This window comes from Phaseolus vulgaris, chromosome 8 (genome assembly GCF_000499845.2).
Source record: "Phaseolus vulgaris cultivar G19833 chromosome 8, P. vulgaris v2.0, whole genome shotgun sequence".
Lineage (NCBI taxonomy): Eukaryota > Viridiplantae > Streptophyta > Magnoliopsida > Fabales > Fabaceae > Phaseolus > Phaseolus vulgaris.
In genome coordinates, this window is record NC_023752.2 from 51,049,477 (window position 1) to 51,121,565 (window position 72,089).

The window sequence follows — 72,089 nt, forward strand, 5'->3', positions numbered from 1 at the left end:
GGTCAAAATAAGAACTGAAACATCTTCCTTTTAACTTTTGCACTAGTTAAAGGTGAAACAAAGAAAGCATTGATATGGTTCTTCCAATTTTTACGAAGATATGTGACACCACAACAAAATTTATGCATGATAACTGATAAAGGAACGACTATATTATCAACATTACAATTTCTAGAAGTTGGTTGGGAAGTAGATTATGTCCTCTCAGTATATTGCATACTCCACATTACATCTAACTTCAATAAAAAAAATTCAAGAATTCAAAGTTGAAAAGTAGTTGATAAACATGGGTATATATTTTTCTTTCCTTCTATTAATCAATATTTCTGGAAGACATGAACTTTAAATAATTTCATTTTTTACATTATCACAGGTTATGAAAGGAAAAACCAACTCTACAAGAAAAGTTGTTAGTTCTAAGTTCATAATTTTACCAAGGTTTTGCTTGGATAGATAAAATACTTTTGGAAAAATGGACTCAAGCATATGGCAAAGGTAGGAGGTATGTCCACATGACAACAAATTTAGCCGAGTGCATGAACTTTATTCTTAAGGAGAGCATGATCCTTATTGATTTGTGCTCTTGTTAAGACTTTTGAAATAACCAAATATTGGTTTGTTGAACGAGGGACCAAGACATAGTACATGTTAAGAGCTGACCATCAATATCTTGAAGATATTGCTGCCTTACTCTTGAAAATAAATAAGAGTATGTCATGTTTTATGTCAAAAGGTATAATAGTACATGTTACGAGCTGACCATCAATATCCTGAAGATATTGTTGCCTTACTACAGAAAAATAAATAATAGTATGTCATGTTTCATGTCAAGAGGTATAATAGATACAATTCAGAGTTTGATGTTTAAGAGTTAGCCGCTTCCCAACTTAAATGTCTATCTGTGTCATACACATCCAAACTAAATGTTCCCATGAATCAACCAGAAAAATTTATAATATTTGTCCAAGTTTTCAACAATTCAATTATTTTTTCCATTTTTCAAAATAAAAAAGACAACAAACTTCTTTTTCTATACATATTATATTTTTATTTAACCAAAAATTAAAAAAATAAATCAACAAAGATAAAGGCGTGTTTTGCATACACAACTTTAGTGTAAATTGTATACAACTGAAGTTGTTACATCCATACACAACTTCAATTATATAAAATTTACACTGAAATCGTGAATGCAAAACACAACTTCAGTTTTGTTATTTCACAGGTTTCATGTTTTACAAGAACGACTTTACTATTAATTAAAGTGGCACTCATGCTCCACAATTTCTTTCTTATTTCTTCTTTATTACACTCCATGTCAAATTAATGTGGCAACACAACTTCTCCTTAGAAATTTCCTAACCCATAAATCGCATTTGTAACACAACTTTCTTTGAGTAAAGTCGTTCTTCTACCTCACAACTTACCTATTTTAGCAATTTTTTTGGTCTATTCTCATCTCAATACATTTACCGTGATACTATTATTCATAAGCTCGATCAATCTATAATGATTATACAACTTTCATTGAGTAAAGGTCGTTATTCTCCCTCACAACTTACCTATTTTAGTAATAATTTTTGTTGCCTATTCTAATAAATTTAAGAAAAATTATATCATCTTAATACATTTACCGTGATACTATTATTCATAAGCTCGATCAATCTATTATGATTATGATTAAATGTTAATAACAAAATAATTTATAATATAGTGTTCTTAAAATTCATGTGGTATTATTTCTATATACTTTTAGGTAACAAATTGTATTAATAATAATTATATAAAAAATAATGAGTGGTTAAACACTAATTATTTTTAATATTTCATTTTTATTTTTTAATTTTTTTAAAATATACTTAAAAGTAAAATAAATATATTGAGTATATTTTTCTTTTTATTTTCTTAATTATAAAGTATAATTAAGGATAAAATAGAAATATGGAATGAAGAATTCCTTTGTATATTATTATAGTTATAAATTTTATAATTTTAAAATATAACTAAATATAAAAAATATAAATACAATATATATATATATATATATATATATTATATATATATATATTATATATATATATATAATATATATATATATATATATATATATATATAATATATATATATATATATCAAATTGGAGAATCTCATTATATATTATTATAGGTATTCAGAGCGTTTTTAGAACCTGTATAGTATTAGTATTTAAGTTTCTTTTTCTCCTAATAAAACATTTTCTTTTTATACTTCTTCACCATATATTTTATCATACATTTCTTCTTTTTATATGTATAATAATAACTAATTTAATACTAACGAATAATAAATTAGTGATCAAATTTATTTACTTCTCGTTAATTATGAGATTCCGAAATATATATATATATATATATATATATATATATGTATTCATCATCAATTTTAATTTTTCTGATAGTGATTTATAATAACTGGTGCCTAGTAATTTGTCTTACTTTCCAACCCATAATAACATTAACGTGAACTTTTAGAAATCAAGATAAGTTTAGACAAATATTTATGAAAATATAAATATATGAAATAAAATTATTTTAAAATAATTAATATCAATAAGCTTGAATCTTATGTACTGTTATTTTTATCAACAACTAATATTTTAATTAAAATAAAATATTTGAGAGTGCTCTAATCCTTTTAAAAAATATGTACAAATAAATATATATATATATATATATATATTAAGACACAAATTAATTTATAATAATTCTATCCTATTGGAACAATATAGGAATAATTCGCTGTGTTTATCACATCGCTACGTAATAATATAGAAGTTATTCATTTTTTTCATATTTATATTTCGCTAGAATAATTATACATTAAAAATCCAAAAAATTGTATACAATCTGATGTGATAGTTTTAAAGAAATATATATAATAAAAAAATTCAATTAAATGATGTAAAATATTTAGAAAAAAAAAGTGTATCATTGCTCATTTCACTATTATGTAAGACAAAAGATTCTGGTAGCCATATAATTTCAAAGTTTTATTGTTTTCATGAAAATAAGTTAAATAATGAGAAATAAATACACCTAAGTAATATAGAAACACCAAAATACTAAAGGATACTTAGAGAGAATAAATAAATAAATTTTATATGTATTATGATATGATGGAAAAAGAATAAAAGAATAAAGAATATCCATAAATCATTACAGAAATGATTACAGTTGTGAGTAAAATTAATTCACCCCTCTTTGAACACATTCCTCAACTGTAACAGCCTGATGATCAACGTTCCCACGATCCTTTTTCAATCAACAAAGCATCCACGATCCTTTTTCAATCAACAAAGCATCCACGATCCAATCACAACTTTCACAAAAGCATTCGCAGAAAAAAGGATTAACTGTTTAAACACAAGCCACAAAAGAAAAGAATAAATTAAAAGGACAAGAGAGAAATATTAAAACTCCTTGGAACTTCCACTCTTCACCCTCAACACTGTCTTCATATGTGAACCACAAAGTCTTAAAATCACCCTCTTAATAATGTTTCTACAAAACCAGTATCAATCAATATGAATCCAAGGCTTTAAAAAACGGTTCATCGCCACAATTTCGAAAGCAGCAAGAAGTTTGCTGAGATATCAGGAGCTTCTGTCTGCAATTTGTCTGAAATTGAAAACCTTGAATCAACCCCACCATTGATGCACAGCCACCCCTTCATCTCTCAACTTCCCATACAAAGCCAAGCACTCCCAATAGGCCCTTCTGCTCTTCCTCTTCACATTCCCTTGCTGTGGCTTGCACTCCAAGAAAAGCTCATCCACCAACCTTATGGCCTTACTCCTCATCATCTCCTCCACCTCCTCAGCCTCAGCTTTCATCACCACATACTCTTCGTCCTTCACATTCTTCCTCAACCAATCCGACATCTCTGTCTGTGGGCCACCCTCAGCCACAGTCTCTAACTTATACATCTCAAAGTTCTTGTTCCTCGTAGGGTACCTCTTCTTAAACCAATCGGTACCACTCCCTCCATCCTGTTTCGGCAGCCCTACATCGATAAAAACGCAGCGAGGGTAACTCTCTAGCGAATCACCCATCAGATCAGGCAAATACTTGGTACGCTTCAGGTACACCCTAGATTTCCCCGAAGCCGCACGTGGGGGCTCCAGAAGCACGTCCTCTAGGTTTTGCAACGCTGCTTTCTTTGCCTCTGGGACGTACCCTAATAATTTTCTCTGCGTCAAGGGATTTTTTCCCATGTCGATGGCAAGAGGGTCATCAGTTGAGGTCGAAGATATTAAGGTAAAGGAAGCTAGAAACAGTGCTAAAAGCATCACGCGGTGAGAAAAAATCTTCCTCATTTCAGAATTAGGTTAAGTAACCCACAAGAGATATATGGTTGGTTCGAGGACTCAAAAAAAATAAACACAGAGAAGATGATGATGATGATGATGGTAATGACTATATTTTGAAGTTTCAAAGAGAGTTTTTATATGTAGAAGAAGAAAAAAAAAGATGTGTAGAAGAGAGAATTAGAGAAAAAGGAAAAAAGAGTTTTTGTGGGGGTAATAGTGTTTCTAGCGAGTGCAGAATCTGGCAGCAGTGTGATTTCCACCCACAAGGGACATTCTCTTGCTTTCAAATGACAAAACCAGTGACAACAACTCCCTCATCCGCTGCATCTCCATTATGATCCTTCCAGTCGGGGTCGATGATGTTCAGGAGCTCATGATGTGTTCATCCGTGTCACGTGGCTTATTGGGCAAACACACTACTTCGCCTTCATCGATCACAAATGGATGGAGACGAAGGACAGAGGAAGCGCTTTTGAGGCTTCCTGGTGATGAAGTTTTGTATTTTCTTTTTGGGTCCAGCTGTTTGAACTAAGAGGGGTATGGATTTGGTGGGACTGAGCCTGGGTTATATGCATGGCAGGAGAATGAGAGAGACCAAAAATTGGATGGTGCCACGAGAATTTAGCTATGCCATTCATTAATGCCTATCAACTACTCTTCTTATTACTAAAAACAATAACATCTCAACTTTCTGTTGTGGTTTCGAATTGCTCCTATGGAAGCGGGAACAGATAGGTCTAAATTGGCATTTGCTTTGCTTGCTTTTGTTCATGCAAAATTTCAAGATAATGTGCTATTAATGGGTGGACTACTATTGCCAGAATAATAATGTTATTAGTTTTTGTTGCGGGAGATTCAACTTCTCCAGAATTGCACAAGACTAATTTCAGAATTCTCTCACAATTTTATCTGCTATAATTGGAGAATTCACAAAGTATACCACCATATTGCAATCTTTAATACTATTATTTTAATACTTTTTATATTATTTAATTAAAATTTTACTTTTTTTTATATATATTTATTTCTAAATCTATAACTTCTATATACTTCAAGTTTCTAAAAACAAACAATTAGGAGGATAATTTGAGCTGATTAAATCACTTTGTTGAGTAAAAAGCATTAATGGTAACGAAAATGGAAGTGTGAGGGGGCTCACGCGGACAGGCCAACCGAATAAAACAAAATAAAGTGAATTGTCTATTTTAACTCGATCTTCTATTTAGGTCCATTTCACATGATCCTTAGGTCAAGTGTGGAATTGGAATACCGCCATAACCTACATATATTAAAATTTTGGAATTTTTTTTTACCTACATAATTTTTTCTGGCATTCTTGTAATTCTAAAATTATTTATATCAGATTTTATAATCAAAATATAAATTTATATTTAGATTCTACAATTCAGAATATAAACAAAAATTGTATTTTAAATTGTACAATTTAAAACATAAATTTTAACTTCCAGATTCTATAATTTGAAAGGTCTCTAGATTCACATTCTGGAATTAAAGAAAAAAATGTTTAATAAAAAATGTCAAAGGATAATTTAAGTATTTTCGAAGTACAGGTACATGAATAAACTTTTCTCAATCGCTAATTTATAACACATTCATGGGATTTGATAAGGCTTGATGATTTTTCGATATTTAATAGTTTAATAGTTTTCTTTTTATCGACAAAAAACGAATAAATAAAATAGAAGTATTTTAGGGATACATCAACCCTTATACAAAGTCAACCTAAACCATCTTTCCTCTAAGTTCCTTGCACAAACAGAAACATAAAAGCATAACTGACAACCGACAAAATCTCTTTAAAGTCCCACCCTACAATAGTATGTTTTTTATATTTAATAGTGTGTTTTTGTCTTTATGAAATACATAGATTTCAATACTCATCCAATGTAATAGTTGGACCTAAGTCATTTATGTACATGTATTATTTTAAAATTGTATATATTTAATAAAATATTCATTAATCAATTTATTAGTACAATTAAAATTAAAATTTCATTAAAATTCATATCATACTATTTTTTTCCTATATTTTAATATGCATGTGTTATGAGAAAAATAATTAATTTAATAAATAATTTTATTTTAAATTTATATTTAAATTTTATTTTTCATTAATTTAAAGAAAAAACATTTTTATAGGGCTTGCCAACAAACTCGGGACAACTCTTACATATAACGGACCAATAAAACTAATCCTCATTTTGTAGACTAAAAGTTATAGTAGACCAATGCGGAAGCAACAAGAATGGCTGATAGTGTTGGCTCATGATGTCTTTCACTTCCATAAACTAAAGACTAAGTTCAAATTGTAAAACAGTTTAAGCATTATAATACAACACTACTTAAAATGGAAATAGAAATTATAAATCTCCGTTTACACTACCCTAAATGGATAAAATATGTATGTAGGAAAAGTTGATAATATATTTATAGGTTATTGTAAGTTGGAGAGATTGGTGATAGTTAATGTTATTGCTGCCTGACCTGGATCGGATTTTGGTAGTGGATTTTGGGCCAACTTTTCTTTTCTATTATTGTTATTTTGAGATGCTTGAAATCGACAGTAAGGGGAGCTCCACCAGTTGACAAGACTCTGACGATCAAGTCAGTGAGAGATTATAACTATGAGTATAGTGTATAGTATCTAAAATAGCACTTACCTTTTATCAGGGTCTTGAGGCCCTTTTATAGTACTCGTAGATCCTCCCTTTAGGAGTTAACAACCATAAAGATATTATGTTAATATATCCCCTTTATTTTAAGGGTGTGGGTAGAGTATTTTCTCTGTTTGTTTATTTTCATTTAGAATAAATACATATGCCTAATTAATTAAGTTATATTTTTTTGTGTTTTTATTTTAGTTACCTTTTTAATATGTCTTGTCAGTTGTTTGGGGCGACTACTTGATGCGTCATTGGGCTTATTATTGTCTTGGGTCGAGTTAAGTATTTTGCCTTTATAGACTAGGCGGGTTAGGATAGTGTGCTTAAGTGCTCGCATCATGCCCCAAGCACGTTCGGCCAGTACATAGCTCCCCAGCCTCGAGCCAAGCATGGTGAGGCGAATAGACTTATTTGTGCCTGCTTTGAAAATACATTTGGCTTAGAGGGTAGTTGGTGCACGATTTCCAAAGTGCCACTTGGCGGGACGACTTCATCACACTACTTATGGTGCGTACACGTGTTATGCCATCAACGGTGGGAAACCTTGTCATTTTAATTTCCCTTTTTGAAAATAAAACCCTTCCCTCTTCAATACCCTGCTTGTTACGCTTGCGTAGAGTTATCAAGAAAAAAAAAACTCTTTCTCCCTTTCGTAGCGCCACCTTGCCTCGTCGTGAATCACCAAAAAATAGGTATGTTTTCATCCCACAAACCCTCTTTTGGGTAGCAATTGTTAATGTTTACTCATTGATATCGATTGGACAATGCACTTTATTATGCTTCGATTAGTTTATAATGTATATATTTTTTTCTGAACTATGCTTCGTATTTTCATTGTTTGTTTATGTCTTAGTTGCTTTCAAACATGGACTATAGCTTTGCTTACCCTTGGCCAAAAAAAAAACTACTTAAAGAAACCTTTATTTTTACTACTCATTTGAGAATTAGAGAGTTGAGGGAATCGAGGACCTTAAGCAAAAAAGATGAAAACTTAGTAAAAATATTAGCATGTAGAGAGGGGGAACCGATATGTAGTGATATCTCGGCTCATGGTGAAACATGCTTCCTACTGGACGAGGATAGGGCTAGGTTGATGATTTATGATGAAGATTGACTCTGTCATGACTCTAAGAAACTTCTTTGCCAAGCGATTGCCTTGGCGTGCTTGGCTGATGTCAAGGCAGAGGATTGAAAAAAGACTGAAGACAAGAAAGCTCAACAAATTGTCGAACTCCAACAGGAGATTTGAGCGCCTCCGTGCTGAGGTCCCTGAGGTTGACCACTTGCGCTTGGAGTTGGCTAACAAGACTCAAGAAGGGTTTGTCTTGTCTAAGGAGAAGATCAAGAATTTGGAGAAGGAGATGGGTGAACACTTTGAAAGATGATGCAACCCAATCATATATCGTTGGCTTTGAAACCGCCCTGTAACAGGTTGTTCTTGTCCATCCCACGGTGGACTTCTCCGAGCTGAACCCATGCAAAACGATAGTTGATGGGAAACTTTTTGGGGATTTTTAGTCTCTAAAATTATGAACAATATTTTCAGCTTTATGTATATATTTAATGTTTGAACTTGGACGACAATTGGGATGTTAATCGTTTTGTGTATCTTAAGCCTGTGACTTCCTTTTTAATTGTGCCCTTTTATGGCATCCATGACTTTGCTTATATAAATGAATGCTAAAAATAACTTACAAAATAAATTTGGTTACAAACTAGGTGTAGCATGATTAAAAAGATTGGGAATTGTTGACTTGAGTTTAGATGAAACACCAAGGTGACGAGAATAATTCTTAGCAGCAAGCCAGGTCGTTGCTGGGCTGCCCCCCTCCGGGTCAGCCAAACCGCTCGTAGCATCGATGTTACTTAACCCGTACCATTGGTTAACTTGATATGTATTTGATTCTGTTGAAACGATATGTTGATGTCGATACCACTAGGGTAGTCCAAACTCAGGTTCAGCTAATCAAAGTAACTATAACTGTTCCAAGTTAGGTCGACCTTAAGGTGAGGCTAATCAAGATAACTGTAATTGTTCCGAATTAGGTTGACCTTAGGGTGTAGTTAATCGGCGTAACTGTAACTGTTCTGAGTTAAGCTAACCTTAGGATGCGGCTAATCGCTGTAACTGTAACTGTTCCGAGTTAGGCCGACCTTAGGGTGCGGCTAATCGGGATAACTGTAACTGTTTTGAGTTAGGCCGACTCTAGGGTGTGGCTAATTGGGGTAAGTGTAATTCTTCTTAGTTAGGCCGACCTTAGGATGTGGCTAATCGGTGTAACTGTAACTGTTCCGAGTTAGGCCTGTTAGAATATATAGCCTTAAACGAGAGGGGGGTGAATTGTTTAAGAGAGGTTTTTGAAATCTTTTTAAAGTTTAACAAAATTCTTTGTATGAATCCAGAACAGAAATCGGGTTAGCCAAAAACAAAAGCAATAAAACAACAAAGCAACAGAAAAACAATCGGTTGTTTCTGTGAAACAATTGGTTGTTTATACCAGTAAAACTTTAAACAGAATTTAAATGAGTTTGAGGGTAAGAGAGAGATACACCAACAGTTTATACTGGTTCACTCTTAAGCCAAGAGCTACATCCAGTCCCCAGAAAACCACTGGGTAATCCACTAAGTAATCAAACTAGATTACAACACACAAACCACCAAAGTAGTGACCTTGAACCCTTCAAGAAACACACTCCCTTTGGCAAAACACACACCAAGAGTATTGATCTTGACCACCTCAAGAGCACACAACACTCCTTGGCAACACAACACCAGAAATACAGTAGATTGAGAAGGGATTACACCTGTTTACTGAACAATATGAAATCAATACAATTGCAATCCTATTTCACTCTCTTAGAAAACCCAAAGCTTGATGTGAATGTTCAATTCTTGAAATCAACTTTTTCACAACTGAAAAACTCAAATCTGTTTATCTCTTGTTTGTTTGAAAACATAAACAAACCATTTATACTTTCCAAAGATTTGTCAAAGCAATTAATGAAGGAGTGTATTCAGTTGGAAATCATTTAAAGCACATTCAACCACCAAAACAGAATTCTGTTAGGATTTTCAAAACAATAATCGGTTGAAACCACGAAACAACCGATTGTTTGGGTTGGCAGTTAAGTCAACCAAACTTAAACAGTTTTCAACCTTTTCAAAAACTCCTAAGAGTAAAACAACCGATTGATTCGACAGAACAACATGTTGTTTTTCACTTAGTTGTAAAAACACTTTATTTCAAAAAGGATATAAAACACATTAGCTTTAAATTCAACAAAGGAGTGGATTAAAAATTAAACTACCCAGATCCCACCCAAACACAGCAGCAACACCAGTCTTTCATCAAACACAAAGGATTTGGATTCTTCAAAGAACTTGATCTCTCTTGATCAACAATCTCCCCCCATTTGATGAAGACAAATCCCTGGTTGCTTGTGTTGGTCTTTGTTTGAATCTGAAGCAGCACCTGCAAAACAAAACTTATGCAAACCAGAGCATCTTTAACAGTAGGTTAGATTGGCACATTAACTAGTTTTATGCATAAACCTTAGAGCATAAAAACCAGCCAAAAAACAAACACAATATCAGACAAACAATCGGTTGTTTCTATCAGCAGAAGCTAAAAACAACTTTAAAAACATAAATTAAAGAGATTTAACAGTTTGAAACAGTTTGTAGAGCAACACAGAAACCAATTCTCCCCCTATTTGTCTTCACAAATAGACTTTGTGCATAGAGAGCAGTTTAAGAGAGATTTTGAGAGTCAAGAATGCCTAACTCATTTCTTAAAAAAAAAACCTGTCTTTTCGCAAAGGTTTTGTAAATATATCAGCAAGCTGTAGTTTTGTTTCAATGAACTTCATCTCACAATCTTCATTGTTCACATGATCTCTTATGAAGTGATGACGAATCTCAATGTGCTTTGTTCTTGAGTGCTGAATTTGATTTTTGGTGAGATTTATAGCACTTGTGTTGTCACAAAGCAAAGGAACCTTGTTGATCTTTAATCCAAAATCTGCAAGCTGCTGTTTAAGCCAAAGAATTTGTGCACAGCAGCTCCCAGCAGCAATGTATTCAGCTTCTGCAGTGGAAAGAGCTACACAAGCTTGTTTCTTACTATGCCAAGAAATGAGACTGGATCCAAGAAGATGAAAAGTGCCACTTGTGCTTTTTCTGTCCAGCTTACACCCTGCAAAGTCAGAATCTGAATATCTAATTAAATGTATAGGTGAGTAAGAAGGATACCATAGACCAACATTGGTAGTTCCTTTGAGATATTTGAGAATCCTTTTTGCAGCCTTGAAGTGAGATTCCTTTGGATTTGCTTGATATCTTGCACAAAGACAAACAACAAACATGATATCCGGTCTACTGCTGTGAGATAGAGTAAAGAACCAATTAAACCTCTATATTGTGTTTGATATACCCCTTTTCCATCAACATCTGCATCCATATAACAGCTTGGAGGCATAGGTGTGCTAGCTTCCTTGCAACTCTCCATCTCAAATTTCTTGAGGATTTCTTTGCAATACTTTGATTGACATAGGAAAATTCCATCCATTGATTGTTTAACCTGCAACCCAAGAAAGAAGGAAAGCTCTCCCATCATGGACATTTCAAACTCACCTTGCATTGCAGCAACAAATTCCTCACACAAACTATCTTTGGTAGCACCAAAAATGATGTCAGCAACATAGATTTGGACCAAAATAATTTCAGAATTTGCTTTCTTGATGAAAAGATTTTTGTCAATCATTCCTCTTTCATAGCCATGAGATAAAAGGAAGTTGCTAAGTCTCTCATACCACTGCCTTGGAGTTTGCTTCAGCCCATAAAAAGCCCAACTTAAAAACATGATTGGGATGTTGATGATCCTCAAAACCCGGTGGTTGCTCAAGATACACTTCTTCATTGATAAAACCATTGAGAAAAGCACTATTCACATCCATTTGAAAGAGTTTGAATCCACTTATACAAGCAAAGGCCAGCAGCAGCCTCACCGCTTCCAATCTTGCAACAGGAGCAAAGGTTTCACCATAGTCAATGCCTTATTCTTGATTGTAGCCTTTGGCAACTAGCCTTGCCTTGTTTCTAGTAATCACTTCAACCTCATCTAGCTTGTTTCTGAATACTCATTTAGATCCAATGATGTTCATCTCATCTGTCTTGGGGATAAGAAACCACATATCATTCCTAGCAAACTAATTCAGCTCTTCATGTGTTGCATCCACCCATTTTTCATCTTTAATAGCTTCTTCAATAGATTTTGGTTCAACTTGAGAGACAAAAGCAGTGTGCCTGCAGAAGTTTGAGATAAAGCTACGTTTAGAAACACCCTCCTTTATCTGCCCAATGATGTTCTCCACTGACAGATCCCTTGGTATTCTCCATTCTTTAGGCAACTCATTATGCTACATAATTTCAACCGGTTGTTTCGATGAATCAATCGGTTGTTTTTCTGGACAACAATCCAGTTTCTGCATAATGATGTTCTGTTCATCCTTTTCAGTGCTGATCTGTGAGGGATTTAAGACTTTGTGATCAACTTCAAATACCACATGAACAGTTTCTTCTACAATCATGAGCCTCTTGTTGTAGACTCTATAAGCATGATTGTTTGATGGATATCCAATGAAAATGCCATTGTCCGTTTTTCATCAAACTTTCCCAGATTTTCATTCCCATTATTCAGAACAAAACAACTACATCCAAACACTCTTAGGTGACTAATGTTTTGCTTCTTTCCATTGAAGAGTTCATAGGGTGTTTCTTCAAGATTGGCCTTATTAGCACTTTATTCATCACATAACAAGAGGTGCTAACAGCATCAACCCAAAAGTACTTGGGTAGGGAGGATTCACTTAGCATGGTTCTTGCTAATTCCTCTAGAGATCTGTTCTTTCTTTCCACTACACCATTCTGTTTAAGGGTTCTTGGTGCAGAAAAATTGTGTGAAATCCCTGTCTTCTCACAAAATTTGCTGAATTTCTCATTTTGGAATTCCCCTCCATGATCACTTCTTATTGAGCCAATACTACTGTTCCTTGTGTTTTGCAAGGCTCTTGCAAGCTTCTTGAAAGCCGAGAAAGCATCACTCTTTGATTCCAAGAAGAGTGTCCATGTATACCTAGAAAAATCATCCACAATAACAAGAGCATAATAATTGCCACCAAGACTCATGGTTCTTGAAGGGCCAAACAAATCCATGTGAAGCAGCTCAAGGGGTCTTGAAGATGAAAAAAAAAATTAAGTTTGAAGGAACTATTAACTTGTTTCCCCTTTTGACATGCTTCACATATGTGGTCCTTCTCAAACTTAAGCTTGGGAAAACCAATCACAAGATCTTTTGAGATTAATTTGTTTAAATGATTCATGTGAATGTGAGCTATTCTTCTATGCCATAACCTAGATTCATCATGCTTAGAAAGAAGACAACCAATAGAACAAGGAGAAGAAATATCTAAGAGATAGACATTGTTGATTCTCTTACCAATCAACATTACCTCTTTTGAGTTGGGAAGGCAGATTTCACAAGAGTTTGTCTTGAAGATGACTTGATAGCCTTTGTCACACAGTTGGCTAATGCTAAGCAAGTTGTGTTTTAGTCCCTCCACATACAAGACATCATGAATTAGCAAGATACTCTTGTCTCCTATAGAGCCTCTTCCAAGAATTCTTCCTTTGTTGTTGTGTCTATATGTTACATGGCCTTCTTGTTTGAAGATGATGTTTACAAACTTAGATTTATCCTTTGTCATGTGTTTTGAGCAGCCACTGTCCAGATACCACTGTTGCATGCTTTCCATCAATTTTCCCTACAAAATTCAAGTTCAAGTGCAAAGATTTGGTCCCCTTACAAATGTGGGTCCTCTTTAATTACTTTCATCATTGGAAACTTCGGAATTTTTGGGAATCCATCTCATAAAGCCTTTAGGAACAAAATATTTCCTAATTTTACAAAATCTAACTGAGTGGCCTCTCTTCATGCAGTAAAAACATGTAACAACCGGTTGTTTCGATTTAACAATCGATTGTTTTTCTGGCACTTTTGAAAAAGAGTTTGAAAACTTGTTCTGTTGATTAAAACCCAATCTAACTTTTCCAAAAACACAATTTTGAGATGCTAAGACACTCTCAAAGTTGGATTTTCCTTTTGAAAGCTTATCCACAATTTTCACAAGGCAGTGAACCTTCTTTTCGAGAGATTCACAATTTTCACAAACAAGAGAATCACACTTGCAAGAAGAGTTTTTGTAGAGCATTTCAAGGTTTTCAAAATCTTTTTTTGAATTTTCCAATTCTTCTTCCAGTGCTTTGACTCTGTTTTCAAGCCAGTTGTTCATACCTTTCAAACGATTGTTCAAGAGAGCCAATCTGTTAGCTTCTTCATGAGTTTCTTTAAAAGCTTGAAGCAATTGACTATAGTTTTCAGCATTTAAGGAGGGACTAGAACTTACACTGCTTTCACTGCTTGAATGATCCTCATTTTTAGCCATTAGACAGAGATTAGCTTTTTCAACTTCACTTGAAGATATGCTTGATGAGTCATCATTACAAACTTTTCTTGATTTTCCTTTCTTCTTTTGTTTGTCTAGCCTTTTGGATGAGTTTCTTTTGTTGATCCTTTTCTTCAAGAATTTTCTGAGTTTCTTAAACAACATGCTAAGCATTTTCTCTTCATTTTCATTTGTCCCTTCATGAATGACTTCTAAAGTGTCCCACATTTCTTTAGCTGATTCACAATGCGAAATCTTGAAAATTCATTGGAGTTTACAACAGATGTTATGATATTCTTGGCAATGCAATCAAATTTGGCCTTTTCACTTTCTTCATTAGTCCATTGGGACCAAGGTTTTCTAGTAAAAGATCCAGCCTTTTCAATTCTAGGAATGAAAGGACCATTTTCAATTGCATCCCAAATTCCTTGATCAATAGATTCAACAAAGATTTTCATTATAGCTTTCCAATACTTGTAATTCAAACCACAAAACAAAGGTGGTTTGTTAATTGAAGCACCCTCCTCAAAAGGTAGTTTTTCAGCCATAAAAAAAGGTTTTAGGATCAAACTTGAATATTTTTCAAGTACCAAGCTCTTGATGCCAATTGTTAGAATATATAGTCTTAAACGCGAGGGGGGGGATTGTTTAAGAGAGATTTTTGAAATCTTTTTAAAGTTTAACAAAATTCTTTGTATGAATCCGGAACAGAAATCAGGTTAGCCAAGAACAAAAGCAATAAAACAGCAAAGCAACAAAAAAACAATTGATTATTTCTGCGAAACAATCAGTTGTTTATACCAGTAAAACTTAAAACAAAATTTAAATGAGTTTGGGGGTAAGAGAGAGATACACCAACAGTTTATATTGGTTCACTCTTAAGCCAAGAGCTACATCCAGTCCTCTGAAAACCATTAGGTAATCCACTAAGTAATCAAACCAGATTACAACACACAAACCACCAAAGTAGTGACCTTGAACCCTTCAAGAAACACACTCCCTTTGGCAAAACACACACCAAGAGTATTGATCTTGACCACCTCAAGAGCACATAACACTCATTGGCAACACAACACCAGAAATACAGTAGATTGAGAAGGGATTACACTTGTTTACAAAACAATCTGAAATCAATACAATTGCAATCCTATTCCACTCTCTTAGAAAACCCAAAGCTTGATGTGAATGTTCAATTCTTGAAATCAACTTTTTCACAACTGAAAAACTCAAATCTGTTTCTCTCTTGTTTGTTTGAAAACATAAACAAACCATTTATACTTTCCAAAGATTGGTCAAAGCAATTAATGATGGAGCGTATTTAGTTGAAAATCATTTAAAGCACATTCAACCACCAAAACAGAATTTTGTTAGGATTTTCAAAGAAACAATCGGTTGAAACCACGAAACAACTAATTGTTTGGTTTGGCAGTTAAGTCAACCAAACTTAAACTGTTTTCAACCTTTTCAAAACTCCTAAGAGTAAAACAACCGATTGATTCGACAGAACAACAGATTGTTTTTCACTTAGTTGTAAAAACACTTTATTTCAAAAAGGATTTAAAACACATTAGCTGTTTTAAATGATAAATGTGTCGTCGGATCAATGTCGTGGTCGTCGGATCAATGCAGTCCTCACACTCCAGGACGAGTCGCGGAGCTGCCTCACACCGCCAATGTCGTGGTCGACATCGTTTAGACTGCCGAAAAGTCTTCGGTGAATTCGACATTTACACAAAACCCTCAATACAATCTCACTCTCTATTCTCTTGTGTGATGTTGTGATTGCTCTAGTTTGAATTGATTCAATATGCTTATACGGTATTGCAAACACCAAAGAGGAAATTTGTAATCATTTTATAAAGAATTTGAAATAAACTATTTGGGCATCCTTGGACTAGGTTTATCTTTGCAGTAAAAGTGTCATTTCTTAATCTTTTGTTCTTCCATAAACTCTTGGTTTCGTTAAATTCTAAAGAAAACACATACTTTTCATGCTCTTGAGGACAATGTCATCTTCTAGTATGATCTTTGACTATTACAAAATGAGGAATTAGACAAATATTGACCTGCCTTTGTCAATATAGAATGATTATCTCAATTTCTAATGATTTCTTGTACAAATTTTGTCAATAATAAATTCAAGATACAATATACGTATAATTGCATTATATAATAATAGGTCAATTGATATTTCTATGAGACGACCACTCGTCGAACCAAATCATCGGGCCAAACTGGTCATTTGATATTTCTACGAGACGACCACTCGTCAAATCCTACGATCGAACCGAGTTTGGTCGTACGCCATTTCTACAGAAACGCCACTCGCTGAACCCAATGATCGGGCCGAGTTGGTTATTCGAAATTTCTATGAGACGACCACTTGCCGAACCCTATGATTGGACTGAGTTTGGTCGTATGACGTTTCTACGGAAACACCACTTGTTGAACCCTACGATCGGACCAAGTTTTGTCGTACTCCATTCCTACGGAAACACCACTCGCCGGACCCAATGATTAAGTCGAGCTGGTTATTCGACATTTGCACGAGATGATGACCACTCGTCGAACCCTATGATCGGACCGAGTTTGGTCGTACGACGTTTCTACGAAAACACCACTCATCGATCCCAATGATCAGGTCGAGCTGGTCATTCGACATTTTTACGAGAAGACCACTCGCCGAACCAAATGATCGGGTCGAACTGGTCATTCGACATTTCTACGAGACGACCACTCGTCGAACCCAATTGGACCGAGTTTGATCGTACTACATTTCTGCGAAAGCGCAACTCGCTTTAATGCAAGTAGCCTTATTCAATACACATAAGCCTCTTCGCCCAACTCGGCTCGACTAGAGGCTAGAGGGTTGTGTGTTATCCGATTAGGTCATTTGATTGACCGACCTATTAACAAATAAAAATAATTATTCAACTCAGAACAAAGACCAAGTATGTCATGCTAAGGTGTCTGGATAAGTCGGTATAATCCAAAAAAATGAGCATTTTTGGGAAAGAGTATGGTGATCTAAGTTGTGGAATAGAGGAGAATGAAATAAGGAATGAAAGAGAGAACGTGGGAAGACATGATCCTGATAGTAAGGATCTCTCATAGCAAGCAAGGAAGGGAGAAATAAAAAGGGGAGAGGAAACAGATGAAGATGGGGATCGGAAATTGGAAAAATTGGAGAGTAAGAGAGAGGAAATTTAAAGTTAAAATATTTCTAGAAAAAAAGATTTTGAAATTATTTTTTATCCATAAAAATTATTTTTATCAATTTTTAGGAACATTTTCGTTATTTTCAGTGAAAAATTGGGTGCGGAATTGATATGCTGCGGGGAGAATTTGCCTATAGTATCTCAATTCCAATACCAACATAGGACCTTTGACTTTTAAACCAATTTTAATAGAATTTGAATTGCAATCTCAATCATATAGACCCTTAAATAATCGATAACTAAAGTTACTTTTACATAATAACAAGAAATGGATTAATCAAAACACTCGGATGCAAGTGTTAGTCTGACTTGCATTATAAATAAGCTTCTATTTTTTTAATTAAGCTTGTGTCTACACCATGCATTATTTTAACTAATTTAAAAAAATTAGAAATAAAATATATGTTTTCAAATTTAAGTAATATTAATAATTTTAATTTTAATTTTAAATGAAACAACTTGGCATATAAATTATAATCTATGTATATATTTTAATAAAATAATATTATTTTTATTTTTTAAAATAATAATTATTTTATAAAACACATCTAATTCATGGGCCTACTCTTGACCCAACTTTAGTTCGTTTAGATGAAGACTTGAATAAGTTAAATAAAAAAAATACACTACTTAATTTAGGTAATAATTTTTTTAATCTAGCTTATCTTGCAGACTTTTCCCATCAACTCATTGACTAGATCCATTCACTACAAAAAAAATCAATATTATCTACTGATTTTTACCCACGAATCTGATTTCGTAGGTAAATTTAGCATTACCTACGGATATTACCTACGAACAACATTACCTACGGAAATTACCTACAGATTCTGAATCCGTAGGTAAATTCAGCATTACCTACCAACTATTACCCACGAATTCTGAATCCGTAGGTAAATTCAGCATTACCTACCAACTATTACCTACGGATCTTATTATCTATCAACTTTTACCTACGGATCTCTATTACCTACCAACTATTACTCACAAATCTCTATTACTTACGAACTATCACCCACTGATCTCTATTACCTACCAACTATTGACATAATAATTATATACATAATATTAAAAATATTAATATAATATGAAAAATTATAAAAACATAATTCATATTCATAAATAATAATAATCATAACTAATTTATACATATTATTAATATTAATATAATAATTTAAATAATATAAATAGTATTATATTAATAATATTAAAGATATTAGTAATATAACAAAATTAATAATATCAGTAATAATAACATTAATAATATAAATAGTATTAATAAAAATATATATAAAATTAACATTTTTTATAATATTAATAATATTAACACTATTTATAATATTAATAAATATTTAATAATATTAATAAATATTTATAATATTAATAATATTTAATAATATTAATAATATTTAATAATATTAATACTATTTAATAATATTAATAATATTTAATAATATTAATAATATTAAATAATATTAATAATATTTAATAATATTAATAATATTTAATAATATTAATAATATTTAATAATATTAATAATATTTAATAATATTTAGTAATATTAATAATATTTAATAATATTAATAATATTTAATAATATTAATAATATTTAATAATATTAATAATATTTAATAATATTAATAATATTTAATAATATTAATAATATTAATAATATTTAATAATCTTAATAATATTTAATAATCTTAATAATATTTAATAATCTTAATAATATTTAATAATCTTAATAATATTTAATAATCTTAATAATATTTAATAATCTTAATAATATTTAATAATCTTAATAATATTTAATAATATTAATAATAATCATAATGTGACAACAAAACTTGACTTGTGTAATGGTTAAAGCTTCTATGGACATATCTCAAGGGACTTGGCTTCGAGTCCCACCTGTCATAGCATATATAATAATTATCAATAAAAATCATAAAAATTTTCCGTTACCTACGGACATAATATTCGTAAGTAAATTACCGACGCCAACATTACATACGGATTTTTGCCGTGGGTAATCCGTAGGTAATGTTGATTTACCTACGAATTTTGGCTGTTACATACGAATTTTGTCCGTAGATAAATTGGATTTTTCTTGTAGTGATTTTTATAGTAGACATACAATTAATTGAAAATTGAGATATTATCTATTATATTAAACGAATAAAAGTTTTAGCAACATTCAGAAATTACATTTTTTCTTTCTTTATTACTAACTTTTAGTTTTAATTAGTATTTTAGCTTGCTTGTAGCTGGATAGTTATTTTATATAACAATAATTAATTATATTCATAATAAAAAAATATTTGTAACATTTTAAATAATATTATTATTAATGTTCACAAGAACAATTATATATATATAACTTTTTTATGTTCATAATGTTACAAATATTGAGTTTTCGGAGAGGATACCTAAGACTACAAATTATCCTCTCTTCAACACAAACTAAGATTACATTAATGAATTGAGTATTGAGTCTAACAGAGATAGGAATCACTCTTATTGGAAATCCAAAACTAATAAAGCTTCAGCAACTTGTTTGAGACCAAAGAATGCCTTTTTTGTGAGTAGATTTCCTTCTCAAAATCATCATTGATGAAAGCATTACAACTAATCTAGCTTCAAGCTTTTGAACAAAACCATTTACATGTTTTCTTCACCCGAAATACTCATTTACATTCTGCGAGAGAGGAATTAAGGTCCAACCAAGTGCAGTTTATTACAAAGAGCATTAGAACAAACAAACTATAACTTGAATTTATTAAAATACTGCCAAAGTTTTAACTCACGAGAAAAAACAGATAGTTGAAATAGTCAACTCACATTTTGCAAGTCATTAAACTAGATGGATATCCCTTCCAATTAAAAATAAATCAACTAGTAGCATGGCACTACAAATTTCTGTCATATATCATATAAATGTTTATCCAAGCATGACAATATCGGTAATGCAAGAGTAAGACACACTGCAGGTTGCAGCCAACACAAGCTGCACTCTCAATATGAGATTCTGTACATGATGAATGGCCAGTTTGTTGTTTATCACAAGAACTGGCTCTGACAAAGGAGCAATATCAATGCAACCTTTATGTATAACATTGTATAAATTCAAAACGAATACAAACCTTCTGGAGTCATATATCTCTTTGAAACAATTGGAACAACAATAGAAGTTGAAACAGCAAAGTTGTAAAGCACTCTTAACTGCAAGAAATTCACACGAACAGCAGCATTGTCCACAGAAAGTGATAACACGTACTTGTATCAGGATCAAGACAGCATAGGTACAACAATAGGACATAAGCTTCAAAGCTGAGGTAAAACAGTGGTCTGGCAAAGCAAGCAAGTCCAAAAACAAAAAAAGTCTTCAACCTAATAATTTGGCAAGCAAAGATGCAGCATCAGCAACTTAAGTATGGCACAGGAAACCCACTTAAAAACCTACAAATTGGAATTGCTTCAGAACTCTACTACTTCGTAAATTGTAAGTGATGGCACGATTCTGTTGTAGCGAGAGTTTTAGAAAATATAAAATTCACCTATACCGAAAAATATTGGTCAAGTGCCCTATTTTAATATAAGATACACTAAGCTATGTTTCTATTTTATCTTTTACACACATTACTAAATGACGACTGTTAATTGCTAACAATAAGAGCGTCCTCATAAAAACAGAGGGTACCAGAGAAATAACCATGTGTATAATATATATCAAGTGCGAGGTGTGACTTATCATGAGTTATATATATGATATACAATTGTGTGCATGTGTCAAGAGTATGAACCGAGTTTATTATGATTGATGTGTGTTCTGTACGCAAGAGAAATAAACGATGAACAAGGATATTAAAACACAACAAAGAAGGGTAAGTCTTCTGATTACCAACCAGGGAAACTAGAAGAAAAATAATTTAGAAATAAAAAGTTATCTTTTCTGTCCTTTAGAAACCTTCCCATACTTGATAGAAACCGTAATTTAAATCACATCATTCCAAAGATAAATCTATTTCTGGCACATAGCTCGTATAAAAAGAATAAACTAAAGACAAAATATACTATATGGCAACATCACTAAGAAGTTTCTAATGATACCAGCATCCAAGCCATATTTTTACTCCATCTTTTAATCCTAGTTGGGATGCCCTTTCAAATCATGTCACATGAACAATAATAGTATAATACTATTATGTGAAATCCTAAACAGTCTGAGGGATGCAACATAAAATGCAGCCTTACTGATCAAAAGTTGTGATAGCATAGTAGAAGAGCATCAGTTTATCTTATTGACACTGTCGTTTTCCTTGATAATAATGACAGGACATGAAGCATGATGGGCACAGTAATTGCTCACACTCCCGAGGAACATCCTGAAAGCCAAATTCAAATTGTTTAATACAAGTGTCCAAAATGATACAGAGAACAAATTAGTTAACAAGTCGGTTATGGTTGCCCATCTCCTAGTATCATATATAGCCAACAAATATGGAAACATTTATTATGAAAGGCAGGTGTAATAACAGATAGTGCAAAATCAAGCCCTCTGTCATAACAGAATGGCTGAACTTCTAAAACTTGTTAACATTTTCAAAGGGAATAATAGTCCGGATTGTTTATCGAGTCATTTTTTGTGATATGTGCTGTCAAAATAAGGATTACAACGATAAAAATGTTTACGTGCCAATTGCAAATTTATGTATTACTTTCTGGACTATCAAGATTTATCACTAGTTATTTTGTACCTCTTAATGGGGCCAAATGCACGAGATCCCATCACAAGAACATCAGCATGCAAATCCTGCACAGCTTCACAAATCTTCTCCTTTGGATCTCCAACTACCACATGAGTTCTGACCTGACTCTGCCATAGAAAGAGAAATGTCAACTACACTACACGATAGCTGACAAAAACTTAAAATGGAACACTACCACAAATAAGATGTGTTTAGATTTGAGTTCAAAAGGAACAAAATAATAAATACTTTTTTTTTATACTTCTAAAAAATAAGAAATAAAATAATAGATTAAAAGCTTTTAATGTCCTAATATCATTTTATTTTTATAAATATAGCTCTTATTTAAAAAATACAAATAAAAGTGTCCTCTCTTATCCTTCAAAGCACTAATTCCCAAATAGCCCAAAGCTTCATGACCCATTTTCATACTAAACCAAAAGGGATTGAAACTCATCCATACCTGACATTGTGAACTTTTATTTTACTTCCCATCCTCGGGATAAGAATCGAAAGTTGTGTAAAGTCGAGTACAAAAGGAAATAACGCTTACCATGAGAGAGAGAAAAAATGGAAATTAGCTTGCAGAAAAGGTTAAAATAAAAGGAGAGTGACATAAAAAAAGTCATCAAACTTTAGAAAAAAGAAAAAGAAAAATATCATGAACCGATTCACAAATAAAAAACGTTGACCAGTAAGAAAGTTATGAAGTGAATTAATTTATCCTAAAATTAACAAGATCACAAAACGAATTCAGAAAATCTCTAAATTAAAATCCCAAAAATACAGCCCTACCCAATTCCTCGATTCAAACATTTCATTATCAAATATTATTCCCGCAATTTTTTTTTCAAAACGATCATCTTATTTCTCGTTATTTTTCTTATTGTACTTAATATGACAATCTTGCTGTAGTGAAACCCTATTTACTCAAATTAAATTGAAGAAGAAAAATAAAAGAAGAAAAAGGAAAACGAACGCTGAGGTTGAATTCGGAGCAAATTCCGAGGGCGTGATCGAGAACGGCGCGGGTGATGCGCTCCTGATGTGCTTCAATGGCTGCCGTGAAAGCGGGAACTTCGATATCACCTGGTGAGAGATGGCAGCGGGTGAATGATATATATACATATGAGGAGAAGGTTAGAATGAGAAAGAAAACTGTACGGAACTGGGGCCACCGAAGGGGATGGCACCGGGACTGAGGCCAGTGGCGATGGAGGGCGGAGATTGGACGTGGAAGACGATAAAAGAAGGAGCATCGGTGGAGTTGGGAGTAGGAGATCGGAGCTTGAGGTTGTTGAGCGCCCATCGCAGAGCCTTCATGCTCTCCTCGCTTCCATCAACCGACACCAACACGCGACTAAGGTTTCCACCACCCAACATCGCTGTTTTCTCGGTTGTTCCTGTCGTGTTAGCTTCTCCCTTCGCTCTTTCTTTGACTTCACTTCCTTGCTTCTATGGAATTCCAACGCAATTACAACATCGACAACTTTCTTTTTCCCACTATAACTAATTATTGAGTTACTATTTTTCTTTCTTTTTGTTTTTCTTTAACGCAATAATGTAATAAACTATTAAACTTCTTAAGTATTATATAACCCAACAAGAAATAATTTGTTAAAAGATTGTTTAAAATTTTATTAAGAAAAATGTAATTTATTTTGTAATAGAACGTTTTCAAAGCTTGCGTTCCGCCTGATATTTTTCAAATATTATATTTTGACAAAATACTCTGTTTTAGTTTTTATTAAAATATAAAAATTAAAATAATAATTGCTAAGAGAGAAATTCCGCAAGCGGTCGGTATGCTGAACTCCTTTAGAAACAAGTTGAATGAGAAGAGGGGGGCTGCTGATGCTAAGGCTCCGGTCGAGGAGGCTGTTCGGGCGGGTCCTTCTAAAAGTTCCAAGAAACGCGGTCGGGAGGGGAGTAACATCGCCCGTACTGTGAGGGCAGCGGAGCAATTGCTGACACCTCCTCCTAGCCAAACAGTGAGGGTTGCGTCGCCGCCCACTGATGATTTCAACCGCCTGATCCCAACTGCGTGGCAATGCCCGTGACTACTTCAGGTGGCTCATCCCTGGCGTTGCTGGGGGGCGATCGGTCCTTCTCTCGGGTTGTTAGCTTTAACCTGCCTCCCGGCCTCAAGGGGTGATCGGGTCGGTCCCCGAGGATGACCTTCTCGATAGCGGCGTCGAGATGATCTGCCGGGGGTTGGTGTTGGCGCGCCGAGGTGCCAACGTTCGGAGGGGTCGTGTGGAGGATGTGTCGCGCCTCGAGCATGACCTTCAGGAGGCGGGCCAAAATCTGAAGCAGGCCATGGAGGACAACACAACTTATGAGAAAAAGTTGTGTGCGCAAGCTGCCAAGTTGGAGCTGCGCAAGAATAGGTTGGCCGATGCCGACAAAGCCGCGGAGGTTGTACTACTCCGGAAGGCGTTGGAGGCGGCCGATCGCCGGGCTGCGCTGCTCAAAAAGGAAGTTGTCGCCGAGCGCAAGGGGAAAGAGGCGGCCGATGCCGAAGTTCTGAAGACCATGGAAGATACCATGGTCTTGATCAACCAGAGCTTCGATCTGGCCGTCCGCCAAGCCGAGGTTCTATACGGCGGCCCTCCACCTTCTGGTTGATTTGACCAAGAGATGGAGGTTGTTGACAGCCGCTTGGTCCTTGCAGGTGACGGCCAGGTTGTTGAAGACACCGATCCTTCCACCGTCATTCTGAACGTTGGGGATTAGGGCGGTCGGTTTAGGGTAGTGTTTTTTGTTGTTCCCTCGGGGTCGGGGTGTGGTCCCCACTTTTTGGATCAATATAATGAAAAGATTTTCCTTTGATAATTGTAAGTGTGTTTTCCTTTGGGTTTGGACGAATGAACTTTAACGAACTGATGTCGGCGAAATAACTAAAACGGGTTAAATACCGGTCGGCGGGCATGCACCTTTTAACTAACGAGTTTTAATCGAAGTAAAATTATGTAAGTAACTGGAACGAACCAACGCCGGTCGGCTTAATTGAGTGAGTTTTAATCGAAGTAAAATTAGCCAAGTAACTGGGATGAACTGATGCCAGTCGGCTTAATTGAGCGAGTTTTAATCAAAGTAAAATCAGCCAAGTAACTAGGATAAACTGATGTCGGTCGGCTTAATTGAACGAGTTTTACTCGAAGTAAATTTGCGTAAGTTGTTTGGGGCATTGGGGGATGTGCCGAGTGAGGCTTTACCCTGGCCAACATGTGTGGGCCTCGGGAGGGTATGCCGATTAAGGCTACATCCTGGTCAAGCCGTATGTGGGCTTCGAGAGGGTATGCCGGTTAGGCCTTGTTAAAACCTCTCCGACCGATGGTGTAGTCGGGTGAGGAAAGAGTGCGTGTATTTTATTCATGTTTAGCTAAAATAAAATTTTAGGTGCATGGCATTCCACGTCCTTGGTACAATCTTTCCTGATAGTTGCTCTAGATGATAGGCTCCTCCTTCTCCTCCTTCTCAGATTCGGAATGGCCCTTCCCAATTTGATGAGAACTTGTCGTCCGACTTCCTAGTGTTGTTGCGCATTCTCCAGACGAGATCGCCTTGGTGGAAGCTTCTGGGCCGGACCTTCGAGTTGTACCTTCGTGATGCTCGGAGCTTGCATGCTGCTTCTCGTATCTTGCTTTTGTTGCGAAGCTCATTTAAGAGGTCTAGGCCGACCGCTAGGCTTTCCTTGTTGAGGGATAGGTCGAAGAGTTGGCGTCTAATGGATGGTTCGCCGACCTCTACCGGTATCATAGCCTCGGTGCCGTATGTGAGGCCGTAGGGGGTTTCTTGCATGGTGGACTGTAGAGTACAGCGATATGCCCATAGGATCTTGGGCAGCTCCTCCGTCCATCTTCCTTTTGCGGTGTCGAGTCTCTTTTTTAGTTCGTTCAGCAGGACTTTGTTGGTTGCTTCTGCTTGTCCGTTTGTTTGTGGATGTTCGACGGAATTTGTGAGGGATTTGATGCCGAGGTCGTTGTAGAAGGTCATGAGGCCCTGGTCGATGAACTGTCGGCCGTTGTCGGACACTATCGAGTGTGGTATACCGAACCGGCACACTATGTTTTTCCACACAAAGTTTTGAACGTTGCAAGCGGTTATAGTGGATAGGGCCTCGGTCTCTATCCATTTTGTGAAATAATCTACAGCGACCAGTAGGTGCTTTGTCTGGCCCTTTCCAGGTGAGAATGGTCCGATGATGTCCATTCCCCACATGGCAAACGGTCAGGGTGACGTCATGCTGTGCAGTTCCTCTAGCTTCTGGTGGTGAAGGGGGTCGAACTCTTGGCATTTTTTGGCACTTTTTAACGTACTCCGCGCAATCCCCATGTACGGTCGGCCAGTAGTAACCTGCTCATATGACTTTGGCCGTCATAGTTCGGACCCCGAAATGGCTTCCGCACGCTCCATCATGAATTTCTTGCAACATGTAGTGGGATTGCTCCTTTGTAAGGAATTTTAGGAGTGGTGTTGAGTACCCTCTTCGGTATAGGTCCTGGCTAATCATGGTGTATCGGGCGCACTGTCGTCGGATGCTTTTCTCTTCTCCTGGCTGGCACGTCCCGTGCTCTAGGTATTGGATGATTGGGCTCATCCACGTGTGGGTTTCAGTGACCGCCATGCACTCGGCGCTGCACACGCTAGGTTCTGGCAGACGCATTTGTACGATCGATCGGTGGTGGCTTTGCTTTTTGGAAGAAGCGCGACGTGATAGTGCGTCCACCCGTCCGTTTTCCTGCCGTGGTATGTGTTCGACTGTAACTCTAACGAACTTGGCAATGACGTTGTTGACCGTGTGATAATATCGTTGAAGCAGAGGTTCCTTGACTTCGAATTCTCCTTTTATCTGACCAACCACCAGCTGGGAGTCGCTCTTGCACGTGACCTCTCGTGCGCATAGGTCGTTTGCTAGGTTCAGGCCAGCCAGTATGGCTTCGTATTCTGCTTGGTTGTTCGTTACTTTGAAGGAGAACTGGAGTGCTTGTTCGATTAAGAGGTCTCCAGGGCCCTCCAGGACGACCCCTGCGCCGCAAGCTGTTTTATTGGATGAACCGTCCAGGTAGAGTACCCATTTGGTTGGGGTCTCTAGGTGTGAGGCTAGCTCTGCCAAGAAGTCTGCCAGACATTGGGATTTGACAGCGCCTCTTGGTTCATACCGGATGTCGAACTCGAACAGCTCGACCGACCATCCTATCATTCGTCCTACGAGATCAGGTTTAGACAGTATTTTGTATATGGGGTAATTGGTTCATACCGTGATTGCATGGTTTTGGAAGTATGGGCGCATTCTTCTTGCTGTCAGCACTAAGGCCAGCGCAACTTTCTCTATCATCTGGTATCTTGTTTCGGCTACGTGGAGCGTCCGGCTAACGAAGTATACGGGGTGTTCCTCGTTGTTTACCTCCTGGACCAGTGCCGAGCTGACCACTTCCTCAGATACGGCCAGGTACACTATGATGGGTAGGTCTAGCCTTGGTTTCTTGATGACGGCTGCTGATGACAAGAATGCTTTGAGCTGGCCGAAGATTTGCTCGCATTCCTCGTTCTAGCTAAACTTAGACGGTTTGCGGAGCATTTGGGCTATCGGCCTGATTCGCTCGGCTAGGCGGGGGACGAACCTGGATAGTGTTGTTAGTCGGCCGAGAAGCTGTTGAATTTCTTTCAAGTTTTTTGGGCTTCTCATTTTTGTTATAGCCTTGCATTTGTTGGGGTTTGCCTCGATTCCCCTGTGGGTTAGCATTAAACCAAGGAACTTACCGCCCTCTACGCCGAATGCGCATTTTACGGGGTTGAGGCGCATATTGACCCTTCTTAGGGCGTCGAAAACTTCTTGCAAGTCTTTGATGAGCTGGCCGCACGAGTCAGATTTTGCCACAATGTCGTCCACATAGACCTCCACGCTTTTGTCGATCATCCCCTTGAAGATCTTGTCCATGAGTCTTTGGTAAGTGGCTCCGGCGTTATTCATACCGTACGACATTACCTTGTAGAAGTAGTTCGCGCCGTCAATCGTAAAGGTTGTTTTTTCTCTGTCATTGTGGTGCATGCTTATCTGGTTGTAGCCGGAGTAGGCATCCAGAAAGCTCAGTATTTTGTGGTCAGCCGCCCCGTCCACAAGTCGGTCAATGCTGGGGAGGGGGTATGAGTCTTTGGGGCACGCCTTGTTCAGATCTTTGTAATCTACGCACATGCGCCACTTGCCGCTCGCCTTCTTGACCATAAACACATTGACCAGCCAGGTGGAGTACCGTGCTTCGGCGATAAAGCCAGCCTTTAGGAGTTTTTCGGCCTCGGCCCTGGCTGCCAACCTCTTGTCCTCCCCATGGTTTCTTTTTTTCTAGGCCACTGGCCGTGCTTCCTTGTATACAAAGAGACGATGGGTGATAATTTCCGGGTGGACGCCTGGGATGTCGGCCGCCATCCAGGCGAAAAGGTCTGCGTTCTTCTTGAGAGTGAGGTGGATGAACTCAGCGTCGACGACCGCCATTGTCGTACCGATGCTCGTGTATCGCTCTTCTCCAGTGAGTGTTGCTCGGCGCAACTCATCTTTGGCTTCGAGCCTTGGCTTGATTTCTCTTGGATTTAGGTTCGTCATGGCAACGGCATTCTTGAATTGGGGGGAGTGTCTCCGAGGGCTTCTCCCTTAGCTGACTATCTTTCGTTTGTGTGAGTGGCTGCCTACGGCCTTCTGTCGTGTTGGTTCCACTTGCAAGCTTTTTGCATAACATTCCCTCGCGATTTTTTGGTCCACGTGGATCATCAAAATGTCGCCCGATAGGGAGGAGAATTTCATCGCAAGGTGGGGTGTGCCCCAAGCTTGTTAAGGGACGACCGTCCTAGAAGGATGTTGTAAGAAGTGTTAGCATCTATGACCAAGTATCTTATTCTCAAGGTTTTGCTTACTTCTTCTAGGCCGAAGGTCGTGTATAGCTCGATGTACATCGAACTTGGCCAGGTCTCGAAGTAGTCTATTGAGTTTGCGGGGAGCTTAGTGAACCAGCTCAGGGTTCCTCCCTTTAGAGAAGTGGGAAAGACTCGGCACAAGACCGCATCGTCCGTTGTGTATAAACTCATGTGGGTCGTATATGCATCCACATGCTCGTTGGGGTCGGTCATCCCGTCGTACCGGTCCCTGTTGAAGCCTTTCCATTTGTCTGGCAGGGGGTTGTCCATGATGAGATCGGTGAAAGGGTGACGCCGCTCGGGGCCCATTGTGCCGGTAGTGTTTGTCGTCTTGTTGGGGTGAGATTCCCCATCCATTTCTAGGGTGAATTCGTTCTTCATCTCCTTCTCGGCTTGGAGTCCCGCGGCTGTGGCATAGGACTTTCCGGCCTGATTGGTCATCATGAGGGATGGCACCCCCTCGACCAACCTCTTCATCCGTCTGTTCTCTTCCTGGAGGTTTTTTATTTCCTCCTCATTCTTCTTAGCGGCCTCCTCATGGGCTTTCTTCATCTCAGCCAACTCCTTTTGAAGGGCCAACATCATTACTGCTTTATCCGCCTCGGACATGCTTGTCATGTTGCGGGTTGATACCATCTACTGCTGTGAGTTCTTCCTGCTCTCCTCGGCTCCACGGTTGGCGCCAATTGTTCTCGAACTAGTTTGGGGACAGGGAGAACGATTGACTTCGGGTACTGTTCGGACGATCTTCATACCTTCAACACTCCTTCTCTGGTCTTCCTCGCCGGGTGGCTTCTCAGACGGGTGGGGTACCTGCAGATGGCACTCTAACGCTCAAGTCAGTGGGGTAGCAGCGTTCGGCTGTTAGAATACTATAGATAATGACGTACCTTTCTCCTTGGAATGCGTGATATTTATATTACCTTGATGGGCCCTTGTTTTTGGGCCGGATTAAGGAGTTGGTTTGCGATTAGGGTTGAGTTAGATCATCTCTTAACCATGGATTAGTCTTGCTAATCAGGTCAACTTTTGACTTGAGCGTCGCGTCTCGGTCGACCACATGTGCCACGTGATCGACCTTGTCATTTGGGTTGGGCTTTGGTTTGCTGAGTCGGCCGAGACAGGTAGACCGGTCGGCCATCCCAATACATATTCTAAAAAATAGAAAAAAAAAACACGTTTTAGTCTTTAACAACGAAAAGGTAACAATAAACAACACCTTTATGACTCACTCCATTCAAAAGAAGAGTGGGAGACATAATGACTTTTCATGACTCATAACACCATCAAGCTATTTTAATTTAATTTACAAAATATATCATACCCTTTAATAACTACTGTAATAAAATTTATCATATATATTTTTACCCAATAAATCAAGTATTTTTAATTTAATTTACAAAATTTATCATACCCTTTAATAACTGCTGCTCTTTAATAACTGCTGCTACTGTAATTAAATTTATCATATATATTTTTACCCAATAAAAATATTATTTTTTTGAATTATACTTATATTATGTAGATTACATTGAAAAGATCAATGGATATGTTAATTCTAAAATGTAAAATTCTATAAACCAACAAATAAGAATGCAACAATAAGTATAATCACAATTCATAACCATTTTAATGATTCTTTATTTTATATTTTCTGTAAACAATAATAACTTGTGGTTTATGATTTATAGTTAAAGACCACAACATAAGAATGTACATCATCGTACAAAATCCATCTGAACTAAAGAATTAGGTTCATTAAAACAAACCTATCACGGTTAAGTAGTTGACCTGATCAACATTTCTTGGGATATTGGAATTCAAATCTATAACCTTTGAGGCCTATAATAAAACCACAAAGGTGGCATTTAAAAAAATCAAATATATTTCTTATTTCAATTTTAGATTCCTCTGAAATTGATTCACACATTAAGAGGAAATAGGGAAAATTGTTAAAATTTAATTTAGTATACATTAGAATTTGACAATTGATTGATAAGGAGATTTTCCTTTTCTCTATTTTGTGTTATGCAGTTAGGTACATATTCTCTTAGATGGTTGATTGTTAGGATCGTTCTTCCTTTCCTTCCTTCTCATATATGAAGTATCGTTCAATAACAATCTAAGCAAGTACTCTCGCAACAAGAACCACCAAGACAAAAGGAATCACCCAAGCAACAAGAAGATGACGATACTGATTATGCAGACTATTAAGATTATGATTAGTTTTTTTAACTTAAGAATTATGGATCTTTAGTTATGTTTGAAGTTTGTTTGGATTTTTATAGATATTTCAAGTGCACTTGAGTTTATCTTTCATATGATGAGACTACAATTATGTTATGTTTGAATTCGAAATTAAATGTGTGTTTTTTTTTTCCTTTTATGTTAAGTGTATTGGATGATATTTGGTAATAGATTGCTCAATTAGTATATTTTGGATATGTGTTAGGTATATTAAATTTATACTAGCCTTAATAAAGACATTCATTTAAATATATGAATAGACATTTTGATGAATATAAGATTATATACGGATTTATCCAAAAAATATAAAAAGACATTTAAAGATTTTGTTTTCAATTCTTTGAAGTTATGCAAGCTAACCTATAGACATAATTAACATTTATGTGACTAGGTCAGACTTATTAACCTACAAAATCAGACTTATTAACCTACAAAATCTTATGTGAGTTACTTTGACATGTAAAACAAACAAAAAAATAAACAATTTTTTCTCAACTAAAAACAATACATTATTTAAATATAGAAATTGAAGATGTTAAATAAAATTGAAAAGGAATATTTATAAAGTTTTGTGCCACACAGTAATTCTAGCAAAATTGTTATTTTTAATTACAAAAAATAATAAAATTCTTTTTAATATTTACTTAAATATAATTATTGTTTATGTTTGATTGTCTTGTGTTGCACAAAGTTCAATTAAGATAAAGTTTTCCTACTTATGCACTTGTACAATAACCTTTCCCATAAAAAAAGTTCAATTTTCCTTCAGTACTTTTTTTTAAAAAAAATCATTAAATTTATAAAAGTCATAATTTAATAAAATTTGAATTATATAACTTTATACATATTACAATGATTATGTAACTTTATACCTCCTAAACCCTAAACCCTTGCACACATTATAATATTTCTATTTAAAGACTCGAAGCTAAGTTCCTTGAAAAATGTCTAAAGAAGCTTTAAACATTATACCAGTCAAGTTTTGTTGTCAAATTATGATTATTATTATATTTATTAGTAGGATTATCAATATTAATATAGCTAATAATATAAATATTATAAAATATTATTAAATATTTTTAATATTGTTATATATTATTAAATATTATTAAATATTTTTAATATTACTAAATATTTTTAATTTTATTAAATATTATTAATATTATTAAATACTATTAATATTTTTAAATATTATTAATATATTTAAATATTGTTAATATTTTCGTAAATATTATTAATATTATGAAATATTATTAATATTACAAAATATTATTAATATTACAAAATATTATTAATATTACAAAATATTATTAATATTACAAAATATTATTAATATTACGAAATATTATTACTATTATTAATTTTATTAAATATTATTAAATATAATTAATATTATTAAATGTTATAAATAGTGATAATAATATTAATATTATAAATAACATTAATATTATAAATAACATTAATATTAGAAATAACATTAATAATAAAAATAACATTAATAATAAAAATAACATTAATATAAGAAATAACATTAATATTATAAATAATATTAATATTATTAATTTTATTATATTATTAATATCATTAATACTATTAATATTATTATTTTTTTTTAACATTATTATTATTATTATTCATATTATTAATATAATACAAATTATATTATTTTAAAAATATTATTAATTTTATAATATTAATAATACGTTATACTTATTAGTTATGGTTACTATTTTTATTATTATTTATGATTTTATAATTAATTATATTATAATAATATTTTTTAATATTATGTATATAATTATTATGATAACAGTTGGTAGGTAAAAGATATTCGTGTCGTAAAAGTTTGTAGGTAATAAGACCCGTGGGTAATAATTGGTAGGTAATGCTGAATTTTCTCTGCATCTTCTTCATCTCCTCATCTCATTGTCACCAACTCCACCTTCTCCCATAATACCGGCACATGGGGCAGTCACTTGGTCTCCAGCCATTTCTCAATGCAATTTGCGTGGAATATGTGATGCAGTAGGCAATCATCTTCACTGTCTCTCCCTCTCCCACCTCCTCCAAACATATTAATGCACTCTCCAGCCGTCTCCGCCACTACCATCGAAGACTTCGACACCGGTTGCCCGTGGATGTCGCCAGATTCAGGATCCAACGAGGAGGAGTGCCTTTGGATCTACATAAATACCTATTCCACTAAGAAGATGATAACGAAGATGGCGAAGAGGATGTAGGCACACTACAACAAAAAAAAAAACCAATTTATCTACGAAAGAATTTCAATATTATTAATATTTTTGTAAATATTATTAATATTTTAGTAAATATTATTAATATTTTAGTAAATATTATTAATATTTTAGTAAATATTATTAATATTATGAAATATTATTAACATTATAAAATATTATTAATACTATGAAATATTATTAATATTACGAAATATTGTTAATAATATTAAATATAATTAAATATAATTAATATTATTACATATTATTAATATAATACAAATTATATTATTATATTAATTTTAAAATATTAATAATATGTTATATTTATTACTTATGGTTATTATTTTTTATAATTATTATTTATGAATATAATTTATGATTTTATAATTAATTATATTATAATAATATTTTTTAATATAATGTATATAATTATTATGATAATAGTTGGTAGGTAATAGAGATTCGTGCGTAAAAGTTCGTAGGTAATAATATCCATAGGTAAAAGTTCGTAGGTAATAAGACCCGTGGGTAATAGTTAGTAGGTAATGCTGAATTTTCTCTCCATCTTCTTCATCTCCTCATCCCACTGTCACCAACTCCACCACTTCACTTCTCTAAGAGTACCGGCACATGGGGCAGTCACTTGGTTCTTCAGCCATTTCTCAATGCAATTCACGTGGAATATGTGATAGCAGTTGGCAATCATCTTCACCGTCTCTCCCTCTCTGACCTCCTCCAAACATATTAGTGCACTCTCCAGCCGTCTCCGCCATCACTGTTGCAGACTTCATCACCGTTTGCCCGTGGATGTCGCCAGACTCAAGATCCAACGAGGAGGAGTGCCTTCCGATCTACATAAATACCAATCCCACTAAAAAGATGATATGGAAGATGACGAAGAGGATGTAGACACACTACAAAAAATTCCAATTTATCTACGAAAGAATTTAAATATTATTTATATTTTTTGTAAATATTATTAATATTATGAAATATTATTAATATTATGAAATATTATTAACATTATCAAATATTATTAATATTTTAAAATATTATTAATATTATTAATATTATGAAATATTAATAATAATATTAATTTTATTAAATATATTAATATTATTAAATATAAATAAATATAATTAATATTATTAAAAATTATTAATATAATACAAATTATATTATTATTCTAATATTATTAATTTTATAATATTAATAATATGTTATACTTATTAGTTATGGTTATTATTTTTCATTATTATTATTTATGATTTTATAATTAATTATATTATAATAATATTTTTTACTATTATGTATATAATTATTATGATAATAGTTGGTAGGTAATAGAGATTCGTGCGTAAAAGTTCGTAGGTAATAAGATCCGTAGGTAAAAGTTCGTAGGTAATAAGACCCGTGGGGAATTAATTGGTAGGTAATGTTGAATTTTCTCTGCATCTTCTTCATCTCCTCATCCCATTGTCACCAACTCCATCTCTTCACTTCTCTTAGAGTACCGGCACACGGGACCGGCACACGGGACCGGCACACGGGGTAGTCACTTGGTACTCCAACCATTTCTCAATGCAATTCGCGTGGAATATGTGATTGCAGTAGACAATAATCTTCACCGTCTCTCCCTCTCCCACCTCCACGAAACATATTAGTGCACTCTTCAGCCGTCTCCGCCATCACCGTCGGAGAATTCGACACCGGTTGCCCGTGGATGTCGCCAGACTCAGGATCCAACGAGGAGGAGTGCCTTCGGATCTATTTAAATACCAAACCCACTAAGAAGATGATATCGAAGATGACGAAGAAGATATATGCACACTACAAAAAAAATCCAATTTATCTACGAAAGAATTTAAATATTATTAATATTCTCATAAATATTATTAACATTATGAAATATTATTAATATTATGAAATATTATTACTATTATGAAAAATTATTAAATATTATTAATTTTATTAAATATATTAATATTATTAAATATAATTAATATTATTAAATATAATTAATATTATTAAATATTATTAATATAATACAAATTATATTATTATTATAATATTATTGATTTTATAATATTAATAATATGTTATACTTATTAGTTATGGTTATTATTTTTTATTATTATTATTTATGATTTTATAATTAATTATATTATAATAATATTTTTTACTATTATGTATATAATTATTATGGTAATAGTTGGTAGATAATAGAGATTTGTGCGTAAAAGTTCGTAGGTAATAAGATCCGTAGGTAAAAATTCGTAGGTAACAAGACCCGTAGGTAATAGTTGTAGGTAATGCTGAATTTTCTTTGCATCTTCTTCATCTCCTCATCCCACTGTCACCAACTTCACCTCTTCACTTCTCTCAGAGTACTGGCACACGAGGCAGTCACTTGGTTCTCTAGCCATTTCACAATGCAATTTGCGTGGAATATGTGATTGCAGAAGGCAGTCATCTTCACGGTCTCTCCCTCTCCCACCTTCTCCAAACATATTAGTGCACTCTCCAGCCGTCTCCACCATCACCGTTGGAGACTTCGACACCGGTTGCCCGTGGATGTCGCCAGACTCAGGATCCAACAAGGAGGAGTGCCTTCAGATCTACATAAATACCAATCCCACTAAGAAGATGATATCGAAGATGGCGAAGAGGATGTAGGCACACTACAAAAATATCCAATTTATCTACGAAAGAATTTAAATATTATTAATACTTTTTTAAATATTATTAATATTATGAAATATTATTAACATTATCAAATATTATTAATATTTTGAAATATTATTAATAATATGAAATATTATTACTATTATGAAATTTTATTACTAATATGAAATATTATTAATTTTATTAAATATATTAATATTATTAAATATAAATAAATATAATTAAAATTATTAAATATTATTAATATAATACAAATTATATTAGTATTCTAATAATATTAATTTTATAATATTAATAATATGTTATACTTATTAGTTATGGTTATTATTTTTCATTATTATTATTTATGATTTTATAATTAATTATATTATAATAATATTTATTACTATTATGTATATAATTATTATGATAATAGTTGGTAGGTAATAGAGATTCGTGCATAAAGGTTCGTAGGTAATAAGATCCGTAGGTAAAAGTTCGTAGGTAATAAGACCCATGGGTAATAGTTGGTAGGTAATGCTGAATTTTCTCTGCCTCTTCTTCATCTCCTCATCCCACCGTCACCAACTCCACCTCTTCACTTCTCTCAGAGTACCGGCACACGGGGCAGTCACTTGGTTCTCCAGTCATTTCTCAATGCAATTCACGTGGAATATGTGATTGGAGTAGGCAATCATCTTCACCGTCTCTCCCTATCCCACCTCCTCGAAACATATTAGTGCACTCCCCAGCTGTCTCCGCCACCACCGTCGGAGACTTCGACGCCGGTTGCCTGTGTATGTCGCCAGACTCATAATCCAACGAGGAGCAGTGCCTTCGGAAGTACATAAATACCAATCCCATAAAGAAGATGATGTCGAAGAGGATGTAGGCACACTAAAAAAAATCCAATTTATCTACGAAAGAATTTAAATATTATTAATATTATGAAATCTTATTAATATTATGAAATATTATTAATTTTATTAAATATTTTTACTGTTATGAAATAGTAATAATATTGTGGAGGAATGCTGTGGGGGAATGCTGTTGGGGAATGCTGTGGGGTGTTGAATATTGAGTTTTTTAACTGCATATAAATGCACATTAGTGCACGTGATATTTTATTCTTTTGTTTAATTGTGGAAGGAAAAAATTACTTCTAAGATTAATTATAAGTGTCATAGCATATATAATAATTATCAATAATAATCATAAAAATTGGCAAACAATAATATTTGTAAATAATAATTGAAAATAAAATAAAATTTAAATAATAATTAAATTTTTTCGTAGACTGGAGTCGGTGGATATTACCTACAGACTGAAGTCCTGAGGGTAACTGTGTTTTCGTTACCCAAGGACATAGTAGTCGTAGGTAAATTATCGACACCCACATTACCTACAGACTTTTGTCCGTGGGTAATCCGTAGATAATGTTGATTTACCTACGGATTTTGGCTGTTACCTACGGATTTCTTTCGTAGATAAATTGGATTTTTCTTGTAGTGGTCGTCGAACTGGGGATCCGATGAGGAGGAGTGCCTTCGAAAGTACATAAATACCAATCCCTTAAAGAAGATGATGCCGAAGAGGATGTAGGCAATTGTTGGAGTGAGAAACCCCTTCTTTAAATTTGTTGGACTTTCTTGCAGAGTGTTTGTGGCGTAAGAGTCCATGTTGTGGGGGAATGCTGTGGGGTGTTGGATATTGTATTTCTATTTTTTAACTTCATATAAATGCACATAAGTGCACGTGATATTTTATTCTTCTGTTTTATTGTGGAAGGAAAAGAAGACAAAGTTTATAAGTTTTCCAAAGCTATTTATGGCTTAAAAGATATTCCCAAAACATGGTATAATCGAATTGATGATTATCTTATCAGTTTAGGCTTTCACAAATGACTTTTGGGATTTGTACTTTATGTCAAACCCTAAGGTGTTGAATGGAGATTAAGCAAAGCGAGGATAAAAAAAAAAGATTGCAGATTTATTGACCAAGCCACCTCCAGCCAACAAGTTTGAGTTCTTAAGACAAAAGTTTGGAATTTGCAGTTCATAAAATCAAAGAGGAGTGTTGGATATTGTTTTTTTTTAACGACATATAAATGCACATAAGTGCACGTGATATTTTATTCTTCTGTTTTAATTATGTTTTAATTGTTGATTTAATATTTTTAGGTAACTACTCATAAAATCATTTAAGAGTTCGTTACTACAAATACTATAAATATAATTGTTACCAAAGATGATAAAAATGCTCATAAAAACATGGGAATGTTGTGGGGGAAGGGTTGCAAGGTACTATCTCAATGAATAATTTGTTGTGAATGTTCATATAATATATAGGAGAGATAAACTATCCAACTTCTAAATTGGATTCAATAATTCCAAGCTTATGCCAATCATTTTCTTTTGAGTTGGTACTCGATAAATGTGAAATCCAACAAATTTTATTACTACTCTATAGAAAATAGGTTGAGTACAATGGTGAGTAAGGTTGAATTTACATCGACTGAATATAATTATTTCTATTATGATAATAGTGCAACTAATGAAGAAAAGAGACTTTTTGAGTAAGAAATGAAATTAGATAAAATAATAATTAAAGAAATTAGCCGAAAAATGTAAATGATGAAATTCAATGATATAATCTTCACCTTGATGTTAAGATCGATCATAAACAGTTTTAAATGGAAATATATGGTGGCGTAGTCGTGTGGGTTACTGCACCAAACCAAAGGTTGATAGCAGCCTTAGCTGTTGGGACAGTGGTGTTGTGTGTTTATTCCCAAAAGGTCACTCAATAGAGATGTGAGAGCTTTTGAAAGCTAAAACTGTAGTGTAGTGAAAATGATAAAAATGACTTGGATTTTGAAGGTTCTGAAGCATCATGCATAAGTCTTGTTTTCAAGGATGCAATTCTACATGTATTAATTTGCTTATTGTCTCTTTCTTTATCTTTATTTAATAAAGTTAAGTACTTTTAAAAAAATCTACATTCAAAATAAAGAAGACATCCTTTTAAGTAGACATTTTACATCCTTGTTTTAGATTTTTTAAAAGTCCTTAATTGTGCTTAAGGTTCCAGTGGTACTAGATACTATTTTCAACAATAATATATGTTGGATATTGTGTTTTTTAACTGCACATAAATGCACGTGATATTTTATTCTTCTATAAACCAACAAATCCAAATGTATAATCACAATTAATAACCATTTTAATGATTCTTTATTTTATATTTTTTGTAAACAATAATAACTTGTGTTTTATGATTTATAGTTAAAGATCACAACAAGAATGTACATCACATCGTACAAAATCCATCTGAACTAAAGAATTAGGTTCATCAAAATAAACTATCACTATTAAGTAGTTGACCTGATCAACCTTTCTTGGGATATTGGAATTCAAATCTACAATTTTTTAGGCCTATAATAAAACCACAAAGGTGGCATTTAAAAAAAAATTCAAATATATTTCTTATTTCAATTTTAGATTCCTCTAAAATTGATTCACACATTATTAAGAGGAAATAGGGAAAATTGTGAGAATTTAATTTACTATACATTAGAATTTGACAATTGATTGATAAGAAGATTTTCCTTTTCTCTATTTTGTGTTATACAGTTAGGTACCTATTCTCTTAAGTGGTTGATTGTTGGGATCGTTCTTCCTTTCCTTTCTTCTCATATATGAAGTATTGTTCAATAACAATCTAAGCAGTATCATTATGCAGACTTTTAAGATTATGATTAGTTTTTTTTGACTTTTGAATTATGGATCTTTAGTTATGTTTGAAGTTTTTTTGAATTTTTATAGATATTTCAAGTGCGTTTGAATTTATCTTTCATATGATGAGACTACAATTATGTTATGTTTGAATTCGAAATTAAATGTGTGTTTTCTTTTCTTTTATGTTAGGTGTATTGGATGATATTTGGTAATAGATTGTTCAATTAGAATATTTTGGATATGTATTACGTATATTAAATTTATATCGACATTAAAAAAGACATTCATTTAAATATATGAATAGATATTTTGATGGATATAAGATTACAAATGGATTTATCCAAGAATTATAAAGAGAAATTTAAATATTTTTTTTTCAATTCTTTTAAGTTAAGCAAGCTAACCTATTGACATAATCTAAGCAGTATCATTATGCAGACTAGTAAGATTATGTTTAGTTTTTTTGACTTTTGAATTATGGATTTTTAGCTAAGTTTGAAGTTTTTTTGAATTTTTATAGATATTTCAAGTGCGCTTGAGTTTATCTTTCATATGATGAAACTACAATTATGTTATGTTTGAATTTGAAATTAAATGTGTGTTTTCTTTTCTTTTATGTTAGGTGTATTGGATGATATTTGGTAATAGATTGTTCAATTAGAACATTTTGGATATGTGTTACGTATATTAAATGTATATCGACATTAAAAAAGACATTCATTTAAATATATGAACAGATATTTTGATGGATATAATATTACAAATGGATTTATTCAAGAATTATAAAGAGACATTTAAATATTTTTTTTTTCAATTCTTTTAAGTTATGCAAACTAACTTATTGACATAATTAACATTTATGTGGACTGGGTCAAACTTATTAACCTACAAAATCTTATGTGAGTTACTTTGACACGTAAAACAAACCGAAAATAAACAATTTTTTCTCAATTAAAAAAAATACATTATTTAAATATATATAATGAAGATGTTAAATAAAATTGAAAAAAAAATATTTATAAAGTTTTGTGCCACGCGGTAATTCTAGCAAAAATATTATTTTTAATTACAAAAAATTAGCAAAAATGTTATTTTTAATTACAAAAAATTATATAATTATTTTTAATATTTACTTAAATGTAATTGTTGTTTATGTTTGATTGTCTTGTGTTGCACAAAGGTCAATTAAAGTAAAGTTTTCCTACTTATGCACTTGTACAATAACCTCTCCCAACTCTAATACAAGAGAAAACCTAAATGGAGTTCTCATATATTTTTTTTCAATAATCTTTCTGTACTTTTTTTTAAAAAAATCATTAATTTTATAAAAGTCATAATTTAATAAGAAAATTTGAATTATATAACTTTATAAATATTACAATGATTATGTAACTTTATACCCTCCTAAACCCTAAACCCTTGCACACATTATAATAATTTTAAAATAAACTTTTTTACCCCTAACATTAATGTGCCTATAAAACACCAACACTCCCACTCTGCATCTTCTACATCTCCTCCTACTGTCACCAACTCCACCTCTTCACTTCTCTCAGATTACCGGCAGACGGGGCAATCACTTGGTTCTCCAGCCATCTCTCAATGCAATCCGTGTGGAATATGTGATTGCAGTAGGCAATCATCTTCATCGTCTCTCCCTCTCCCACCTCCTCGAAACATATAGTGCACTCCCCAGCCGTCTCCGCCACCTCCGTCACCACCGTCGGAGACCTCGATGATGGTTGCTCGTGGATGTCATCGGACTCGGGATCCAATGAGGAGGAGTGCCTTCAGAAGTACATAAATACCAATCCCATAAAGAAGATGATGCCGAAGATGGCGAAGAGGATGTAGGCAATTGCTGGAACGAGAAACCCCTTATTTAAATTTGTTGGACTTCCTTGCAGAGCGTTTGTGGCGTAAGAGTCCATGTTGTGGGGAATGTTGTGGGGGAAGGGCAGCAAGGTATTGTCTTAATGAATAATTTGTTGTTAATGTTCATATAATATCTAGGAGAGATAAACTATCCAACTTCTAAATTGGATTCAATAATTCCAAGCTTATGCCAATCCTTTTGTTCTGAGTTGGTACTTGATAACTGTGAAATCCAACAAATTTTATTACTACTTATTCTATAGAAAATAGTATTATAGTTAATTAATGTGATTATTCCTTGTCTGATGTGGTGCTTTAATAGAGTGCACGTAATCACACGTAATTACAATACAGAAAAGTAGGTTTTGATGACCCTAATTGTAGAGAAAACAAAATGAAAAAGAAACTTTTATTCACTAGTATATTAGAGAGTACAAAAATGGGCTATATAAAACTGGCATGTCTAGTAACTCATGCATGGTATTTGAAACGTCTTCCTAGTTATATTGCAAATCTTTTAGATAAACCTCTAAAAGAATTAGAAAGTCTAGTATATGGCGATGTGTGATTTGATCAAAAATTTTATTGTACAGATTCCAAATGAGAAACTGTCATTTCAGTTAATTGGGATGCCCTGAATCTGACATGTCTCTTGGGCTGAATAACATGAAACTCAGAATTTACATGGTGTATATATAAGAAAAGACTAAGACCTAGTTGAAACAGAAAAGGAAAGTTCGCCCAAACAAACAAAGCCCAATAATTTTAAACATAAAAGCTAAATATGTTAATACCCCCCTCATGCTAGGGAGTAGTAGATATTTGTCAGGCCCAGCTTGGATTTGATAGTAAAGAACTGTGCGAAAGCAAGGGGCTTGGTAGATATGTCAGCAACTTGCATGGCAGAATATTTTTTTCAATTCTTTTAAGTTATGCAAGCTAACCTATAGACATAATTAACATTTATGTGGACTGGGTCACACTTATTAACCTACAAAATCTCATGAGAGTTACTTTGACACATAAAACAAACCGAAAATAAACAATTTTTTCTCAACTAAAAAAATACATTGTTTAAATATAGATAATAAAGATGTTAAATAAAATTGAAAAAGAATATTTATAAAGTTTTGTGCCACGCGGTAGTTCTAATAAAAAATTTATTTTTAATTACAAAAAATTATATAATTATTTTTAATATTTACTTAAATATAATTTTTGTTTATGTTTGATTGTCTTGTGTTGCACAAAGGTCAATGAAGATAAAGTTTTCCTACTTATGTACTTGTACAATAACCTCTCCCAACTGTAATACAAGAGAAAACCTAAATGGAGTTCTCATAAAAAAATTTCAATTTTCCTTTAGTACTTTTTAAAATAAAAATCATTAAATTTATAAAATTCATAATTTAATAAGAAAATTTGAATTATATAACTTTATAAATATTACAATGATTATGTAACTTTATACCCTCCTAAACTCTAAACCCTTCCACACATTATAATAACTTTAAAATAAACTTTTTTACCCCTAACATTAACCTATAAAACACCAACGCTCCTACTCTGCATCTTCTTCATCTCCTCCTCCCATTGTCACCAACTCCACCTCTTCACTTCTCTCATAGTACCGACACACATAGCAGTCACTTGATTCTCCAACCATCTCTCAATACAATCCGCGTGGAATATGTGATTGCAGTAGGCAATCATCTTCACCATCTCTCCCTCTCCCACCTCCTCCAAACATATAGTACACTCCCCAGCCGTCTCCGCCACCACCGTCGGAGACCTTGACGATGGTTTCCCGTGGATGTCGTCAAACTCGGGATCCAACGAGGAGGAGTGCCTTGGGAAGTACATAAATATCAATCCCATAAAGAAGATGATGCCGAAGATGGCGAAGAGGATGTAGGCAATTGCTGGAGCGAGAAACCCCTTATTTAAATTTGTTGGACTTCTAGCAGAGCGTTTGTGGCGTAAGAGTCCATGCTGTGGGGAATGCTGTGGGGGAAGGTCTGCAAGGTACTGTCTCAATGAATAATTTGTTGTGAATGTTCATATAATATCTAGGAGAGATAAACTATCCAACTTCTAAATTGGATTCAATAATTCCAAGCTTATTCCAATCCTTTTGTTCTGAGTTGGTACTTGATAACTGTGAAATCCAATTGCAGTTAATGAAGATGAATATTGCTTGTCTGATATGGTGCTTTAATAGATCACACCTAATTGCACGTAATTGCAATAAAGAAAGGTATGTTCTGATGAACCCTAATTGTAGAGAAAACAAAATGCAAAAGAAACTTTTATTCACTTTTATATTAAAGACTAAAATACATGGTGTATATATAAGAAAAAGACTAAGACCTAGCTGAAACAGAAAAGGAAAGTTGACATAAACAAGCAAAGCCTAATAATTTAAAACAGAAAAACTAAATATGTTAATACCCTCCTCAAGCTGGGGAGTAGATATTCATCACGCCAAGCTTGGATTTGAGAGTAGAGAACTTTGCGGAAGCAGGGAGACTTGGTGAATATGTCAGCAACTTGCATGGTCAAATTTTTTTTCAAATCTTTTAAGTTATGCAAGCTAACCTATAGACATAATTAACATTTATGTGGAATGGGTCAGACTTATTAACCTACAAAATCTTATGTGAGTTACTTTGACACGTAAAACAAACCGAAAATAAACAATTTTTTCTCAACTAAAAAAAATACATTATTTAAATATAGATAATGAAGATGTTAAATAAAATTGAAAAACAATATTTATAAAGTTTTGTGCCACGCAGTAATTCTAGTTTATAGAGTACCGACACATGGTCCAATTACTTGGTTCTCCTGCTATTTCTCAATGCAATCCACGTGGAATATGTGATTGTAGTAGGCAATCATCTTCACCGTCTCTCCCTCTCCCACCTCCTCCAAACATATTAGTGCACTCCCAGCCATCTCCGCCACCACCGTTAGAGATTTCGACGCCAGTTGCCCGTGGATGTCGCCAGACTCGGATCCATCGAGGAGGAGTACCTTCGAAAGTACATAAATGCCAATCCCATAAAGAAGACGATGTCGAAGATGGCGAAGACGATGTAGGCACACTACAAATAAATCCAATTTATCTACGAAAAAATTTAAATATTATTAATATTTTAGTAAATATTATTAATATTATTAATATTATGAAATATTATTAATATTATGAAATATTATTAATATTATGAAATATTATTAATATTATGAAATATTATTAATATTATGAAATATTATTAATATTATGAAATATTATTAATATTATGAAATATTATTAATATTATGAAATATTATTAATATTATAAAATATTATGAAATATTATTACTATTATCAAATATTATTAATATTATCAAATATTATTAATTTATTAAATATTATTAATTTATTAAATATTATAAATAGTGTTAATTATATTACTATTAGAAATAATATTAATATTATTAATTTTATTATATTATTAATATCATTAATACTATTAATATTATTAATTTTGTTAATATTATTATTATTATGATGATAGTTGGCAGCTAATATAGATTCCTGCGTAAAAGTTCATAGTTAATAAGATTTGTGGGTATAAGTTCGTACGTAATAAGATCTGTGGGTAGGTAATGCTGAATTTACTCTTCATCTTCTTTCTTCATCTCTTCCTCCCACTGTCACCAACTTCACCTCTTCACTTCTCTTAGAGTACTGGCACACAAAGCAGTCACTTGGTTCTCCAGCCATTTCTCAATGCAATCCACGTGGAATATGTGATTGCAGTAGGCAATCCTCTTCACCGTCTCTCCCTCTCACACCTCCTCCAAACATATTAGTGCACTCTCCAGTCGTCTCTACCACCACCGTCGGAGACTTTCAAGCCGGTTGCCCGTGGATGTCGCTAGACTCAAGATCCAACGAGGAGGAGTGCCTTCAGAAGTATATAAATATCAATCCCATAAAGAAGATGATGTCGAAGATGGCAAAGAGGATGTAGGCGCACTACAAAAAAGATCCAATTTATCTATGAAAGAATTTAAATATTATTAATATTTTAGTAAATATTATTAATATTATGAAATATTATTAATATTAAGAAATATTATTAATTTTATTAAATATAATTAATATTATTAAATATTATAAATAGTGTTAATAATATTTATATTAGAAATAATATTAATATTAGAAATAATACTAATATTATTTGTTTTATTATATTATTATTATCATTAATACTATTATTATTATTCATATTATTAATATAATACTAATTATAATATTATATTAATATTATTAATTTTTTAATATTAATAATATGTTGTACTTATTAGTTATGGTTATTATTTATTATTATTATTATTTATGAATATTATTTATTATTTAATAATTAATTTTATTATAATAATATTTTTTAATATTGTGTATATAATTATAATTATTATGATAATAGTTAGTAGGTAATAGAGATTCATGCATAAAAGTTCGTAGGTAATAAGATCCGTGGGTAAAAGTTCGTAGGTAATAAGACCCGTGAATAATAGTTGGTACATAATGCTGAATTTTCTCTGCATCTTCTTCATCTCCTCATCCCACTGTCACCAACTCCACCTTTTCACTTCTCTCAGTGTACCCGCAGACAGGGCAGTCACTTGGTTCTCTAGCCATTTCTCAATGCAATCTGCGTGGAATATGTGATTGCAGTAAGCAATCATCTTCATCGTCTCTCTCTCTCTCACCTCCTCTAAACATATTAGTGCACTCCCGAGCCATCTCTGCCACCACCGTCGCAGACTTTGATGTCGGTTGCCCATGGATGTCGTCAGACTCGGGATCCAACAAGTCAGACTCGGGATCCAACAAGGAGTAGTGCCTTCGAAAGTACATATACACCAATCTCATAAAAAAAATGATGTCGAAGATGGCAAAGAGGATGTAGGCACACTACAAAAAAGATTTAATTTATCTACGAAAGAATTTAAATATTATTAATATTATGAAATATTATTAATATTATAAAATCTTATTAGTATTATGAAATCTTATTAGTATTATGAAATATTATTACTATTATGACATATTATTAATATTATTAAATATAATTAATATTATTAAATATTATAAATAGTGTTAATAATATTTATATTAGAAATAATATTAAGATTAGAAATAATATTAATAAGAGAGATAATATTAATATTAGAAATAATATTAATATTATTAATTTTGTTATATTATTAATATCATTAATATTATTAATACTTTTAATTTTATTAATTATTAATATTATTAAATTTAATTAATATTATTAAATATTATAAATAGTGTTAATAATATTAATTTTTTTTATCAGAATTAAATTAAATTAAGATGGTTACAAAAGGGGTATCCCAACCCTTACACAATCCAAAACCATGTTCTTGGACCTCCTAAATGAGGATAAAACACCCCACAGCAGGAAGGAAGGTATTGTGTTCTGCATAACTAAACCACCCTACATCATCAAGCACTTTACTTCTATTGGTCTGTTGGTCTGCTACAAGCAACACAAAGCTACATCTTCAAAACCACCAGAAAAACCAGCAAAATTACAACACGACATCCTCATCTATTACTTAGTACTTGGTGGTTAAACTCTCTAACACCTATAGCAGCAAGCAGAACTTCTACCACTTCAAAATCTTCATCCTGCTCCCTGTGTTTCACCCTGTAACATCCAACCAAAACCACCAACAGGCCACCAGCTAAGGCTTTGCATTCCACTTACGAACTTGGCTTAAAAACCTCCCAGCACACCTAACAACAGGCCAACTCACATATAATCGAAAAATTAATTAACATCTTCCTAGATGTCATAGCCCAACTCTCTCTAAGATTAGATTGCGGTTGCAACATCAACTTAGATCTCCCTTCATGACTGAACCCACCCCACAACTATTGCCTACTCGAAGCACACAATTGGCTCTTCCTAGGTTCACCATCTAGCACAATCAAGCGCCTTAACTCCCCCTACCAGCATGATTGGCTCTGCCTATAGCCTTCTGGACTCAAGCCAGCATAGTGTCTTCAGCAACACGCAACGGTTGTTCCTCCACCAAGGCAGCCTTTCAACCAGGACAACTGCAGCAGCGCCAACCATTCCTCACCCTTTGGCTTCAGCTTTGAACTCTCTTACCGCCAGAACTGGGAAAGCCACATACTGCATCTGCAATGGCCACTCCGCCCCTTCAACCAGAACTGTCATCGACATGAAAAGAGCCATTACCCCAGTCTAACTTATTCCAGATCCACCTAACCCTCCTTACACCCTTCTACACCATTATGGAAGGCAAGACCACCTACTCCAGGATCGGATATAACAGGACCATCCATCTCACCCCACACAACTTGGCTGCTGCAAGACCTCCTATTTATAGCTACTGATGCAGGTGATAGGATTCAACACCCAATCTGTTAAAGAGTACGAAAAGTTATGACCTTTGTGCTTTAACCTACTCCTTAGTTAAACAGAACATAATTTCTATGTTCCCACAAACACCACACTATGGCTGTCCACACCCTTTTCCATACTAGATTTTGTTTATGGTTAGCTTGGAACAGGCTATAATGTCATTATGTTGAACGAAAACAATTCCAATCCAATTAAAACACAAGTTTCATACTCGCCAAGCATATTTACATTCTATAAAAAGGTGTTGGTATGATTCATCCAAGGTTTCGCACAAAACACATACATTAATAATATTAATATTAGAATTAATATTAATATTATTAATTTTATTATATTATTAATATCATTAATACTATTAATATTATTAATTTTATTAATATTATTATTATGATAATAGTTGGTAGGTAATAGAGATTCGTGCATAAAAGTTCATAGGTAATAAGATCTGTGGATAAAAGTTCGTAGGTAATAAGGTACGTGGGTAATAGTTAATAGGTTTTTTTTTTATCAGCAAATAAAAAAATAAATTAAATGAGACACTTTAGGGGTGTCCCAACCCTTATACAAGATACATGAAATACTACACATTGAAGAACTAAACCAGAAAACATATGAAAGTTTTACTGCAAGGTTTCAGTTTAAAACTTAAACAAAATTGTTAGACAGCCGCTCCCGACCTACCCAGCAGGGTATTTCTTCCTTTGATTACCATTGATCATCCTAAAGAATACACCTTCACCTTTGTGGGCCAAAGGTATAACACTCTAAGAAGCCCCATTCCATTCTCCTTTAGATTGTACTGGTATGGCAGAATACAAAACTCTCCTACAAGCGGTCACCAAGGACATTACTGCTCTTCTCAAATTTATTAGGAATATACCTCCCAACTTTACCACTGAGTTTGTGTCCACTGCTGGTTAAGGTATAATTGAACTAGCATTTGTTGCCTTCACAGTACCAAGTACGTATACATTTGTGCCAAACCAGTAATCCCTCTGCTAGTAGCTTAGACAGCTCAACACTAAAACGGTTACTCATGCTTTGTAACCCACCAAAGAAACATCTAACATATCAGCCTGCTTTGACTCATGCTAAGCTTTACTCACGAAAAGAACAATCGGTTCTGCACACCTAGTTCTTATAATTTCCTTTCCTTTTACCTACTTCCATTCTACAAACAGATTTCTAAAACCCCTTTATCACGCCTTGATAAGAGCAGTTCCTTTGATGGTCTAGCTGGACCAACCATCAATGCTATTTAGTCACAGTTGAAACGTCTCCCTTCACTACTTCTACATTGACCGTCTAGTTGATGGGTGGCTAAGTTTACACCCCTTCATCTAGACGTATAGAATCTCCACCAATTAGAGGCACTAAGTCTCTAATTTACTACCTCTACTTCTTCCAACTTCTTCTTTCAACATTATCAAATTATGATTGCATCCTGATGTAAAGTGTAGACATGGCTTCACTGGCAATGAACCCCCACATAGATTCTGGTCTGATTCCCCCACAACATCAGTATTGGGGAGCCTTAAGGCGCTAACTTTAGATCTGCGCAGAAAAAGCCCCATCCCTACAACTTCCACATCCCTTCCAACATCCTACTACTCCTTACTCCAGGTTGGTAAGATGGCTACTACTTACAGGACCATTATGGACCCCTTAGTCCAGAGGACCTCTGCAGAGTTGCAGATTAAAGCCCAAAACCTCCATACACATAAACTCCCCTGCACAACCAATCATCACCACCTGCCACAGATTTAACCAGTTCAGATAACAGAATCTCCTTTTGGCTCAACTCCTCTAACTCAGAGAAGAACCTTCATTTGTTATCTTTGCATATTAGACCTTGGACTATATATTTCTACCTTCACTTCTTGGCCTCTTACAACTAGCCACATACCAGCCAACAAAGAAGTTCCAAGACCGAGTCATCTTTGGCAACTTTTACACCCTCCTCACCGAAAGTATCAGTATTTATGAGTTGAAACAGACCTGCTTGTTGCACTGTGACCCTTCTATTCCCCTCCAACCCACCTCTTCACCCATCCTGCCATTTCAGCTTCTTCTCAATTTCTCACGAACAAATGTTATGCTTCCGGAACACTACTCTTAGCCAGACACCCGACACCAGCTTGGTTCCTTCCACGAACCGTGCCTCTCCAACTCTGTTTAAAGTTTAACCAACCCCCTACATACCCCGAACCTTCTTCCAAGACCTCTCTTCACCTTCTACTTCCTTACTAAAGAAGACACAATAACACACCTTTTTCCTTCCTCTCAGCCACTCACACCCTATTATTTAAAGCTCTTTATACATATAACCGGGTTAAGAGTCCAATCTGCAAAGAGTAGGTGAAGGAGTTTGACCTGTGTTTCAACCATGACCATGATTTAAGTTGGGTCATTTGGAAGATCTCATTTGCATCTACTACTCTTTTCTTAAACATGATAGAGTTTCTCTGCTCCGAAATAGTCCTTACTACAGTTGTCCAAATACCTTTCAACATCAGATTTTGCTTGAAACTAGCCTGAACACAATGAAAGCTCACAAAGTGAGACTTTGGATCATTGTGTTGAACAAACACGATACCCAACCAGTTGAGACATAGAGACCAAACAAGTTGTGCATACTTGCATTCAATAAACAAGTGCTGGCATGATTCCTCATTAATTTGACACAACCCACATACTGTTAACAACATTAACACTTCTCTTCTACTTAGCCTCACCCTTGTTGGGATTCTATCTATAAGCACTCTCCATGTTGTAATCACCACATTAGGGAATGCTTTAGCTTTCCACAGGACCTCAAAAACAACATGATGGGTACCTCTCGTTTGCTTGGCTAGGCATTCGTATGCTGAGTTAACCGTATATTTCTTCAGTTCCCCATTCCCCCACACTTGGATGTCATTGACATTCCTCTTCACAGGTACCCTCAATATGCATTCCATAAGATTTGCTTCCATTTCAGATTCTCATTCGAACCTGTCTCGCCTCCACTAAAGCTTCCACCGCCAGTCCGATCCCTCTCACACACCTACATCTTCCACCTTTTGCTCCTTATTAAGTGACAAAGAATACAACATCTTCTTCATCTCCTCCTCTCACTGTCACCAACTCCACCTTTTCACTTCTCTCAGAGTACTGGCACACGGGGCAGTCACTTGGTTCTCCAGTCATTTCCCAAAGCAATTCGCGTGGAACATGTGATTGTTGTAGGCAATCATCTTTACCGTCTCTCCTCTACCACCACCTCCAAACATATAGTGCACTCCCCAGCCGTCTCCGCCACCACCGTCGGAGACTTCGACGCCGGTTGCCCGTGTATGTCGCCAGACTCGGGATCCAACGAGGAGGAATGCCTTCGAAAGTACATAAATACCAATCCCATAAAGTAGACTATTAAGGAAATAATAATTATCAAATTATATGCAATTATTGTATGCAATATTTGACGATATTGTACCCAATTATATGCAATTAATTTAATAATTATAGAATCTCATTATTAGTATCCTACCTAATTAGATTGTAATTTGGGAGAGGGAAACTCTCTATATATTTCCTATACATGAAGTGATGTAATATATACATAAGAGAATAAGAAACATATTTTTTTCTTACCATTTTTTATCATTTTCTTATATGGTATCAGAGCACCGATCTTGGTGCCCTGACAACCTCTCCATTTTTATCCCCTAAATAAAAAATCATGTCTGGTAAAGAAGGCACCAGTAACGAGTCCGATAGAAACCTTGTACAACGCTTCAGTGCCGAGCAAATTCAGCAATTGGCAAGGGCTATTTACTCGCTCAACAATAACGTAAAAGTGACACGTTTGTTAGCTCTGCAGGTCCTGCTTGCCCATAACTCCTCTTCTAATTCTGCTTTTACAGAACCATGGATTTTGGATAGCGGAGCAACCCATCATATTGCATCTGATTCACAATTTTTCACACACACCTCATCATCATTTATTTCAAATGTTAATCTGCCCACAGGCTCAACTGCGCCCATCTCATCTACAGGCACAATTAAATTCAATGACAAAATCACTCTCAAAGATGTTCTTTGTGTTCCTTCTTTTAATTTAAATCTCATGTTCATTAGTAAGATAACCAGTTCACTAAATTGTTGTGTAGTTTTTACTCCACATGGTTGCGTTTTACAGGACTTGGCTACGGGGAGGATGATTGGCTCGGGTAAACAACACGCAGGCTTATACTACATGTCCCCTCTTCCAAACCAAGCCCACGCATCTCAAATATCGACGATTTATGGCACAAGCGCCTTGGACATCCTTCTCCGGCGTGTCTACAACTTGTATCTTCCTTACTACCTATCCCTATCAGTAAAATCTCATTCCCATTCATAATCATTGTAGTATTTGTCCCAAAGCTAAACAGACAAGACTACCCTTTCCTTTAAGCACAATAAAATCTCATTCTCCATTTAATCTATTGCATTGTGACATTTGGGGTCCTCATAAAACTCCAACTCATTTTGGAAAACGTTTTTTTTTCTCACTATAGTCGATGACTATATTAGATGTACTTGGTTATTTCTTATGAATCACAAATCTGAAACCCAACATCTCTTAGAGTCATTCATTACATTTGCACAAAATCAATTTCAGGCATCTATTAAAACCATCCGCGTTGACAACGAACTGGAATTTATTTCAATGTATGATTTTTTTCTGGTATTGAATGTCAACACACTTGCGTTTACACTCCTCAACAAAATGGAGTAGTAGAACACAAACATAGACATGTTTTAAACACAGCACGAGCCCTCCTATTTCAGTCCAATTTACCATTAGAATTTTGGGGAGAATGCATTTTAATCGCCACATATATCATTAATCGCTTGCCATCACCTTTACTAAAAAATAAATCACCTTTTGAGCTACTATATAATCAACCACTTTCACTTTTTCACCTAAAAACTTTTGGTTGCCTCTATTACGCAATTGTTGTTTCACCTAAGCAAAACTTTGATTCGCGCGCCCGACAATGCATCTTCATTGGTTATCCTCACAGTAAAAAAACATACAAATTATTTGATATAGATGCAGGCACTTTTTTTACAAGTCGGGATGTCATCTTCCATGAAAGTGTTTTCCCATTTTGCCAACAGTCATAGACACAATCCTCACCTCCATTACGAGGTATTTTGCCCACTATTGACATTGACTTACCCACTCTTGTCCAACATTCACTCGATCAACCTTCTTCTCTTACTCATCACAATGCACCTGAACCTCCATCAAACCAACCTTTTTCTCCTACTCGTCACAATACACCTGAACCTCCATCAAACCAACTCTCTTCTCCTACTCGTCACAATGCACCTGAACCTCCATCAAACCAACCTTCTTCTCCTACTCGTCATAATACACCTGAACCTCCAGTAGACCAACCTTCTTCTCCCATGCCAAGAAGTTTAGCACCCATTACCAAACCTTCTCCAACCGACCTTCCTGTTCGACGATCCAGTCGCACATCAACCCAACCTTCCTGGCTTCAAGACTACGTAATGGGATCCCAAGCCAATCATTTGACCACTGTCCAAGACCGACCGAATGGAACCAGATATCCTATACATCATTTTCTTTCTAATTCACGATTTTCTTCTACACATAGTGCATATCTTGCTAACATCACAGCCACCAAAGAACCTCACACTTATGCTCAAGCTATCCTTGATCCAAATTGGCAAAAAGCAATGGACGAAGAGCTTTCCGCCTTGCAGCTAAATCAAACGTGGACCTTGACACCGTTACCCGTTGGGCAGAAACCCATCGGATGCAAATGGGTCTATAAAATAAAGTACAACTCAGATGGTAGCGTCGACAGATATAAGGCGCGCCTTATCGCAAAGGGGTACACTCAGATTGAAGGTGTCGACTATTCTGAAACTTTTTCACCAACAGCAAAATTAACAACTTTGAGGTGTCTCCTCACCATTGCAGCAGCCAGAAATTGGTTTACTCACCAGCTAGATGTGCAAAATTCCTTCTTACATGGCACATTGCATGAAATTATTTACATGGACTTGCCACCCGGGCATCATCGACAGGGGGAGAACATTGTATGTCGACTCAACAAATCCCTTTATGGTCTCAAACAAGCATCTCGAACATGGTTTTCAACATTTTCTTATGTGATTAAATCTGTAGGATTTCAACAGTCCAAGACAGATTATTCCCTATTCACAAGACAAAATAACTCATCATTTACTGCCCTTTTGATTTATGTGGATGATATTCTTTTGACAGGAAATGATTTGACAGAAATTCAGCGTGTTAAAGATTGTTTATTACAACAATTTCGCATTAAAGATCTTGGAGACCTAAAATATTTTTTAGGGATTGAATTTTCCCGTTCCAAAGCTGGTATTTATATGTCCCAAAGAAAATATGCGCTTGATATTTTGCAGGATACGGGACTCACAGGTGCTCGTCCAGACAAATTTCCAATGGAACAATACCTAAAACTCACACCAGACGATGGAGAGTTATTAAAGGATCCAGTCAAATACAGGCGACTCGTGGGACGACTGATATACCTCACGGTTACTCGGCCTGACATAGCATTTTCAGTTCGGACCCTAAGTCAATATATACAGGATCCACGGAAACCTCATTGGGATGCCGCAATTCGAGTCCTAAAGTACATCAAAGGATCACCAGGACAAGGATTGCTATTACCATTCGAAAACAATCTGACATTGACAGCTTATTGCGACTCAGACTGGGGAGGTTGTCAGACAACTCGGAGATCAGTATCTGGATATTGCATTTTTCTTGGTTCCTCTATTATCTCATGGAAGTAAAAAAAACAGACAAACGTATCAAGATCATCAGCGGAAGCAGAATACCACGCAATGGCTAATACTTGTTTGGAGATAGTTTGGTTGCGATATCTGTTGCAGGATTTAAAGATGCCATGTAACTTGTCAGCTCAACTTTTCTGTGACAATCAAGCGGCATTACATATAATAGCAAATCCAGTATTTCATGAATGGACAAAACACATTGCGATAGACGGTCACATTGTGCGAGAAAAATTACAAGCTGAGATAATCAGTCCTTCATATGTACCGACACAGTATCAGCTCGCAGATATTTTTATGAAGGCATTGGGCAAGGAACGATTTTTGACGCTAGGATACAAGTTTGGGGGTTCTTGATCTTCACCTACCAACTTGAGGGGAGTATTAAGGAAACAATAGTTATCAAATTATATGCAATTATTGTATGCAATATTTGACGATATTGTACCTAATTATATGCAATTAATTTAATAATTATAGAATCTCATTATTAGTATCCTACCTAATTAGATTGTAATTTGGGAGAGAGAAACTCTCTATATATTTCCTATACATGAAGTGATGTAATATACACATAAGAAAATAAGAAACATCTCTTTTTCTTACCATTTTTTATCATTTTCTTATATAGACGATGTCGAAGATAGCAAAGAGGATGAAGGCACACTTCAAAAAAGATCCAATTTATCTACGAAATAATTTAAATATTATTAATATTTTAGTAAATATTATTAATATTATGAAATATTATTAATATTATGAAATATTATTAATATTATGAAATATTATTAATATTATGAAATATTATTAATATTATGAAATATTATTAATATTATGAAATATTATTAATATTATTAAATATTATTAATATTATTAAATATTATTAATATTATTAAATATTATTAATATTATTAAATATAATTAAATAATTTAATATTATTAAATATTATAAATAGTGTTTATAATATTTATATTAGAAATAATATCAATATTAGAAATATTATTAATATTAGAAATAATATAAATATTAGAAATAATATTAATATTATTATATTATTAATATAATTAATACTATTAATATTATTAAATTTATTAATATCATTATTATTATTCATATTATTAATATAATACTAATTATAATATTATATTAATATTATTAATTTTTTAATATTAATAATATGTTATACTTATTAGTTATGGTTATTATTTTTTATTATTATTATTTATGAATATTATTTATGATTTTATAATTAATTATATTATAATAATATTTTTTAATATTATGTATATAATTATTATGATAATATGGTAGGTAATAGAGATTCGTGCGTAAAAGTTCGTAGACAATAAGATCCGTGGGTAAATGTTCGTAGGTAATAAGACTCGTGGGTAATAGTTGGTAGATAATGCTGAATTTACTTTGCATCTTCTTCATCTCCTCCTCCCACTGTCACCAACTTCACCTCTTCACTTCTCTCAGAGTACCGACACACATGGCAGTTACTTGATTCTCCAGCCATTTCTCAATGCAATCCGCGTGGAATATGTGATTGCAGTAGGCAATCATCTTCACCGTCTCTCCCTCTCCCACCTCCTCCAAACATATTACTGCACTCCCCAGCCGTCCTCGCCACCACCTTCAGACGGTTCGACGCCCATTGCCCGTGGATGTCGCCAGACTCAGGATCCAACGAGTAGGAGTGCTTTCGAAACATAAATACCAATCTCATAAAGAAGATGATGTCGAAGATGGCGAAGAGGATGTAGGAACACTACAAAAAAAAATCCAATTTATCTACGAAAGAATTTAAATATTATTAATATTATGAAATACTATTAATATTATGAAATACTATTAATATTATGAAATACTATTAATATCATGAAATACTATTACTATTATGAAATATTATTAATTTTATTAAATATTATTAATATTCTTAAACTTAATTAAATATAATTAATATTAAATATTATAAATAATGTTAATAATATTAATATTAGAAATAATATTAATAATACAAATAATATTAATTTTCGAAATAATATTAATTTTCGAAATAATATTAATATTATAAATAATATTAATATTATTATATTATTAATATAATTTATACTATTAATATTATTAATTTTATTAATTATTAATATTATTAAATATAATTAATATTATTAAATGTTATAAAGAGTGTTAATAATATTAATAATTTTATTATATTATTAATATCATGAATGCTATTAATATTATTATTATGATAAAAGTTGGTAGGTATTAGAGATTCATGCGTAAAAGTTTGTAGGTAAAAAGATCCATGGATAAAAGTTCGTAGGTAATAAGATATGTGGGTAATAGTTGGTAGGTAATGTTGAATTTACTTTGTATCTTCTACATCTCCTAAATAAATACCAATCTCATAAAGAAGATGATGTCGAAGATGGCGAACAGGATGTAGGTACACTAAAAAAAAAAACCAATTTATCACGAAAGAATTTAAATATTATTAATATTCTCGTAAATATTATTAATATTATGAAATATTATTAATATTCTCGTAAATATTATTAATATTATGAAATATTATTAATATTATGAAATATTATTAATATTATGAAATATTATTAATATTATGAAATATTATTAATATTATGAAATGTTATTAATATTATGAAATGTGATTAATATTATGAAATATGATTAATATTATGAAATATTATTACTATTATTAATATTATTAAATATTATTAATATTATTAAATATTATTAATATTATTAAATATTATTAATATTGTTAAATATAATTAATATTATTAAATATTATAAATACTGTTAATCATATTTTTATTACAAATAATATTAATATTAGAAATAATATGATTACTAGAAATAATATTAATACTAGAAATAATATTAATACTATAAATAATATTAATATTATTAATAATATTAATACTATAACTAATATTAATATTATTAATAATATTAATACTATAACTAATATTAATATATTAATTTTATTGTATTATTAATATCATTGATACTATTAATATTATTAATATTATTATATATAATTTATATTATTAAATATTATAAATAATGTTAATGATATTAATAATATTAATATTAGTTATAATATTAATATTATTAATATTAGTTATAATATTAATATTATTAATATTAGTTATAATATTAATATTATTTATATTAGTTATAATATTAATATTCTTAATATCATTAATACTATTAATATTATTAATTTTATTAATATTATTATTAGGATAATAGTTAGTAGGTATTAGAGATTCGTGTGTAAAAGTTCGTAGGTAAAAATCTATGGGTAAAAGTTTGTAGGTAATAAGATTTGTGGGTAATAGTTGGTAGGTAATGTAATCCGCGTGGAATATGTGATTGCAGTAGGCAATCATCTTCACCGTTTCTCCCTCACCCACCTTCTCCAAACATATTAGTGCACTCCCCATCCGCCTCCGCCACCACCGTTAGAGACTTCGACGTCGGTTGCCTGTGGATGTCGCTAGACTCGGGATCCAACAAGGAGGAGTGCCTTCGGAAGTACATAAATACCAATCTCATATAGAAGATGATGTCGAAGAGGATGTAGGCATACTACAAAAAATATCCAATTTATCTACGAAAGAATTTAAATATTATTAATATTTTAGTAAATATTATTAATATTATGAAATATTATTAATATTATGAAATGTTATTAATATTATAAAATATTATATCTATTATGAAATATTATTAATATTATTAAATATTATTAATATTATTATTTTTATTAAATATTATTAATATAATTAAATATAATTAATATTATCAAATATTATAAATAGTGTTAATAATATTTCTATTAGAAATAATATTAGTATTATTAATTTTATTATATTATTAATACTATTATTAGTATTAATATTTTTATTATTACTATTATTTACATTATTAATATAATATTAATTATATTAAATTTATAATATTAATAATATGTTATACTTATTAGTTATGGTTATTATTTTTATTATTATTATTATTTATGATTTTATAATTAATTATATTATAATAATATTTTTTAATATTATGTACATAATTATTATGATAATAGTTGGTAGGTAATAGAGATTCGTGCGTAAAAGTTCGTAGGTAATAAGATCCTTGGGTAAAAGTTCTTAAGTTATAAGTCCCGTGGGTAATAGTTGGTAGGTAATGTTGAGTTTACTCTGCATCTTCTTCGTTTCCTCCACCCACAGTCACGAACTCCACTTCTTCACTTCTGTCAGAGTACCGACCGACACACGGGCAGTCACTTGGTTCTCCAGCCATTTCTCAATGCAATCCGCGTGGAATATGTGATTGCAGTAGGCAATCATCTTCACCGCCTCTCTCTCTCCCACCTCCTCCAAATATACTACTGAACTCTCCAGCCGTCTCCGTCATCACCGTCGGAGACTTCGACGTCGGTTGCCCGTAGATGTCGCCAGAATCAGGATCCAACGAGGAGGAGTGCCTTCGGAAGTACATAAATATCAATCCCATAAAGAAGATGATGTCGAAGATGGCGAAGAGGATGTAGGCACACTACAAAAAAGATCCAATTTATCTATGAAAGAATTTAAATATTATTAAAATTTTAGTAAATATTATTATTTCAAATATTATTAATATTGTGAAATATTATTAATATTATTAAATATTATTAATCTTATTAAATATTATTAATTTTATCAAATATTTTTAATATAATAAAAAATTATTAATATTATCAAATATTATTAATATTATTAAATATTACCATATGTAATTAAATATAATTAATATTATTAAATATTATAACTAGTGTTAGTAATATTAATATTAGAAATAAAATTAATATTATAAATAATATTAATATTATTAATTTTATTATATTATTAATATCATTAATACTATTAATATTATTAAATTTAATATTATTTTTATTATGATTATTATTCATATTAATATAATACTAATTATATTTTATATTAATATTATTAATTTTATAATATTAATAATATGTTATACTTATTAGTTATGGTTATTATTTTTTATTATTATTATTATTTATGAATATTATTTATGATTTTATAATTACTTATATTATAATAATATTTTTTTTTAATATTACGTATATAATTATTATGATAATAGTTGGTAGGTAATAGAGATTCGTGCCTAAAAGTTCGTAGGTAATAGTTCGTACGTAAAAAGACCCATGGGTAATAGTTGGTAGGTAATGCTGAATTTACCTACGGATTCAGATCTGTTGGTAATATCTGTAGGTAATGTTGTTCGTAGGTAATATCCGTAGGTGATGGTGAATTTACTTTCGGCTTATAATCTGTGGGTAAAAATCAGATAATACTGATTTTTTTTTGTAGTGGCAATTGCTGGAGCGAGAAATCCCTTTGTTAAATTTGTTGGACTTCCTTGCGAAGTGTTTGTGGCCTAAGAGTCCATGTTGTGGGGGAATGCTGTTGCAAATGTTGTGGGGTGTTGGATATTGTGTTTTTAACTGCATATAAATGCACATAAGTGCACGTGATATTTTATTCTTCTGTTTTATTGTGGAAGGAAAAAATTAGTTCTAACATTAATTATAATTATCATAGCATATATAATAATTGTCAATAATAATCATAAAAATTGGCAAAAAATAATATTTGTAAATAATAATTGAAAATAAAAACAAAAGATTCAAATAATAATTAAAATTTTAAAAATAAAGTATATTAACGTTACCTACGGACTGAAGTCGGTGGGTATTACCTACGAACTGGAGTAAGGTGGGTAACTATTGTTTTCGTTACCCAAGAATACAATGTTCGTGGGTAAATTACCGACGCCCGCATTACCTACGGATTTTGTCTGTGGCTAATCCGTATATAATGTTGATTTACCTACGGATTTTGGTTGTTACCTACGAATTTCTTTCGTCTATAAATTGGATTTTTCTTGTAGTGGTCACCGGACTTGAGATCCAACGACGAGGAGTACCTTTAGAAGTACATAAATATCAATGCCATAAAGAAGATAATGTTGAAGATGGCAAAGAGGATGTAGGCAATTCCTGGAGCAAGAACCCCTTCTTTAAATTTGTTAGACTTCCTTGCGGAGTGTTTATGGTGTAAGAGTCCATGCTGTGGGGTGTTGGATATTGTGTTTTTTAACTGCATATAAATGTACATAACTGCACGTGATATTTTATTCTTCTGTTTTATTGTGGAAGAAAAGATTAGTTCTAACATTAATTATAATTGTCATAGCATATATAATAATTGTCAATAATAATAATAAAAATTGGCCAAAAATAATATTTGTAAATAATAATTGAAAAAAAATATTCAAATAATAATTAAAATTTTAAAAATAAAGTATATTAACATTATCTACGGACTAAAGTCGGTGGGTATTACCTACGGACTGGAGTCTGATGGGTAAATGCTGTTTTCTTTACCCATGGACATAGTCTTCGTAGGTAAATCCGTAGGTAATTTGTTGGACTTCCTTGCGGAGTGTTTGTGGTGTAAGAGTCCATGCTGTGGGAGAATGTTGTGGGGTGTTGAATATTGTGTTTTTTAACTGCATATAAATGCACATAAGTGCACGTGATATTTTATTCTTTTGTTTTATTGTGGAAGGAAAAGATTAGTTCTAGCATTAATTATAATTGTCATAGCATATATAATAATTGTTAATAATAATCATAAAAATTGGCAAAAAATAATATTTGTAAATAATAATTGAAAATAAAATATTAAAATAATATTAGTAACATTACCTACGGACTGGAGTCGGTGGGTATTACCTACGAACTGGAGTCCGGTGGGTAACAGCTGTTTTCATTACCCACGGACACAGTGTTCATAGGTAAATTAGCGACGCCCAATTACCTATGGATTTTTGTCCGTGGGTAATGTTGATTTACCTACGAATTTTGGCTGTTACTTACGAATTTCTTCCGTAGATAAATTGGACTTTTCTTGTAGTGATCGCCAGACTCGGGATCTGACGAGGAGGAGTGCCTTCGGAAGTACATAAATACCAATCCCATAAAGAAGATGATGCCAAAGAGGGTGTAAGCAATTTATGAAGCGAAAAACCGCTTGTTTAATTTTGTTGGACTTCCTTGCAGAGCATTTGTGGCAGAGTCCATGCTGTGGGGAATGTTGTGGATGTAGAAGGGCTACAAGTTAAGTTAGAGATGTTAGAGCTTTATAGGAATTGTTGTTAGGAACTAAAATGTAATCAAGAAAAAATTGTTTTTCATTATTAGAAAAAGTGGTACATTACCTACGGATGATAGGTGGTAGAAAAGATGATATAGTGGGTAATATTTTTAACCCGTGAATCACGTAGGCTTCTTCTGTGATTGAAGTTTTGAAACAAAAATAAAGTGGAACAAGGGAATAAATGTCTTTCCATAATTATTAGTAGTTTCAAACCTTGTAATCTTTTGATTCCACTCGGTTCTAGCTTGGAAAGAATTATGCTTAATTTAATTTTTGTGGACTGAGTCCTAAACCCCCTTTTATGCATTTGAAGCTATAGGTAATTTAATAAGGGTAAAGAAAGACAATTATGGTAAAGAGAAGGTGTGTTGAGGAGTGTGGGAGCATCTAGGCAAGGGTTTTCTATTTGGGAAGGGTATGAACCAGAAAACTGTTATGTTAGGACCACTGTAGTGGTAAAATTAGTGCTCCAAATGACTACCTCTATGACCAAAGGCTGAGACATGTTCCAGCAACACTGCTTCTGCCATGAGGGCCAAGAGAAAACAAACTATATCCCCTAGAAGAGGTGTTATCTGTTGTATGCCTTCAGTTTGGTTACAACTTCACCACCAATACAAAATGATCTCTAGTCCCCTGCAGACACACTTATGTCTTCTATCATGAGCTTACCAGCAGCTATTTTCACCTGTGGCAGAAAACCATATTTGGTTGTGGGGCTTACAGGATCTGCTCTCTGATTTTGATAATCTCTCTAAGGGTGTTGCAAGTGTGGAGTTTTGGAGTTAGAAAGATGAAGTTGCAGCATAGACCAAGTCCAGACCAATATTTGTGGGTATGGAATGTTTTTGTGTAAGCAATAATGCAGTAAGCATTGGCCAACCTTGTGGAGACAGGTACTGCAGCAAGTGAAGTCAATGAGGGGGAAGGATTATGTGGTTTGTGATGCAGATTGGAAAAGGAAGAAGAAAAAGAGGTGTAGGAATCTAGAATCCCCGCATGCTTGCAAGTCTCATCAGGGTCCATTTTCACGATTGTTTTGTTCAAGTAACTGTTGGGTATGAAGCCAAGACTAATTGGGTTGGGCTGACTAGACACCATGTTTAGTGAGTGGACTTAATCATTGTGTCCCTTTTATAATCTCTATTTAAAGAGATCATTGTACTTGTAATTGGTGTGCAACAGGACAAAAATGAAAACCTAATAGTTGTCTGTGTGGATGTAGGTTGCAGTTGGCGACCGAACCACGTTAAATCATGTGTTGTTTATTTTTTGCAGTTGATTCGTGATTATGTGTGTTTCTTCCGCGTGCGTTTTTCCCATCAAGTTGTATCAAGAGCTTTGGTTCGTTTACACACTAGAGATTCGATCAACAGAAATTAATCAACGAGATGTGAAAATTGCGACAACAACAACCCAAAGTTAAGGTTTCGCAGAGGCGACAACAACATCTCAAAGCTAGGGTTTTGCAGGGGCTGTAGTAACATCCCAAAGTTAGGGTTTCACAGAGGCGGCAACCGCGTCCCAAAGCTAGGATTTCGCAGGGGTTGCAGTAGCGTCCCAAAGATATGGTTTCGCAGGGGCTGCGTCGGCATCCCAAAGTTAGGGTTTCACGGTGGCCCAGGATTCGCAACAGCCTAGACCTGTGACTCGCGGCAGGCGCACGCAGTAGGCGGTGTGACGTGTAGTGGTGTGGGTCATGACAGAAGTGGTGGCGGCTCGCGATGTTGTGTAGGTGGCTTGCTTGTAGTAGGGTCGTGTGCAGGCAGTGCGGCGGAGTGCGCCAGTGCGGCGACAGATCGTGTTTCACGACGATTAGGTGCAGGTGCTTGCAATGACAGTGACGGAAGACGCAGGGTGGCAATGACGGTGCGGTGCAAGGCGCGGGGTGTGGCTGTTTTTCGTTGCGACACAGAGTTATGACAGTTCAGTTACTGAGCACATCAATATTATATCTTAGTCAAACTTACGTCAATGGGCATTAAGTTCGATGATGAATTTCAAGCTTTACTATTGTTATTGTCTTTACCTGACAGTTGGTCCGGAATGATTACTGCAGTTACCAGTTCAGCGGGATCCGATGGATTCACTTTTGAGAAGATTCGTGATCTCATTCTTGGTGAGGATGTCCAAAGAAAGAGTTTTGAGGAATTATCTAGTGAATCGCTATATGTCATCAGAGGTAAGAAAAATATAAGAAATAGTGGGAGCAAGAACAAAAGAAGGAGTCAGTCAATGACTCGAGATTGCTCAAGTGTAACATGTTAGAACTGCAAGGAGGTGGGGCATTTCATGACTGTTTTGTTCAAGTAACTATATGTTCTTCTTCATATCTTAACTCCATTTATACACCTGCCAACTCTTCTTTCTTTTTATTTTTAAGAAAATCCTTGAATTGTATATATTTATATGACTAACAGGGGTGTGATGCATCAATTCTTTTGAACTAAACTGCTACGATCGAGAGTGAGCAAACTGCAGCGCCAAATAATGAGACCCTAAGAGGCTTGGATGTTGTGAATCAGATCAAGACAACAGTAGAAAATGCTTGTCTGGGATCGTCTCTTGTGCTGATATTCTTGCTCTTGCAGCTCAGATATCTTCTCAACCGGTATCTACATAATCATTTTATTTTACACCTCATTTTACTCTTTATCACGTTATGTGTATATTACCAAAGTTGAATTTAAAATAAATCAGAATTTATTTCTAATTTAAGATATGGTGTAAGTTTAAGTTGTATGAAGTAGTGTTGCATGGAGGAAAATGAGGTTAAAATAAAATTATTATTAAAGTGAAAATTTTATAAATTTTTTGTATTAAAATAAATATTTTTAATAAAGTCTTCTAAACAACACACAGCAATGAAACTCACATAAATCACGTAAATTAAAACTTGTGATTAACCTTGTAATGAAAATTATCTTATAATTTATATTAAAAATGTTCCATTTTCAATATGAATGAAGTATGCTAGGAACTTTCTTTTGACAATAATATAATATATATATATATATATATATATATATATATATATATATATATATATATATAAATGTAACGGTAATTGTCATTTTACTTATTTAGTTATGCATAAAATTATATATAAGAGTGGCAATCAGTCACGGAAGATAGTTTGATATATTCATTTTAACATATTACATATATAAATAAAATAATCGTTCCCAGTTAATCAATAAACACGACAATAGAAATGCTTATTTTCTCCCATTCCTATCTAATTTAAGAAAAAAAGATGCTCTTAAAAGATCTGCAAATCTTGGCAAGCTTAGATTGTTTACAAGTATTTACTAATAATAAAAAAATGTTTTAATCATAAAAAAGTCTTAGAAAAAACATTCATTAAAGATAGTGTAAATTTATATTAAAAGTCAAATTAATTAATCACGTTCCATGTTCATTATGTCTTTTTCTTAAATGGGCTCATTAATATATGCGTTTCACTTTAGTAAGTTAACACTCAATTTTTATTTTTTTTAGGATAAATTTTATCTGATAGTGTTTATTTTATATGCAACCTTGAAGTTTATTGCTAGAGAAAGCTGGTATTCCAAGATCAACATTTGAAAAACAAGTTGAACAAGTCCAGCCACAACTATCCAACCAACAACAAGCATGAACATCAAGATATTGATTATGTACACTATTAGGAGTTTTAACTTTTTGATTTTGGATTATGTTTTGAATTGTGGATTATAAGTTGACTTACTTTTTATTTATATTATTTTAACTTATTTTATAAGATGAGATTTTAATTATGTTATGTGTGGATTTGAAATTAAATGTGTTTTATTTTAAGATTAATTATTGTATTGAATATTATAGGTTCAATACAATTGGTAATAGATGCTTCAATTTGGATATGTTGGATGTTTTGGATAGTTGAATAGCAGGTGTAAATGATTTAAAAACAATTCACTTAATGCTTGAATTAACATAAAAAAATGCAAATTACTTACAGACCGTTGTTAATGAATATTATCTACGGACTGTTGTTATTCATGGACTCATATTTGTAGATAAATTACCTACGCTAACATTAGATAAAGATAATTTCGTAGGTAATACGAATTGCATAAAACTGGTTGGTATTATTATTATTATTATTAATATTATTATTATTACTATTATTATTATTATTATTAGTATTATTATTATTATTATTATTATTATTATTATTATTATTATTATTGTTGTTGTTGTTGTTGTTGTTGTTCCTTCCAGTTGACCTAAAACGTTTTTGTGCGTCTACGTGACTCTCAAGTCCAAAATCTCTGCGTTTGCACATGTTTTTCCTTTGGTGAATGCCTAAAAACACAAAGAGAAAGGGCGCCCTAGAGGCCGTTTGCAGTCCGACGCACAAGCCAATCTTAGGGCTAGAAAACACCAAAACTGTTTAATGTAAAACTGTAACTGTGTGTGTTAAGCGACGCAAATGAATAGCGTACATTGCTTAGTTTGTTACTTCCCTTTATATAGACTGAAACTAGGGTTTCCACTTTGTTGAAGATGGATGCTGCCCCTTCAAGACATGTGTTTGATGAAGCCAAATGTGTAATTTTCCTTAGTGTTTGCATTTGCTTTAAGGATGTCTTAGGTATAGATTAGAGGTTGTTTAAAGTAGGGTTTTTGCTAGGTAACTCACCTCTTAACCCTTGATCATGTTTTGTGCTTAAATTATTGTGACTAAGTCTTCATTCAATCAAAACGACTGTGTTTCACTTGCTAAAAAGTTTTTGTTATCGTTTTGAAAATGAATATGTTCTTCTGTAAATGAATAGATTCTTCTGTAAATGAATAGATTCTTTTTATTCTGGTGCCATGGTTGTCTTAAAAGGCTTTTCACGTTTTATCCTTGTACCAGGGAGTTTGACTAAGTCTCCTACATATAACAAATTCTCTCACTGCCTTTGAAAATAAGTCTATTCTTTTTATCTTCAATCTATTCTTTTTGTAACAGCTTTAACTATTTTTTGAAAGTTTGTTATAAAATGTTTTCTATAAAAGGAGAGTTTGTTCTGGCTTTGAAAAGTTGTTCATATCATTGAGAAAACTAGTTTTACAACAGAGAAATAAGAGATTTCAGAGGATTAGCGCGAGTTCTTGAAAGATTTTTCAAATCACAAAGTGTGCTTGTTCTTGGTTGGCTCTAAGGCTTGGTTAGAGGTGTTGTCACTGTGTGAGCAATCTGTTCTACTGGTTTAAGGCAGATTTTTGCATTCTCTATCAGGTGTATTCGTTTCTTTATTCAATTCCTTGTAAAGTGTGGTTGTAAAACTCTTATTGGTAGGGTTTATTGAAGAGTTGTGTGCTGGAATAATGTTTTTCAACAAAGTGTGTCATGTTCTTGTAGGGTTCAAGAACAGTGGTTTTTGTAATTGTTTTGAATTGTGGTTTAGTGAATTTCACCTTGGATTAGGTGAAGACTGGATGTAGCTCATTTGAGTGAACCAGTATAATTGTTATGTGTTCATTCTCTCTTAATCTCTGCACTCAATAATCGTTGATCAAACTAATCTGTCAAGAAATAAATCTATTCAACTGTGATTGAATCTGTTCTTTCTGGGCACGTGTATATTGTTCTTGATTTTCTGGAAAACTTCTTGAAGAACTTCTGCATAAATCTATATGTGTTGTGAAACATTATTGAAATTCATGTTCTGTGAAGGTTAATACAATTTGTTAAGTGTTTTGAAAACAAGCATTGACTTTGTATTCAAAGGTTGTGATTAACTGTTGTAGCTCCCTGTTTTAATTATATGAAAATCAATTTGAACTTTGCCTGCAGATCATTTAACTCAATCTTAAAATAAAAAATCATTCAACTGAGATAAACACCTTAAAGTACATAAACAACATAAAAACAAATATGCTCATTGCTAAATAAATCGATTTATTGTCTGTGTACTGTGATAAAATCTGAATTTGTGCGAAAGTTTTAAAAGCTCAATTCACCCTCCCTCTTGAACTTTGACACTATTGAACCCAATAATTGGTATCAAGAGCTAAGACTTGTATTTTAATCAAGTTTGTTTGCAATAATGTCTGAGTTTAAAGTGTTTTTTGCTAAGGGATCGTCTATCAATAGACCCCCTATGTTCAATGGGATGAATTATGCTTTTTGGAAAATTAGAATGAAAATTTTCATGGAATCTATTGACTCGTTTATTTGGGAGGTTGTGGTCCATGGACCCTATGTGCCAATGTAGGTTGTCAAGGATGAAGAAGTGACAAAGCCAAGATCTGAATGGAGTGAGAGTGAAAAGAAGAAGGCTCAATATGATCTTGTAGCTAAGAACATTATAACTTCATCATTAACAATGGATGAGTTCTTCAGAACATCTCAATGCAGTTCAGCTAAGGAGATGTGGGAGGTCTTGGAAGTTACTCATGAAGGCACTGAGGATGTGAAGAAATCAAGAAAACATTCTCTCAACCAAGAGTATGAATTGTTTAGAATGCAACCCGAAGAGAGCATTGCTGATGTGCAGAAAAGGTTCACCCACATTGTGAATCATCTTACAGGATTGGGAAAAGTATTTGACAAAGAGGAACTTAACATAAAAGTGTTGAAGTGCCTCGACAGAAGCTGGCAACCCAAAGTGACTGCCATATCAGAAAGCCGTGATCTGTCAAAGCTGTCCACTGCTGCACTATTTGGGAAATTAATGGAGCATGTGCTGGAGCTCAAAAGACTCAAAGAGCAAGAAACAGTGGAAAGGAAACCCAAGGGACTTGCACTGAAACCAAGTGCATAAAGTGACATCAATGAGGAGAAAGAAGATGCTGAACATGATGAAACAATCAGCCTACTCTCAAAGAGGTCCAGCAGATTCCTGAAGAAGAAAAGTAGAGATAGGAACCAACAGAAAAGAAGGTATCCTAAACCGAATGAATCAAATTCCTCTAACTAACTTGCTTTGGTTGTGGTAAAATAGGGCACATCAAGATGGATTTTCCATACAATCAATCAAAGGACAAATCAGCCAGCAAGAAAGTTGAAAGAAGCAAGGGAAGAAGAGCTTACATTTCTTGGGAAGATAATGAAGTATCTTCAACTAGTAGCTCTTCAACTGAGAGTGAGAAAACCAATATGTGCTTCATGGTGAAAGATGAAGGATCAATTTCTGATTCAGTAAGTGAATTCTCTATGGAATCTGATAACTATGATCAATTGCTTGCTACTTTCAAAGAAACACATGATGAGGCAAATATATTTGCTGTAATATGCAGTAAGTTGCAAAAGGTAAATAATGTGCTTGCACCTAAAGTAAAAACACTTGAGGAAGAACTGCATAAGGCTAAAACTGATCTTGTAAGTCTTGAACTAACATGTTTGCATGCCTCTATTAAAACCTGTGAAAACTGTAAAAAAATTGGAAAAACAAGTGGAATATTTGCTAAAAACCCTATCCAATTTCACTAAGGGAAGAGAGAATCTTGAGTCTCTCCGTGGTTCACAGAATGTTGTTTTTAACAAGAATGGTATTGGTTATAACCCTGGAAATGTAACCAATGTTAAAAAGCTTTCAAGTTTCTTTGTTCCAGCAAAATCAGGTTTCTTAGCTTTTAACAGTGGCAAAAAGGCATCTCATGTTACCTGCTTTTATTGTATGAAATCTGGTCATACCTCTAGGTCATTCATTGCTAGAAAATATCTTGTTCCTAAAAACTTAGCCAAATGGCTACCAAAGGAAATGTTTTAATCTTTGTTGGACCCTAAACTGAAAAGGGTACCATTTGTATCATTTTTGCTCTATTTTGCAAAAAGGCAGCAAGAGGAATCAATGGTATTTGGACAACGGATGTTCAAAACATATGACTGGTGATCTGACAAAATTTATCAACTTGAAGCTCAAGGCAGAGGGACATGTAACCTATGGGGACAATAACCGTGGAAGAATTCTGGGCATGAAAATGATGATGAATCTTGCAGCTCAAGTGAGGTAAGTTCATGTGCTTCTTTAAATGAACAAAATTACAGTGAATTACTTGAAGCTTTTCAAGAAACACATGATGAAGCTAATAGATTGGTTCTTTCAAACAACCGATTGAAAGATCTTAACAATTGGCTTGAAAAGAGAGTTAAATCACTTGAAGAAGATCTGGAAAAAGCAAAAAGTGATTTTGAAAAATTGGAAAACCATTTCAAAAATGCTTCTTGCAAGTCTGATACTCCCATTTGCGAAAATTGTAAAAATCTTGAGAAAAAGGTTCACTATCTTGTTGAAACTGTGGACAAGCTTTCAAAGGAGAAATCTAACTTTGAGAATGTCTTGGCATCTCAAAGCTGTGTTTTTGGAAAGGCTGGTTTAGGCTTTAATCCACATAACAAGCAAGATAAGTTTTCAAAAAGTTTTTCAAGAAAATCAGAAAAACAACCGATTGTTAAGACGAAACAACCGGTTGTTACATGCTTTTACTGCATGAAGAAAGGCCACTCTGTTAGGTTCTGTAAAATAAGGAAATATTCTATTCCAAGAGGTTTTATTCCTAAGAGATGTGAAGTTTCTAACTTCAAAGAAAAGTCAAACGGACCCAAATTTGTAAGGGGACCAAATCTTGCTGCTTGAAATCTTTTATGCAGGAAATCTAAAAAAAAAAGAGGGACTGAGTCATCTGATCAAATTCTTGAAGAAAAAGACAGTCATTGAAGCTGAATCAATGTTATGCAAAGGACCTCAACAGTGAAAAGAGACTTCTTGATCATAAAGTACATGACTCATTGAAGAATTAAAATGAGGATAAGACTTTCCTTTATTTGTTTTTAATTTCTGTTTCAAAGTTCTTTCTCATGGTTAAACAATCTTTTTATATTGATCAATGTCGTCTGCTTTGAAATCCTTCTGCTCATGGTTAAAATTCAAAAACAGTTTTAAACTGCTGTAGAAAAACAATCGATTGTTTTTCGAAACAACCGATTGTTTTGGGTCTGACAGCACTACGAAGAAATTGTTTTAATTTGCTATTTTAAATTTCTATCCGTTGCATATCAATTCAAAGAGAGAATCTTGGTCAAAGAATTTGTGCTGAAAGCTAATTATGTCCAGAGAGAAGTTACAACAGTCATAAAGGAAAATATTCCAAAATCTTGGAAACTCAAGAGCCTTAATGACTAGTCAAAGATCACATGTGAAGACCATGTGATTCTCAGCTTTTTCTGACGTTTTTTGTGCAGAGCAGAGTCAAGTCCTCTCTCTCTGAAAATCAGGTACCCACTGAATAAAAATTGAACCGACCAGGTAGTCGGGAGTGATGACGTGGCAGCAAGCGATAATATAGGCGTGTCGAACGGAACACCTGGCTGACA

At 33.5% G+C, this 72,089-nt stretch overlaps 7 protein-coding genes across 8 annotated transcripts; 1 reads left to right on the plus strand and 6 right to left on the minus strand.

Moving 5' to 3' along the window:
- Nucleotides 1-3,121: 3,121 nt before the first annotated feature.
- LOC137827010 (uncharacterized) lies at nt 3,122-5,128 on the minus strand. Its single transcript, XM_068633197.1, has one exon. The coding sequence runs from the start codon at nt 4,352-4,354 to the stop codon at nt 3,677-3,679; it is 678 nt and encodes a 225-aa protein (XP_068489298.1). The 5' UTR covers nt 4,355-5,128; the 3' UTR covers nt 3,122-3,676.
- Nucleotides 5,129-10,337: 5,209 nt separating this feature from the next.
- On the minus strand, nt 10,338-11,963 carry LOC137825317 (uncharacterized mitochondrial protein AtMg00810-like). Its single transcript, XM_068630990.1, has 3 exons — nt 11,285-11,963; nt 11,032-11,228; nt 10,338-10,505 (listed from the first exon to the last, which is right to left on the minus strand). The coding sequence occupies exons 1-3, from the start codon at nt 11,961-11,963 to the stop codon at nt 10,338-10,340; spliced, it is 1,044 nt and encodes a 347-aa protein (XP_068487091.1).
- Nucleotides 11,964-13,783: 1,820 nt separating this feature from the next.
- On the minus strand, nt 13,784-14,993 carry LOC137825318 (uncharacterized). The gene is made up of 3 exons (XM_068630991.1): nt 14,864-14,993; nt 14,385-14,771; nt 13,784-13,854 (listed from the first exon to the last, which is right to left on the minus strand). Exons 1-3 carry the CDS (start codon nt 14,991-14,993, stop codon nt 13,784-13,786), a joined length of 588 nt encoding a protein of 195 aa, XP_068487092.1.
- Nucleotides 14,994-20,633: 5,640 nt separating this feature from the next.
- On the minus strand, nt 20,634-24,112 carry LOC137824227 (universal stress protein PHOS34). 2 transcript variants are annotated; one of them, XM_068629763.1, is made up of 5 exons: nt 23,671-24,112; nt 23,481-23,590; nt 22,511-22,629; nt 22,008-22,138; nt 20,634-21,143 (listed from the first exon to the last, which is right to left on the minus strand). In XM_068629763.1, exons 1-4 carry the CDS (start codon nt 23,882-23,884, stop codon nt 22,042-22,044), a joined length of 540 nt encoding a protein of 179 aa, XP_068485864.1. In that variant the 5' UTR covers nt 23,885-24,112; the 3' UTR covers nt 20,634-21,143; nt 22,008-22,041. The 2 variants fall into 2 exon arrangements, with proteins under 2 accessions (XP_068485864.1, XP_068485865.1); XM_068629764.1 differs by having other exon boundaries at nt 20,634-21,212; nt 23,671-23,993.
- Nucleotides 24,113-41,824: 17,712 nt separating this feature from the next.
- LOC137825319 (receptor homology region, transmembrane domain- and RING domain-containing protein 1-like) lies at nt 41,825-48,567 on the minus strand. Its single transcript, XM_068630992.1, has 5 exons — nt 48,492-48,567; nt 48,342-48,432; nt 47,818-47,902; nt 43,813-44,201; nt 41,825-42,086 (listed from the first exon to the last, which is right to left on the minus strand). Exons 1-5 carry the CDS (start codon nt 48,565-48,567, stop codon nt 41,825-41,827), a joined length of 903 nt encoding a protein of 300 aa, XP_068487093.1.
- Nucleotides 48,568-50,961: 2,394 nt separating this feature from the next.
- Nucleotides 50,962-51,621, minus strand: LOC137825320 (uncharacterized). Its single transcript, XM_068630993.1, has one exon. It carries the CDS (start codon nt 51,619-51,621, stop codon nt 50,962-50,964), a length of 660 nt encoding a protein of 219 aa, XP_068487094.1.
- Nucleotides 51,622-69,728: 18,107 nt separating this feature from the next.
- Nucleotides 69,729-70,729, plus strand: LOC137825321 (uncharacterized). Its single transcript, XM_068630994.1, has 3 exons — nt 69,729-70,094; nt 70,207-70,336; nt 70,551-70,729. The coding sequence occupies exons 1-3, from the start codon at nt 69,729-69,731 to the stop codon at nt 70,727-70,729; spliced, it is 675 nt and encodes a 224-aa protein (XP_068487095.1).
- The last annotated feature ends 1,360 nt before the right edge of the window (nt 70,730-72,089 follow it).

Bases quoted from the DNA above. Each gene is read 5' to 3' on its own strand.
- LOC137827010 (XM_068633197.1), bottom strand. From the start codon at position 4,354: ATGAGGAAGATTTTTTCTCACCGCGTGATGCTTTTAGCACTGTTTCTA.
- LOC137825317 (XM_068630990.1), bottom strand. From the start codon at position 11,963: ATGGTTTTATCAATGAAGAAGTGTATCTTGAGCAACCACCGGGTTTTG. The intron at 11,229-11,284 runs GTATCCTTCTTA...CTGACTTTGCAG, and splicing joins ACTACCAATGTTGGTCTATG to GGTGTAAGCTGGACAGAAAA. The intron at 10,506-11,031 runs GTTCCTTTGCTT...TTTGTTTTGCAG, and splicing joins TTGGATTAAAGATCAACAAG to GTGCTGCTTCAGATTCAAAC.
- LOC137825318 (XM_068630991.1), bottom strand. From the start codon at position 14,993: ATGAAAATCTTTGTTGAATCTATTGATCAAGGAATTTGGGATGCAATT. The intron at 14,772-14,863 runs GTGAAAAGGCCA...ATTGTGAATCAG, and splicing joins CCAATGGACTAATGAAGAAA to CTAAAGAAATGTGGGACACT. The intron at 13,855-14,384 runs GTATGAACAACT...TGAATTTTGTAG, and splicing joins CTTGAACAATCGTTTGAAAG to GGAAAATTGATGGAAAGCAT.
- LOC137824227 (XM_068629763.1), bottom strand. From the start codon at position 23,884: ATGTTGGGTGGTGGAAACCTTAGTCGCGTGTTGGTGTCGGTTGATGGA. The intron at 23,591-23,670 runs GTTCCGTACAGT...ATCTCTCACCAG, and splicing joins CATCCCCTTCGGTGGCCCCA to GTGATATCGAAGTTCCCGCT. The intron at 22,139-22,510 runs GTACAAAATAAC...TTTGGCTTTCAG, and splicing joins GCATTTGGCCCCATTAAGAG to GATGTTCCTCGGGAGTGTGA.
- LOC137825319 (XM_068630992.1), bottom strand. From the start codon at position 48,567: ATGGATGGTCCTGTTATATCCGATCCTGGAGTAGGTGGTCTTGCCTTC. The intron at 48,433-48,491 runs GTTAGGTGGATC...TGTCGATGACAG, and splicing joins TGTAGAAGGGTGTAAGGAGG to TTCTGGTTGAAGGGGCGGAG. The intron at 44,202-47,817 runs GTACTAAGTAAT...TCATTGAGACAG, and splicing joins TTAGAGAGTTTAACCACCAA to TACCTTGCAGACCTTCCCCC.
- LOC137825320 (XM_068630993.1), bottom strand. From the start codon at position 51,621: ATGGAAGCAAATCTTATGGAATGCATATTGAGGGTACCTGTGAAGAGG.
- LOC137825321 (XM_068630994.1), top strand. From the start codon at position 69,729: ATGGATTTTCCATACAATCAATCAAAGGACAAATCAGCCAGCAAGAAA. The intron at 70,095-70,206 runs GTAAGTCTTGAA...AATTTCACTAAG, and splicing joins ATAAGGCTAAAACTGATCTT to GGAAGAGAGAATCTTGAGTC. The intron at 70,337-70,550 runs GTTTCTTAGCTT...TTTTGCAAAAAG, and splicing joins CTTTGTTCCAGCAAAATCAG to GCAGCAAGAGGAATCAATGG.